The following is a 72,089-nucleotide window of genomic DNA, read 5'->3' as shown; positions in this document are numbered from 1 at the left end:
GAGATTAAAAAAAGAGACAGATAGCAATGACAACAGTACAGCAGTAGCACTTTGAAAGAAGTATTCATAAGGCTACATGATAACTGACATAATCCAACATATATAAAAATGTCCTGTAAGTAGCTGGTATTTTATAAACAGCTTATATCAATGCTAATATTGTCAAGTGACAAAACATGTTAATTTGGAGCTGTATTAAAATTACAAATTCATTTGTCATATCTTAACAGCTTAACAAATGTAACTTAAACGTAATATAATGAATTATAAACGGAAACTGCTAATGCCTACCAGACATAAATCTTTAAATGATGGTGAGTTTGTATTTTAATTGTTATGAATGCCTTATTTTATGTACAGTTGTGCTCAAAATTATTCATTCTCTTGGTGTTTTTTATAGTATTTTTGAGCTGTCTTCTGTGATGAATGAGTTTTATAATACTTTCATATATATTCATATTTAATGTGACAAACAACTGAGAAAATAACAATGTAATATTTCAAAAATGTGACATTTCATGGGTTGTTATTGACAAATCTAAAAAAAAAATCACCATGTTCAAAATTATTCATACTCTTTATATTACAATGTTTTAATAATCAATAGAAATTTCTATTGATGTTCTTAATGACGGCCTGCATACGCTTTTAGTGGGTCTCCACAAGATTTTGATAGGTTTGCTGCGGAATGTTTTCCAGACTCTTACTTTGCAAAAGCCACCAGTTGTTGGAGATTGAAAGGGTTCCTAGCATTGACAAGGATCTTCAACTCTCTCCACAAATTCTCAATTGGGTTCAGGTCAGGGCAGAGGAGGGATGACCAGAAGTTCAGATCTCTATCTAGATGACCCCTTCACAAAGGCCATGCACGCATCCTGGTGTCTCTGGGTAAGGAGTGGTGTCTTTCTGGGTCTATGTCCACTGAGATCACCTCGATACAGAATTCATTGAATGGTGGATCTTGGTACCATCGGTTTGGTTGAGGGTGTCTATTAGACCTTTGGTGGTGATACAAGGGTTGTTGTTTGCATCGTGGCAGTTCTTTCTAGTGACTCTAGAGGATACTTTGCTCTCCCTGCCATGCCAATCCAGGTTTTTACAGCGTTGAACATTTTGAACTTCTTGATGATACTCTGTACGGTTGATACAGGGTCATCCAGTTCTTTCGAAATGCCTTTGTAGCCTTTGACTCCACAATGGGCATTGACAACACACATACAAAGATCATGACTGAGTTCTTTCTTCGTGCCCATGGTGACAGTGACTGAAAATAATGAAAGCTTTGCCCCTTAATTATACTTTACAGAGCAGTGTTACTATTTAACATAATTAGACCAACATCGATTACATTTATTATAATCGCTGAAACCATGTGCAATTTCACAAAATAAGGATTTTTTTTCTGAGATTGGGAATGGAGTATGATAAATTTTGAACAGGCTCAACTGAGAATCTCTGGCTATCTCTATTTGTATACAAATGAAGTTTAGCTAACACATATGTGGGTTTGTGCATAGAAACTGATGTATTTTAAATACAATGGAAACTTCACCAAAGTAGTTTTTATAAATGAAAAAAGATTTAAAATTATTGATTTGTCCAAGGGGTTATGAATAATTTTGAGCACAACTGTATATGTATAAATATGACTCCGATAGCCTACAAATTCGACTAGCCTAAAAGCCTAAAGCTTCACTGGTGAAGATTAAGTAGTGAAGATTAAAATATGACCAAAATTAAAAGGTCTGGTGGATCATAATTATTAAAACATCTTTCAAAGATGAGGTTGGGCAATTTTAGACAAGGAATGAATAAAAAGAAAAATGAAATAAGAAGATGAGAGTTCGGGTTAGTTCTGTGTAGCAGCCTTTGCTCCCTCTAAGGCTAGCTAGTTTCCTCTAAAAAGCCAGGAGGATTTATTGTTGTGTCGTGCTTTGCATTCTGTGCTGGTACATTCTGTTATGTGGGAGTGGAGCTCTCATTGCAAAAGCAATTAAAACCACCTACCAATCCTTTTACAAAAAAATACATAAATAAATGGAATACAAGCTGCAATTTCTCTGAGTTGCTCTTTCCTGCCTCTTACTGACATCAATCATTTACTCTGAATGTAGCAATAATGCAGCAAATTGTTTTGGTAACCACAATCAAACAGGAGACCCCAGGTCATGGCTCTTTCAGCTCATAAACTCCCACTGTCTTCCACCTGGGCTAGATTATTAGCTGCTCCGTAAACACTTGTTTATCTACTGCACTATTCCAACTGTAATTGGAAAAAAAAAAAATCAGACTTTTAAAAAGACTTTTCTAACAAATAAGGCACTCTGTCTTGTGTGTGATAAAGGCATGACAGTCTTGTGATACTGTTTTTAACAAGCAAACAGTAAATCATAATTATCCAGGGAAGAACATAACAATGCTTTTTTTTCCCCAGTTTCATCTTAATACAAAAAAAAATTATAAAAAGCCATTTGCTAATGAAGTCTTTACAACCGATGAAATGACGATAATAAAAGCGCCTCAATGCAAGTTATAAATGAAGGTGCAGAGTGCAGCTGGAGAGCTCATTATAATGAACAAAGTGTTAAAAAAAAATAAGGCACTACTTCCCATCAAGAGCATTTAATCAAACCTGGTGACTTAGTGTGCGTATGTCTGTACTGCAAAGGAAATTCAATGAAAAAGAAACAGCGGTGAATTGTCAGAACAGCTTGTATTTCCATGATTTGGGTTTACTGCAGTTTGACAGATTAAGTGCCTGTAAAAGGCCTATTGATGATCTGGCAATGGCTGAAGGCTTTGAAGTGATCTATCAGCTGATTTTCAGATCACTATGGGCCCACTGGAGACAGACCTTCACCAATTTTCCCCAAGTAATGTATTTTAGCCACTAGGACAAACATATCCAAGCTGTACAGCGCCAAAGATTTTGACAGCAGCATTATTCTTCAATGCTGTAAGTAGTAATAAGCAAGTGTATTGACTTTATTCCAAATGTCAAAGAATACTATAGGGCATTTCAGACATCATTAAAGTAATTTTGTAAATAATAAAATTATATTTTATTCTTCAAATCATTCATCCTCAATTATAACTTTAACCTGGAGTGCAAAAGCAAAGGCAATAAATAAAATTCATAATCAGTATCAAGAGGATAGTCACATGAATGTTTAAAAACATGGCATTCTTAAATACAATTCAATATAAAATAGGGAATGTTATTAACTTGAATAAGGTTAATTCTATGGTTTTATTTGAAAATTAAGTAGAATTTATCTGATTTTGCGACAGTGATTACGAGGATGATGATGAAGATTTTTAATTAATATTATTATTAACACAGATAGCTACAGCACTAAGGTCACTGTACAGTAGATTAAAATCCTTCACAATTCTTGATTTTTATTATTATTTTTTTTTAATGCTTAAAATTGAGACCACTTAATTAATGAGCCACATACAGTCATTAGCTATCTAAAATAAAAGATTGTTGCTAGAACTTTGTAGTTCAATCATTTTTAAGTAAAGTGTAAATAAACAAAAATAATACTTAAGTAAAGAAACAAGGTACAGGAACAAAGTACAAGGTACTATCAAATATTCCACATCTGGCAGCCAAGGTACTCACTAAGCCTAAAATATATTTTTCAGATTATTACATCAACAATTTTGAATTTTAACTAATAAGCCCTTAAATGTATTATTTGGCAAAAAAAAAAAAAAAAAAATAGATAGATAGATAGATAGATAGATAGATAGATAGATAGATAGATAGATAGATAGATAGATAGATAGATAGATAGATAGATAGATAGATAGATAGAATTCAAATAAATAATTACTCAAAATATTGACTTATTTAATGAAAGACTAAGCAGTTGCCACCCAAATGTATTTTATTGTGTAATAATTTCCCTATTATTCGTTGTAAATAAATAACTTCTACCCTCTACTGTTTATAGCTATGTTATTTATGGGACAGCTTCTTTGTTTTCGCTTTTTTGAAATGAATAAAACCAATAAGAAATACAGCTGGTTCTGCTACACAAAAACTAAAACCCTCCAATGTCTGAAAACTAACACTGAAAACTCCTTCAAAAAGAGCTAAAGAAATGTGTCCTCGCAGAAAGCTTCACCATATACACAACTACACACTCATTTTTCTTTATATTACGTTATGCTGCACACACACAATACAAGTCCCTGTGTAGGTTGTTGCTATGGAAACAATAATAGATCAGAATGAGCAGATTAATATAAACCTGGGATTTGCAATGCAGACAGAATTTCAAGTGAATACAACAGCACTTTTGTAACGATCACACATACAGGCCCAACAATAGATTAGCACATTATTATATATAAATCAGGAATTGTACATATAAATTAGGTAAACTTTACTACTATATAAGCATTTGATATGTAATGATAAAAACTGGTGCTGGTGTTTGGGCCATATCAGCAAACAACACAGCACACATTCTGCATTATTACTTTTATCTTAATCATACACTGACTGTGAACTGTGGATTATTGTGATATGAGAAGCGCTTTGCTGTTACATGTGTGTTGCAAGAGCTCCCTCTCTTGTTCTGATTGGTTAGTAATGGACACTGTTCAAATTTCAAGCTTTTAAAACATTTATAGCACTTTTGTGCAATTTTATGAACTTTAGATTTGTACAAAAAAGGAATCTACAAGACATGATTAACTAAATTACATCACAAAATACCTTAACGTGGCAGTCTACATATCAGCCGAATCATCTTGATTTTACTGACCATATTATGCAAATACTATAACTTTTTTTTTTTTTTTTTTACCAAAAAGCCTCACTGTTTATCAAGTAAAGCAAAATAACTTTAAAAAACCTTTACACAGTAGACTTTATCACTGACATTCAGAGATAAAATAGTGTGGGTAGAGTTTTGAAGATGGTAGAATACATCTCCAAACAAGAAAATGCAAAACAATGGGACGTAGGGATCACCAGAGGTCTATGAAACACAGCTATGGAGGTCTGTGATTTTTATATGTAAAGTTACAAAAGTGGAAATTACAACTCATTATCATAAAAGCTAAAAAAGTATTAAAAATTTCTTATATTGATTACTCTATCTGGTTCATTTGAAGTAGCTCAGATCAAAAATTTGGTTAATTTGACTAAAATAAGCATGGCTAAGGAACGTATTGTGTAATCTGTCAGTGCAAAGTTCGGGAATATAAAACTGTATGACTGTAATAAACAGACAAAATATTTAAAAATTTTTATTAATTTATTTTTTGACACAAAAAAAGTAGTCTCAGTGATAAACAGAGGGTAGAATCACGTTTTACTTAAAATAGCTAGCCAATCACTGCAACTGTCTTTTATTTCTACCATTCAATATGTCAGCATCAGAAAACTGAGAAAACTAACCGTATTTAAAAATCAGTCTGCATTTAACAGACACACATTTATAGACACTCAAGAAAAAATATTTTGTATAACTAATACTATTTTATTGAAATCCCACATTATCCAAGACGAATGATGCAATTTTGAATAGGTACACTATATTTTAACATTAAAAGTTCCAAAGGGTTGCAGCACACCTATAAAAAGGATGATGAGGTCATTTTACTGGGTCCTTCACAATTGCAGTCTTAGGAAATCTCAGAAAAGCAGCACAGTATAATCACTCATTAGCTTGATGTGAGTGGTGTCAGGGATACAAATAAATAGTACGTAAAATGCTGTAAAGAGTGTGAATAATTGAATGCATAAACATAATGCTTAAATATATATAGGGTTTTAGAATATAAACGTTTTATGTTTTATTAATTTGTGCAGAAGACGTAAGAAGACATTTCAATTCTAAGATCCTATATGTTTAAGCATTATGTTAATGCATTTATTCACCTACACACTTTACAGCATTTTAAAGCTTTAAAAAATCCAGGTTTTGTTTGTTTTGTGATTAGAATGTTTACCTCACTCACTCCAGATATGATTAACAATTCTCATTCAAAAACATTAACACTGCATTAAAGGATGATAATGCACTATTTCGTATGAACAGAAGAGGGCAGTATTTTTCCACAAATGATGTTATTCAGGAGCTATTTCCCTTACTGTATAGCTTGAGAGCTGCAAATCTGGGACACATTTCTTCTGGGAGTGACTTTAAAGAACAGAAAAAAATAATAATTAATAACAAAGTTATGCAAAAATCTCTCTCTTTCACCTGCTTTCTTTTTTTCCATTCATAAACGTGTTTTGCGTTATTTTCTTTGTGAGGCCTTTGTATTGAAATAATGGTTCATGTAGTTAAATAATGCTATGCCTATGCCTATATCTAATCCCAATCCAAAGGAACCATTGTGGGGACATTTGGTACCCACCAAAATATAACAACATGCTCACATGCACAGACACACACAAACACTAGCCTGTGTATCTGATATCTGTACCTGCTGAAAGGTGTGAGACTTAGTCAAAAAATGTGGCTGACTTAGTGTTGCCCCCGTCAGTGTGAATACCTACTAAGTGCGTGACAGCTAATAAGTTGTTCAGGAAAGACAAACCTCTTTTTGAAAGGCAGCTGTAGGGAGTTTTTCTTTCCTGTAGAGACAAATCAGAATTACATGAAGGAAAAGGTGTGCCAATTGGGTGTCTCCAAACTCAAGACAAGGCCGGCACGTGTCAGTCTAACCACAGCCGCTGCACCCATGTAAAACTGGGAGTGTTTCAAAATTTTAAAGGAGAACAGAGCCTCTGGCAATCAAAAATGTCCTCAGACTCTCCATTATATTTGGCATAATAATGCGAAACATTTATGATGCTTCTGGGTGGGACCGAGCATTCTGACTGATTGTCTCAAGATCTCTTTTGACATAAAAGTTCAGGCCGATGATGTCAGGAGGCTGAATAATAAGAAGAGGAGCCATGGTTTGGATGACACCCATCCTACTTGCACTTTCCCAGGATTAAGGAGACTGGATGAAGTTATGAAGAAGAAGCTGAAATGGACCGATGGGGGTTCACTTCAAGTGCTCATGCTGATGGATCCCTCAGTGCCCCGCAAAGTAAACAAAACAATCTGTGAGACATAATAGACAGCAGTTGAACGCCTGCCATGGTGCACCATAAGCTCCAGGCTGCTTTTGCTGTGGTGCGTCTAAAATTAAACCAGAGGCTGGTGTCGCCTGTGTCTGAATAGGTTTGCCACTGCAGTTCTGCTCTCTCGGCACTATAAAAGTGCAGCTTATAGAATGGCAAGAGCTTTTGAGGTTATTAAAAAAATTATAATAATAAAGTGTTATTGGCCAAAGAATCATTAGCAATAGCTAGGTATGGAAAATATCTGAAATATTGTACTTCCTTATTATACTTACGCTCATATTTCTTATTATATTTATACATATTATACTCAAATATTATTCTAAGGGTATTTCTAATTTATTTGAGTTTTATTGACATTGAAGACCTATTTATACAATGTACTATTAACAAATTTTAAAGGTCTGTTCCTCTCTCATTCAGCCAGAGATGACAATATAATTTACTTGAATTGGAGCAGTCAAACATTCAATCATTTTAGCTATCCATGTGCATCTGCATTAGGATAAGACACTAGAGTACAGTATTGAGGATAAGCGTCTTTTCCCTACCTCTGTAAAATGTTTCAATATGCTGGGAGTAAGCCGTGACTCATAAAACTTCCATTGAGTCCCTAGAAGCCATGAAATTCATCTAATCTGAAAGAATATGATGAGTTGACATCAAGAGGTAATACTGAAGTTTTTAAGTAACGACTTTTTCTGGATGTACAGTTCCACATTTTGCTTTATTGCAACAGAATACACATCTACAGTATATATAAAGGTATATATATATATATATATATATATATATATATATATATATATATATATATATATATATATATATATATATATATATATATATATAAGGTCTTTTCTCCCTGCTGCTATTAGACTTTACAACCAAAGCTGTTCCCAGTAAAACCAGTCACCAAAATACAACACTGTTATCACTTTTTAAGCTGTGCAATAACATTATCTGTGTGCAATATTACATGAATCACGTACAATATTATGTGCAATATTACCTGCAATTACGTGCAATACCACCTTGAAATATTACCTGAAATATAAATACCCCTATTTGTATTTATACATTGTACTGTGTATATACTGTTATTGTAGTATATGTATATTCTCTTTTTCATATATTTGCATTTATTGTTATTTCTTTGTTTGTTATTATTATTTGTTTTTATTTTCTGTTTTTATTTTTTTTGTATATTCTTTTTTTATATATGTGCATCTATTTTTATTTCTTTGTCTTGCTGCTGTAACATAGAAATTTTCCCACTGTGGGACGAATAAAGGTTTATCTTATCTTATCTTATCTTATCTTATCTTATCTTATCTTATCTTATCTTATCTTATCTCCACTTTCAGCATAATCAGTCTCTGTCCATTTTTTTCTCGCTATTAACAATACCTTTTATCCTAACGCCTGACCAAGTGCATTTTTTTAGAGACATGATGAAATAAGACATCTCGAATTCGTGCCATTTCATTACAGGGAGGCGTTCTTGGAGGAGTACCAACACAGACACAGGTCAGGCCTGCCGCTGCATGGCTTCGATATGAGCAGTTTTACAACGTACTCCACAGGAGAGGAATAAACATTCCTCTAAGGCACAAAATCAAGCTTGAAAAGCTTCAGCAGTTTGTTGCATAAGCGTGATACCTTTCCACGGCTGGTTGCAAATAAATTGTCGAAATCTAGTGAATGAGGTAGTACCTTTTTAACAAATACTGAACTAAATAGGCATATAGACAGTTCCAGTCACTTTAAGGACTTGATGAGAACATGTAAAGACTTGATGGGGACTATGCTGGTTCTAGGGCTAGGAGAACTGGAGCAGAGGTTGGTATCTTTACCTTGACATCATCTCAACTTATCCCTTGCATGTAGTAAATAATAATTTATAATAAGACATACAATGAGAATTTCCATATAAATGTGGTTTCATGGAAACTGTGGTGCCATTTATAAATAAAATGTTCAGTAAATAAGGATCATTCTTATTACCAGAGCAGCTCACAAAAGGAGTATACACATGGGTGGGCCCCAGTGTAAAACAACTTTTCATCAAGTAATCCTTCATTTATTTGGGCTGCAGTTTAGGCAACAGAAGGAGATCCACATCCTCTTTATCCATCTGCAGTGCCTGACATTTACCCTGGCAAATTTTTTTGGCTGCAAATGGTAATACCAGTGCCAGGCAAAGTGTAATGAGTTGCAATCAAGACTTCAAATGAAGACACAAGCCTGTGTGCGACATGGATGATTGTTTAGATACATGTTTTAGTTTCTGTCTCCTGTCATCAACACCAAATTAAACAGTGTTTTACAGGTTCAGTCCATCAGCCCATCCTGTAAAATACTGCAAGTGATGAACAGATTCCTATTGTTGTTATTCTTATACTTTAATATCAGGTTCAGTTTACAAAAGCAACTGTTCTGTTACAAAAATGTCATCATCATCATGTCAAGCTTAAAAAAATTCTGTCTAACTGCTAGCAGTCATAAAACCAACTGGAGTGTGACTGCAGAGCGTAGACATAACAGTTTGAAAGTACTAATTCACGCTTTTACGATACAATTCAAATAAAAAAAGTCGAACCCCCAATTATCTTAATTGCTAAAATGGTCTTCAACCCACTGGGTCACTGACTGGCTTCAAGTTAGTTTTACTGAGTGGTCTGTCAAACGGGTTGTCATAGAAATAACCAAATATTGTGCAATATTATGCCTTCAAGATAGTTATGTTACACGTTTGCTTTTGAATAACCAGTGATTTTCTCCTTTACAGGTGTTGACAGAAAATAAAGAAGATCGTTCATGTTTGTTTAGCATAACTAGGCATTTGTACTACAGATGCACAAAAGACGTGACAAAAGGAGTTTAAACCTCAGGTTACTGAAAAGCAATAAATCATTTGCAGGTCATGTATGTATATTTTATTTAGGTCTTCTAAGGCTCATTAAGAATCAATAACCTCATTGGCCACACTCAATCAATCCCCCAGCTCCCTTATAAGACAGTGATAAAGAGAAGGTTTGATGGTTGCAGTTAGGCTTGTGAAAACAAATCCCACTATCACAAAGAGAATAAAAAGTACAAGGGTTTCTCCAGTTTTGTCCCTCACATTATCCGTTCTCTAAATGTCTCTGTCCCTGTTTTGCGAGCCTTGGTTTTTTTTATGCTTTTCCAACATACATGTGTAAGATATTGTAAAACCCCATGACATCACCCACGAGTTCCCACATCATAGTGTGAGAGTGATTTCATATGTCACAATGGCACCAAGATGCGGTAAGTCACACAAACATGCACCAGTGCATTGCACAATGTCTGGTCCTTTCTCAGGAAATCTGCCTTTGTATTAAAATGAAATAATGAGGAAAAAGTGCCATATAAGATTCACTTTGATATTTTGTTCAATAAAGCAACAAAAACTCTTTCAGATCGTACATACAGAAAGAAGGAAAAGATGTATCTGTTGCTTTTAAATAAAACCAGTGTGTGTATGTGAGTGTGTGTGGGCAGAGGGTGGGCTGCAAACAATTTCATAACAAACCACTGTCATCTGCTGCAAATACAAGAGCTTTTCTATATTATCCCACATTGGTCTTTAAATTGTGCTTTTGAAGATTTGTTAAGGCAATACAGAGGTGCCATAAGCACTCTGCCTTAGTATTATCGAATCAAAATAAGGCACACACAAACAGCTCAATAGCCATAATCTTGTAAGGTCAGACCCAGACAGGAAAATTGCAATGTTCCTGTGCTCTGATGGATCACTTGATAAATGGCCAGTGCAGGCTGTGTCAGTAAGTGTCTGGTGCAATAGGTTTAGAGACGAGTGGTGGTTCACTATTTCACATAACTGATGATATTGAGCTTAACACTGGCAGGTTGGTGAAGACAGGGCCATTCATCACCTCTAGACATAAAACCTCTACTCTGCCACAACTACCAAGGAGGATATGAAGCCCACAGGATCATATTGATTTCAGTTACAAAAATTAATAAATTCAATAAAAGAAACCACAAATATATTAAAATTTAAACGTAAAGGTGTATGACATATTAAAAGAAAAATCCTTTGGATAACTGTTTTGGTTTGTTTCACTGTTCAATTAGGTTTATTGTAATAGTCACCATAACTGCTTTACATTTTACTAGATGTCACAGGTTATATTGTGTAACTAAGATGACCTTAGCTGTATCTAACATTAGCCATTCAGGAAACCAGTCTGGCAGCCAAGCAGAAGGAGGCCTAAAGGGTAAGACAACTGTGAAAGCAACCTTTGACCTCGGCACAGGCTGTATCGGGCAAAAAAAGATCAGATTTCAGATTCCAAGCATCAGCATGATTGTGCATCTGTCCTTCTTTCAATCTTTCACACCCTTTGTCTTAAGTAAGAAACAGATCACTCTGATACATGCTAAAGAACCCTGTGCATAAATAGTTCATACATTTGGTTGTATGTGACCCAATGCTACCTTCAGAAATATGATTCACAACTTTGCACTCTGTAGCTTACAAGAATTATAGAGTACAAAGCCTTCTGCCTAGAGGTCTAATCTTAATCAATGATGACAGTTTATTTATAGAGATCTTTCTCTTTCAGTTTCTTATTTTTGTCAGGTTGGAATCTGTTTACTTGCTAGCACTTTGTAGGACAAAGAGGCGTATTCCAAAAGCTTGTGTAACCTTCACTGCAATCTGACAAGTTAAAAGTGCTGCTCTTCAAATGTCCTGTTGCTTGATTGATGGATGTAGTGCCTTTGAGCCAAGATAGTTGAATCATCTTCAACAAGGGCAAGACTTAAAGGGGGATGAGAGGTCAGAGATCATGCTGTTTCCCCTGCACTGTCACACTTCAGCAATGTTCTTCAGAGGCCCTGTATTGTTTGAAAGACCTCACGTCACCTTCTTGGTCACAGTCCGACTAGTGGCAAAATACAGGAATTTTACTGATATGAGCTTTTCCTTTCTAAATGCAAGATTGTGACCAGGCAGTACACACTGATAAGAAAGCATCATGGCTATAAGGTCTATGACAAACCTGCTGTAACTTTTATACTGTAGATTACCATGTGGAGGGCAGATGTGACAGGATTATGTAAATTGCATTTACATAAACTAAAAAAAGAACTTTGTATTAATTTTCACATAAAATGTTGTTATGATCATATTTCACAGCCTTTTTTAATTAAAATATTAACTAGCCCCCTTTAGTTAATACAAGAGGCCAGACATGCGCCACCCCTTCAGTCTACCACAGACCTGATGAGGCCTGTCTGTATAGGAAAGCCGGAGCTGAACAAAAAGAAAGCCTTTTGTTTCACCGGTGACTGGATGGCAAAAGACCTGGACAGCAGAAAGCTACTGTGTAAATACCATAAGCCAACAGGAAATCAAGACCAGGAATGAGATCAACAATCACAACACGATGCGCCGAGCCAGCAGGGAAAACTGCACTGACACAAATCCTACCAACAATGTGCTCACTCACAGACATACTGCACCAAGACATGAATCCATCTGCCAACAAATGATGCAGACAAAAACAGAAGTGAGTCATTATTTGATTACGTAATACTGATTCGAAAATTTATTTGTCTATACATATAATAATATAAAAAAATACTAATGTTGCAATCTATAAAAAAGTCCAACCCCAAATTTCACAGCAATCACATTTACATTCAATAATTGCTTGATCCAGGTCAGGGCCATTGGAAATCCTGAGACAATCCTAGTAACACTAGTACCATGATGATCACATTTTCCTTACCACAATTTTATCATTGTGGTAAAATTATAAAGGAAAGGTAAATACTGGAACTAATGCAGTGGAATGATGATATCCATCTGAATGTAAAAATGTGAATACAATTACCGTTTGGTATTTAATTGAATTGTTTATTTAGAAATGAGGTCATATAGCGTGTCATTCCTGTCAAATTTTAAACAAGTCTAAGAAGATCTGGAAGACAAAAGACCTCCATATAAAACTATAGCTACAGTGTAAACCTAAAGAAGCAACTGCTGGTGATAGACATGCCTTGGGGAACACAACTGGGTTTCCTCTATGATGAACTTTTAGAGTAAAGATTTATATCATTTTGGAAAGCATCTGAATTAGGTGAGCATGTCAGTCAGCAGTTAGCACTGATAGACTGACAAGTCAAAATTCAATGCACATTATATGGAAAATTATCCATGCTTTAACTGCCCAACCCCCAGTTCTTCTCAAGTGATTTAATAGGTAGCTCAAGCTGCTCTGGGAATAGCAGAGAGGACAATGCGGATCTGAGGCTGATAATGATGGGATGAAAGAAGAGTGGCAGATGAATGTCAGGTATTGTAGGAGCCGATAAAGGGAAGGGCCTTGGACCGTGAGTAAAAGGTCAGTCATTAGCCATGTGGAACCTTGATCTATAGAGCAGGCTGCAGGGGTTGGGAGGGGACATTATGCACAGGTCAGTACTTCCCCTTCCCCACTCCAAAATCAGTCCTACACTCATACAAGAACCCAAAGAAAAAGACAAACAATGCTAGTGGAGATACTTTTATTGTGAAGGAAAGGAGATGGGGTCAGGGAAATAGATGTTTCGAAGATGTAGAGAGATGAGAATCCATGGATAGGAGCAGAGATAAAGTGAATGTTCAAGAAGGTCAGAGGTCAGACAGTGAGCGAGAAGACAGAGTGAGTGGAGAAAGAGAGATGGTGGGAGGAAAGAAGAATGAGAGAGAGAGAGAGAGAGAGAGAGAGAGAGAGAGAGAGAGAGAGAGAGAGAGAGAGAGAGGAGTGAGAGAAAGAGAAAGAGAAAGAAAGTGAGAGAAAGAGGATGTTGTCATTTTCATTGGTCCATTTTATAGGTTTGCATATCAATGAATACCTGCAAAATAAAATCTGCAATTGGTATGATATTGCCACCTTAAAGTAACACAGATGGCATGGGCCTGGTATTGGTAAATCTAGTGTCTTTCAGAAGTTCCTGATGGAAATTATGCATATCCATCACTTTTTTTATTCAGTAGAAAAACTAAAAACGTTTAAGCTTTTACAATAATCTGAATATAGATGAGATAGCTTTAAAAAAATGGATTCAAGTGCTAGACATTGAAACACGCTCATTTTAGAAATCACACACATTAATGTTGCATTTGAAAATTGAAGTACTACTGTATTGAATAATGATATTGTTTCATAGCAAAAACCTAGCAAGATAAAAGCCTCTTAAGTCTTGATTAAATGCAGCCTGCCTAGATAAATGCATAAATCTCAATTTGAATTGCAAATTACAACTACTATGTAGCATATGGCATATATTCTACCTAATGTATGGTGTGGTTTGGTTTGACCTATAGCACGTCTGCAGGATATTGCATTTTTATTGCTAATGTGTAAACTTACTCTATATCATGTCCTATATGAATAATATTTTTATACGATATAGCTGTGCTGGAATGCTGTTATTTAATTAAATTATAGTTTTTTCATTGTCATTCATTTTCATTAATGTTTCATTATAAGGAAAGATCTGTAAAAAAGTGGACATATCCTACTTTGTGAAATTTGTCTTGTAGCCTCTTTTATACATATTGAAAAGATAAGTCAATTTATTCTCTATCACACACGAACACATGACCCTGCCAAATTTACTGCCACCATTTAGCTTCCTAAATCCACCACTCAGGCAACTGAGGTCATTTAATGATAAGAAACTACTTTAAAAAAGTGTGTCCATGCTCATAAGGGTGTGCACTTTTATACTGAGTGAGCTCAGATCCAGTAGGTAAGTACTGCCTAAAGATTTCCAAGCTTCCTGAATCATGTCCTAACGAGTCTTTGATACTGGAGCTTTTGAAGTGGATAAGCATATCATTAAGCATACCATAGTTCAAAATGTCCTGTTTGAACCTGTGCATTGAGTACAAACTGTATAAGGATAATTTTTGAGTACCCAGGTTTCGATTTCATTTCCACTATAATCCTAACTGTTGTTAAGAGATACTGTTACCCTTTATAGTATGCCTATCACTACAGATTAACATACAGACTTATCAGCAAAGAAGTGTATAGCTCAAACCAAGCATAGACTGGAAAATGTGAGCAACCAACTACAGCTACCATCATCTCTGAGAGCTGTGCTGAATCAGCTCATAAGGCTTGACTGTTGGCAAACCACAGCATCCAATATAAGCCCCTACCCTGGTGCCAGCACCACAGGGTGCGAGGGGCTTTTGACCCTCCCTCCCCCTTCTGTGATCTACAAGCTGAGCATCACACTGCCACATTGTCCAGCAGTGTCAGTAGATGACAACACAGGCTGATTTATAACACAAACCAATAAATGAATTCTTTGTGTGTACACAAAAGGCTGTAAATGTTTGACCCCAAATTAATTGGTTTGTTCACTGTCTCTGGCAAAGAGGCACTGATAATGATTAAACAACATGTCCTACTTTGGATAAACTTAGGACCGGGTTTCTGCTTGGATGCAAAAATCTGGTCCTTGTGTTCCTTGGAAAATGAGCATCATTCCATTCTAACCTCAGTTCATCACAAAGTGCTTAGTTCTCTTAACAATCTGACTGTGCATGTATATACATTTCTCCTGTTGGCAACTTTACAGGTATATTTTGGCTAACCTTTCTGGTAAGCCTTGAGCAATGCATGTCCAAACACTCATTAAGCAATTCTTTACTCCAATCTCTTTAAGAACTTTACCCATATTTCATGAAACGTTCAGATTTGATTGCCACACTGAATCATCTTGCCACATAAGGCAATGTTTGTGGTAATTCTTCTTTTTATTACTCAACTGATGAAGTCTTTGTTGTACTAGATGCTTGAGCTGATGAATTGCAGGCCCACTGGGAAACAGCAGGCGGCACTGTATGTGTGTTGAGCCTGACAGCCAGTAGCACACATCTGCCACTCATGCAGAAACCCAATACTAGACACTTACACACACAGTAAGCGGTTTCCTCAGATGGGACACTCAGTGAAGAAATTAAAAATATATTCCTTTTAATGAGTTTAAAAAAAACATTGCTATTGTGCAAAGCTGATCTGTGAGATTCAATGGTATACAGCATCAGTTATCTTTGTATTAGAATTCTTGACACTATGTTGATGAAAGTCATTTCCGGCTGATGAGATTTTACTCACCATTTAATAATAAATAGGAACAAAATCCCACACCACCCCCAAAGCTACTGTCTGTACTCCAAACTCAACCATGGTTCAACAATAAAGTTCAATGTTGATCATAATCATTCTTTTTTGGATCTAGCTAGTTCCTTCTTGGTACTTGGCTGGTACCTTGAGGGAGGTTCATATCCTATTCTTATCTTTTCAGAAATACCTGTCACACCCATTACCCAATTGCATACTTTTGGCAACCCACCAACCACCAAACCCAGACCCCTGGCCACCTCCCATCTTCCAGACAAACTCTACAACCAAAGTCCAGATCTTTCTCAGCACAAGACATTTGCAGGACATTTGATACAAGGACTGTCACCCTGAACATGAACCTTCTCCTCCCTTTATGGGAACCTTGCTTTATTTACTCTGTTATTTATTTATCAATGGTTCCGGCCTTTTTTTGGCTGCAATGCTATGCAATGAAAGTGGGTACATAATATTCCTCTTTTTAATCAGGCCAAGATCCTACCAGCACACAATTAGACATGTCTTGATCCCGAAGCTTTTTAATGCTGGAAAAAAGCCTATGTTCTTTAAGACGAAAGAACACAAACTGCTTTCTTTCACTTTAATTTATAGAGCCATTTTGTCCAGATGAAACATTTTGGCCTTAGTCCTGAGATTAATCTTACTAGTGTTTCACGTTGAAAGGATGTGAAAAGAATAGCCATGCTAAAAATATGTTATCAATCAGTATATTGATTTTTTTTTCAGTCAGACTGGAATAGGATTTCAGTTTAAACTTTACAAAAATCTCCCTACAACGGAATGGTATCTCCTTAGTAATAATATGTAACATCACACACTCTCTGTGGAGATCATGATGTCCTTTACCCTTATTTATCTGTAAGAAACCTAGAACAAACCGAACAGGCCTCTAGTTTCTGATACCTGAGCCTTCAGGCAGTAACTAAGAGGTATAATTAAGTTGTATAACCTTAACAATGATGCATAATTAAGGCAGTGCTCAATCAAGCACCGCACAGCCTCTAAGGGTTAATCAAGGTTTGTAACACCAAGTTACAAACAGCTGTGACACATACTGTTTACAATGAAAAGAATTATTAGGAATTACACAATCCTATTGACTAATGCATTAGCAAAAGTGAGAATTCTTGAACAGAAGTTTCTTCTGGGGTCGTTTACAAGGTGAACCCAATAATACTTACCATTTAATATACAGAAAACAGAATTAACGCTCTTCTTTTCTTTAGTTCGTCATGACTTATTTCTTACCACGGTTATCTGTCAGGTTGGTGAGAGAAGGATGTGCACCAGAGTGAGAGTCTTTGGCACCTCAGCTCTTAATGCTGGCATGCCTGTCACAGTTCTGTGTGAAGGTGGCAGTCTCAAGGGTCCACTATGTCAAATGGGTGAGAGGAGAACTCTGTCAAGAGAATCAGACTTTAGAAGATCAAGAAAGGTGCCTGGTCACACATCACATCCCAAAATGTCTGCTGCATGAGAGGTCAAAATTAGCATCAGAAGGTGTGAGATAGGAGCTGCACTCTGATGGTGTAGTAAAGGTCTGCTTGAGTGTGTTGTTTAAACATTTCTTTGTGACCATGCTATGCATATACCTGCCTTAAATGTAATATGAGTGTTTAGATCAGTAACCGCAAATAAATAGACAAAGGTACATGGGTAAAGCAATAATTCTATAATAACTTAGTTCCAAAAGATTATATCAAATCTGTCAATCAATTCCCCTACTATAAAAGTGCCACTGTCAAGTGGCCCAGGCTACAAGCATAGCAACAACACACCAACATACACCTTTTTATCAAGTGTCAGCTGAAGAGCTGGCGTCTGTCTCCCATGGACAATCGTCCATTCTTTCCATACAGGCCGTGTTTCACTGCTTGGTGACTTGGTGTGTCTGAAAACACACACTGTCTGCAACATCTGAATGCTCATTCCCAAATCTGGTCTCAGACCGTCTCCTACCACCTCAGACGAGTTGCAATGTAGTAAAGTGACGAGAGCAGCTGTGATACAGATTTGGGGGGTGGACAGGGGGGCTTCAGTAAGACAGCTGTAGTAACAGGACAGACAGAGGACATTAACTGGCCCTAACAGACAACAACCGGTCAGCACCAGGAACACAGTACATTCTGACAACTGGTACTGCCATGACAAAGCCATGTTGATCTAAAAAGCAATAAGAATACAAACCTTTTAGGCTACAATTTCAAAATGATAGATATTGATTTCAGTACATTAGGAAGAAAAAAGGTATCTTCACTGTAAGAGAATATTAATTCATTCATCTTCAGAAACCACGTTATCCTGGCCTATCCTGACGACACTGGGTGCAAGCTAGGAAAATTCACACCAAAGTGGATGCCAGGCCATCACAAAGCACCATGCACACACGGAATCATTCAAACCAAGGGTCAATGTAGTCAATCTGACCTATCTGCATATTCTTGGACACTGGAAGTAAAAGCAGAAAATCCAAAGAAAACTCACACTGTAGACACTGTACAGACAGTAACCCAAGCTTAGGATGAAACAACAGGTTCTTTTGAATAACCTATGATATTTTAATTCTCAAAATGAGAAAGAAACCTTAACAACCCACACGGCCCTCGAGGAACCATTTTCTGTGAGAGAGTATTTCATATGGTTTACAACCTTAAGGTTTTAAGACAAGTAGGACAAGGTGAAAAGTATCATAATTTGCACTTCCTCTAGGATCCATTGAATAAATAAAAGCAAAAAAGGAGGGGGACTTGGGGACTTCCCTGACAACCAGCCTAATATCACCTTATCCATAGGGAGATAACCTTAATGGCCTAATTTCCTGTAATTCATGTCAGCCGGAGGGGGAGACCATGCAACCACCTAATCCTGCATCGTCTTTCATGTTTCAGACACCAATTACTAGCACTGATTTGAAGCCACACATGCTCACAGAGTCACACACTGTAATGCTGATGGGTGAGGCTTTGGACAAGCGTGGGAAAGCGTACTTGAAAGGCAATGTTGAGTAGGTCATGATTATGGCCTTGGACACAGTATAAGTGAATCAGGGGGTAAGGGGAGAGGGAAAGGGGATGAGAGAAAGAGAAACAGAGACACCAACTTCTTACAGAGATCTTGTTCACTGCTTAGACGGGATGTTTCTTGGACTGAGCTGCTGACCATTACTGGCAATTAGCTACTGATAACAAGCCAGGAAGGCCACCAGACTGTGAAGCAGGCCACTATGAAGAGCAGATAATAGTTGTTGTGAGAAGATCGTACTAAAGGTACATTCCTATTATGAAGAGCATTAGTAAAAAGCAAACGTAAATAAATACATATAAAACAGTAGCTGAACTGTTTTATGCACATTCAGGGTTTATGCTCGTAAGTTCTGTGCTCCTATATGGTGAGTGAATATGCTAAATCTGTATGCTTGACTTCAAAAATCCTTATTTAATTGTGTGTTTGGTGCAACACGTTATTTGCCTAAATGTATTATTGGGACACACAGAGTAATATTTAAGTGCTGAAGCCGGTACACACCCACTGTAATGTTGTGTTACTGTGAGCGATCATTACATCCCCCACCTGTGCCACTACCTCATGCTAATAGCAACCCTCGGTAGGGGCTTGTCAACAATCGACCAAGCTGACAATAACGCAGCCATTGTCAGTTTAGAGCCATAATGGTGAGGCGAGGTGAGCAAAGCATCCAGAATATTGCCCTAATTATCTCATAACCTCTACTGTGGTAATGATCTGATTATCAGCAGTATGTCAGCTTACCAGAAATCACCAGTGGCATACTAATATCAAATCTAGCAAAGTGCCAGTTAAGCAACCTCAAACAACACTTTAGCATTGTGTAGGCTTTACACTAAAACGTGTGAAATTGTTGATTAAAAAAACATTTTAGCAGAGTTTTTGACCAAGTAAACATTTTAGGCTCATATCTCATTACTGAAATATTAGTATTAACAGAAAGTTATTTTCTCTGTTATGAAAAGAGAAGGGGCAGATAAATAAAGAAGGCAGATAAATAAAAACAATAAACTATGTAAAATATAAAAATATATAAAGATAAAGATATATATAGGAAAAATAGGAAAAATTGTATATACAGGGTAAACACAAATTTGTACACTTTTTCTGAAAGATATTGCTTTAATAAGATTCACAGCTATATATTTCATTCATCCAAATTGTAGATGCTACTTAACTGTAGGACAGCATATCTAGAATTTATCAGATAAAATTGCACAGCCAGATGTTTTCTCTAATCTTTTTTCAAAGATTGTCGCTTTTGAGACCGTTGCATTTTTGCGGTATGTCATCACACATTTTAAATGTTATTAAAATGTTATTTAAAACTAATATCACCATGGGAACTCTGGTAAAAGCACATCACTGTATGATCAGATTTTGGGTAAAAAATACTACAGTATTCCTACTAAAAGTACATTTCAAAAATTACAGATGCATTTGATTAATTATTAGTAAGAATTAATGTTAATTATTAAGAAAGATAATGAAGCATGTTTGAAGCATGTTAACAAAAATAAATGCATATAGTGGAGAAATAAACAATCTAAATCACTGCATAGAGTCACAAGAAGCCTTCTCATCATTTAATCATTGTGACACATGCAAACCTGTATGCAGTATGCACTCATCAAATAGAATTAATCATGCTTATGGTTGAGACAGCAGACATTTATTCTGGCTGCTTGTGCCCTCTTACTACATACCCGTTTGGCGATGTGTGTGTGTGCGGTGGGTGGGGGTGTGTTTGTGTAAGCCAACAGCTAAGTCCCAGAGAGTACTCCTGTTGTCGTGGAAATGACGAGTGACGCTGACGGGCGGTTTCAGCGTTGCGTGAAGGGATCAGACAGCTGCCCTGGGAGCCACTCTCTCACACAGCTACTCTGTCACTGGGGTTTCACTCCAATCAGGCTCACTAATGCTTGGCTGCTGGATACAACCAGGCATAGATTTGTAATATTTTCAATTTTCAGGGTGGGGCATTGATCTAAGTTCAGTGGTTACATTTCAAGATTTAGTACTGCCCTACGCAGCATGGAAACTTAAGCTTAATGACTAGATGATTATTCAATTTCTGGATTTCATCCAAAGTTATAAACTGGTCATAATTTGAATGTTGTCCAAAGAATGCAGAAATCATGTACGCAGTTTAGTGTGCACCGTCTAAAGTCCTGCTTGATTCCTGGCTACTATATTATACAGTGGCCAATCCGCCACCCTTCTAGACTCCTCTGCTCTCACTCTCCCCCCTTCAGTCATATGATCAAGTGTTGAGGGGGTGCTGTAAACATCCAGTCGGGAACTGTGGCTATATTTAGAGTGTCAACATGGAACACATTCAAGAACATACTCCAAAGAGATGACTGGCCTTTATAGTTCCAAATAAGTCATTCAGTTGGAGACGTAAAAATTTCTTGTTGTGATCTTCAAAGGTAAAAGAAAACAAATAAGATCCAAAGAAAGTCCCAGGCCAGATAGAGGGAGATATTTAGAGCATTAGACTAGTATCTACAGTACATCCTTTATGCATGGTCACTCAGCAAACACATGAAGTTATATGGCTATCAAACTACTGTCAGTATTCATCTGTATTATCTGTGTGTTAAGCAAAGGAACCCGTTTGTAACAGAGCCAGGAACTGCTGCCATGGACAAAATGACCAGAGTGGCTTTCTAGGCGCCATTCAGCCGTCCATCACAGCATGAAGCATCATTATGTAGCCTGTAGATACAGACAAACTACATGGCTTCTCTATGATTTGCTGCAACATGTCTGCTGTGAAATAGTACTGGAGAGAGTTGTGGGGTGACCAGGCCAGGAAGGACTCCCATTTCTTTTTGCATCATTAGATTTTGAGGACTGTTTAGGGAGTAAGTTGAGCAAGTTGTGACTTCAGGTTTGTGCTTGCAGTTACTGTACACGAATGCCACATCATGATCTAATTTCTGAATTTCCTGGTATTTGTGAAGTACAGATGCCGTATCTAGAGCAAATTACAGTTATTTCATTTATACTGAGCAGTTGAGGGCCGTGCTAAAGGGCCAGCAGTGGCAGTTTGGTGGTAGTAAGATTTGAAATTAGGACCTTCCAATCAAAAATCCAACATCTTTACACTGAGCTACCTCAACCACAAATTATTCACCTTAATCTGATGAAAAGTATACACAATATATTTTTAAACTGAACAATGTTGAGAGTGGGGTTGTAATGTTTTCTGTTTTTCTCTCTTATACTATTGAAATACCTCACTAGGATTATTGTAACTATCCAAAGTAACTATCCAACCTATACAAATTTGGAAAACTTTCCAAAGAACCTATAAGAAAACTTTTTTTCCCCCTAGAGCACAGAATGCAGCATGATGAGTCTTGAATCCATCAATCTCAGACCATGGTTTAAAATCCTTTTTGTTTCAAGGAATTTTTAGTCCTTTGATGTTTATCCACACTTGGCTATTTATACACCAACACTGCTGTCCCGTTCGACTGAAAGATTGTTTTTACCCAATGTCTAAATGCACATAAACACCACTTGGCTACGAACAGCCAACAGCTTATCAACAGGAACCCAGAGTTCCTACAATGGAAATGACATTGTTCCCTTGCTACAATACACATTATAGAACTTTCTGTAATCAGTTATGAGAACTTACAGGCTGGGAGAAAAATTTCTCCATTTAGACAGGAGGTTGTTTTACAATCATAAACTTAGAGAGTACTTTAACTAAACCAAACAAAGAAAAAATGAACAATGGCTCATATGTGGAAAGAAAATAAAGGGGGAAAACCCTACATTATAAAATCCTAAATAAATACTCAAACTAAGCTTTTAATCCAGCATTTTCTTCTGTGTAATGTTGTGCCATGATTATTAATTAATCTTGTTCTTTTTGCTGCCTGAATAAAGTTGACACTATTGTTTTAACAGCTATTATAGATACTACTACAGTGAATAATAATATTCTTGATAAGATAAATATGAAACGCACTTACGCAAGCACACACACACACACACACACACACACACACACACAAGTTAAACAAAATTAGAAGCATCTGTAAGTCCAGATTTTATGGATAAGTGAAATAATTGCTGTAAAAATCCTGATTCACACTAAATAAAAATCTATTACTAGAATGATCTCTAGTACCTTTGAAATGTGAGTTTGGAAGTTTTTCAATAACAGGCTGTAATAAAAGTTATATTAGGCTGCATGAAGGCTCATAATGTCCATTCTCAATTATTTAGCTTATAGAAACAATCCAAAAGGCTTCTTATAATCATAATAATAGTTATGAAGGCCTTTTATTATTAACCCCATTACATCTCAACATACTTATAATCCCATTTCCAGAACAAGGAAAGACTGCAGTAAAGATGAACATGTTCCCTTAATTTTATTTCCTTATTCCCTACACTATCCATATCAAGTTTGTGAAATCAGGCAAATACCAAATGTACACACAGGTCAGATGGTTCGATGTAGAACTTAAGGAAAGTGTAGTGGTTTTTTAGACAGAACAGTGTGACTCTAATTTAGAAGATTAGCAGTTAAAAACAGGAAACCAGCAGTGGGCTTTTATGCAGTAAAAAGACAAACTGAAGTGTGTATTATTTAAAACTAGGAAAGATCAAGTAGCCATAAAGATATCTACTATTGAGACTGAAATATCATCATATACATCTATCATATAACAATGTGAATCAGTTTAGGAGCCATTCCTGGATTGTGAAACTTAGTGAAAGTGATTTGTGGGGGTAATACAGAGAAAATATTTGGTTTTGCAAAGGGAAAGGGAGTTTCAAATTATCTTTGAAAAATTAGGACTCTAAGGATTTGTATTTAAACAACAGAGAAAATTTTGTCACATGATTGTTAACATGTAATGAACAAGTAGGTTGTTATTCTATATTCTCTCTTAAACACAACAATAATAAATAAGATTTCAGGAAGGTACAAGCTGAGGTATTGGAGGGTGTGAAAAAATGTTTATTTACCATGTCTGGAATGACACTATTGTTATTTATGTCTTTATAGGGTTCTGACACAGGAAATTATTCAGAATGGTGGTTTGCTTTGTGATTGTTGTTGTATCTGCAACATGACAGGCTGAAAACTTGTTTTGCAGATCTTACACAACATGATTATATGTATTATATTTTTTTAAAAACGTATTTATATATTTGTATTAATTATTCACATATTCACTGGGACCCAACGCAGTGAGTGAGTAAGTGGGTCTGTTTATGAATTAAAATATAAATAGATAAATAATATTAAAAGAAAAAAGGTTTTGTCATAAGAATTGCTGTAGTAAAAATAATCATTTAATTTTAGGAGCTGTACTTTGAAAATAATAAACAAGTTGTTTATTACTGTTGACATTTAAAAAATTTTTACAGATTTTTAAATGCTTTGCTTGAACATTATGACCAAAAATCTACCATGTGGTATAATATAGTAGATATAAACAAAAGCATTCCTCACAGAAATGTTAGGAAAGAATGACCTAACAATTTGACTATTTGAGATATGTGGGTGAAAGGGTTTGGGTGTGTGATTTGTGTCATTTAAACAATTGAAGATGCAAATCTATGTCCTTCTTCATGTGTTATTCACAGAACAAATCACCCTGCAGAGGGGCTGCAGACTGGCCATTCCCACATTTTGCTAAGCTCCTCCTTCAACTCTGCAGGCAAACTGAAGATCCAAAAAAGCTTGACACACATCCCTGCCCTCGTTACTTGATACTGAAAATCTTTGGACATCATTGAGGAGACATTTTAGTGCTTTGAAAATATATTAAAGAATTGCATCAGTTCCCTGCTTTGTGATGGTACATTCAGTGAGCACAGTGTGATCATACTCCTGGGTGTAGAAGGCAGGGCAGCAGTGCAGCTGGAGAAGCAGAGAGAGAAGGTGAAAGAGATACAGGAGAATCAGTAAAATAAGTAGAGAGAAATAAACTACATTAGAGGACAGCCAAGCCATTGCCCCTGCAGGAGGTTTATCTTTAGCAATAATCAATGGTACAGGTCTCCTGATGTGCTGTGAATCTTTTGACCAGCCGATTGTTCAGTGTGACATGGTTACAAATCTGTTTCCCATCATTTTGCCATTATTTCAAGGACTCCATTAAGTGGTAAAAGAGGGATTAACAAAGTTTATAAATTAAACAAAAAAAAAAAATGTTAACCATATATTATACTTTATGATATGATATTATAATACAATTATACAATAATGACAAAATGTAATGCAAAACTTTTATGCATAATGTTATACCCCAAATTCAAAAAATATTGGGAAACTGTGTAAAAAGTAAAATTAAACAGAATGCAATGATTTGCAAATCTTAGAAACTCATACAGTATATTCGCAACAGTACAAAGGCTTTAAATTTGATAGCAACAGCATATTTTCAAAAAGTTGTGACAGGGCCATGTAGCAGTCTGTATATGGCTGAGAAATGAGGTGACCAGTTGCTGGAGTTTTGGGAGCAGTGGTCCTGGATTTTAGGTGCTTAACACTCCTAGGTCTTCTTTATCATATTTTTGTTTTCACGATGTTGCAAATGTTTTTAATTGGTGACAGGTCTGGACTGCGGACAGACAGGCAGGCAGACTCTGTCCAACTATTGAAATAGATGCCGTATTCCATTAAGCCTGGTTTAGCTGAAATTTAAGTTCTAAAACAGACATTATCTGGATGAAAGCAAATGTTGCTTTACAACCTGTATATACCTGTCATTATTGACAGTGCCTTTCCAGATGAACGAGCTGTCCTAATGAGTCACTAATGCACTCCCATACCATCAGAGAAGCGTTTTAACCTAAATTTGTAGGTGACACAGCAAACCGTGTTTAATGAAAACTATTTCTGGAAGCTGTTCCTGAGCTCATGCAGGGATTTCCATTACAGAATCTTTCCTGTTTTTAAATGCAGTGCCACCTGAATATCATGGGCATCCAATATGAATTTTTGCCCTTGTCCCATCAGATTCTCTTAATCTTTGGTGATAATATGTACTGTAGATGATGATATGTTGAAAGACTTAGCAATTTTATGTTGAGGAACATTGTTTTTTTAATTGTTCCACATTTTGTAGTGCATTTCTTTTTTTTTTTTTTTGCAGATTGGTGAACCTCTGTCCATCTTTACTTCTGAGAGACTCTGCCTCTCTAAAATACTTCTTTTTTATTCCCAATCATATTACTGATTTTTTCCAATGAATCCAATTAGTTGCAAAATGTTCCTCCAGCTGTTTTTTTTTTTTAGTTTTACTTTTCTGGCCTAGTGTTGCCCCCTATCCCAACTGTTTTGGGATGTGTTGCAGACATCAAATTCAAAATTTAATTATATACTTAAAATTGTACATTTCCCTAGAATAACATTTTGATCTGTCCTCTATGTTCTATTATGAGTCAAATATGGTTTTATAATAGTTGCAAATAATTGCATTCTGTTTTTATTTTCATTTAAAAAATATTCCTTTTTATGAAAATGGGATTGTACACATTGCCCCCCCCCCCCCCCACACACACACACACACCCTTGGGTCACCAACATTAGCTCATTGAATGTGGGCCTATTGCTTTTAATTGCCAAGTTACCTACATAGTAACTTTGGGCATTTTTACACTTTGCTCGAATAATAAAATCTGACCTGAAACAATTTTGGGCTTGTTTCGAGGGGCTCATAATCACAGGTTTGCTTTTACATCTAATTATGTCTCGAAATGTGATTTATACATCCTCTTATATTTGTCACTTCTCTGCATGCAGGTTTGCAAAGGTTCAAAGTTCATCAATTTAGTGGGTATTTTGCAGTGGTGCTTCATTTTTCTGCATCATTAGGTTAGTTTTTAGAGTTTATCATATTCAGATGAGTTTTTCCATTGTATAATGAATGTGACCAGAGGGTAGATTCCAGTGCCATCAGTAGCCTAACCAAATGAGACCATTAGCAGTCATCTTAGGGCGTTAATTTACCACTATCCACAGCAACCTCACAGCAGATAAAAGGCTAATTTAGGCTAGAAACTTTAAAGAGAGAGAGGGAGGGAGGGAGAAAATAGGTCTAGGTATGCTTTTATCCTGTAGTGGTTTGAGTGGATGTACATTGTGCTTAGTGTGCATGCAGGGATTCCAAGGACTAGCTATGTAAGCATGATTAAAAGGTTTAGCTAAAGGTAATGCAAGGATAAAGGTACCCTGGGACATAAAATGGTCACACTCTACTATCAACAAACCCCAGTGAATCTGGTGACAGCATACAAATACACAGAGGCAAAACATTATAATATTATGACATTATGACATTATAACATTATGTTTATGAACAGTGAAGTGAATAACACTGATTATCTCTTCATCATTGCACCTGTTAGTGGGTGGGCTATATTAGGTTGCAAGTAAACATTTTGTCCTCCAAGTTAATTTGTTAGAAGCAGGAAAAATGGGCAAACGTAAGAATTTTTGACAAGGGCCAAATTGTGGTGTCTAGACGACTGGGTCAGAGCATCTCCAAAACTGCAGTTCTTGTGGGCTGTTCCCGGGCTACAGTGGTCACTATCTATCAAAGGTGGTCCACGGAAGGAACAGTGGTAAACTGGCGACAGGGTCATGGGCAGCCGAGGCACATTGATGCACATAGGGAGTGAAGGCTGGTCTGTGTAGTTGGTCAAACAGACGAGCTTCTGTAGCTCAGATTGCTGAAGAATTTAATGCTGTTAATGCTCGATGGGTCAGAACTGTTTTAACAGCAAAACCGGGACCAACACAATAATAGGCGGTCATAATCTTATGCCTTAACAGTGTACAATTGCTATAGTCTTTATTATTCTATGTACAATTGTTTAATTATAGTAAAAAAGTATTATTAAAGTGAAGCATGTCATGCGGTATTGAGAATACACATCGTACACTACTCCCCTAGAGTTTGCAAACTATTGGCTTCCAGGAATCTCATCAGGTACCATGTGATGTACAATAAACAAATATATAATGTATCATCCCATACCACACTTTCCTGAGGGAACGCACTAACAAATTGCCTTTTTCTAATTATGGCGTTGAGTCTCAGGGAAAGGAATAATGAAACTCATAGTGATGCAGACATTTCCTTGACCGTCTTGTCAGCCAAAGTGCTTGTGGATTTAATGTTATTATTTACCAGTCAGCCTACTCCACATATCCCTGATTAATGTAGTGCTACACTACCAAACTTTATGTAATAAGTAGTGTAACGTGCCTTGGCAGTCTGCCATCTCACTTTTTTGTCTCCCTCACCTTTCTCATTGTCACTTTCTATCTATTTAACTTGAAGGGTTTTCATGTTGTTGCTATGATGTATGATGTATGATGTGCTGAACAAAGTGTCTCTCTGGCTCAGACACTATTAGGCAGGGATTGTAAGTCTTACAGATATTCTTTACAGTGAATATAAGCACACTTTACATTGACAGGAACAGGAATAAAAAGGTGTCTTTTGTGGTCAATACTGTACATTCTCTAGCAGCTTCAGTGAATTGTCTCTAAGATGAAAAGACCATTTCTTATAACATGGTATGGGGCAAAACTAGTGGCATTTTATGGAGATGACATAAAAGAGTGTTTTAACAGTTCTCATTTCCCCACTACCTATTTTGCATAATCATTGCCAACACATGGTTCTGGTTTAAAACTGCTATCTTGCTGTGGTCTCTCTAAAAATTTAACACTCACCCTTGGCCTATGTAGTCATGCACGGTTTACTGGCCCAGCTGGACAGTGTTTCTGAAAGTAAGATGATGACACTTCCTCAGTTGGAATTAATAACTGGAAAGCCTACCAGTTTTCAAATCGGGTAAAGTACTAAAAGATGTTTCAGATGTGAGAGAAATCTAAAGCATGTGAGACAGCTGAAGTGATGCCGATTCAGGGAGTTGATCTTGTGCCAGGAAGGAAAGCACACCTTCAGTTTAACCAAAGATAGCATTTAGACAGCAGCAACCGCCACATCTGGAGGCAAATCCTCCAGATCAAAGTGCTGCACCTCTGGCAGCAAGTCAGGGGACCAGCCAACATTTACACAAGAACCTGCCAACCCCAGCTGTTTGTGCCACCATGATATCTTTTGAGAGCAAGACTAACCAGGCTGCCAAAACCCAGTTGCATTAGAACTTCCTCAGGTCCCATCTGGACATCGATTAGAAAAGCCATTAGCTCATCACAGTCAGCACTAGAGTAGCATGTAACCTTTGGCAGATTAAGGTTACTTCTACAAAATCGTCTTCCCTTAGAGAGAGAGACACCACTCCTCAACCTTCTGTAGAAATAAGTCTGTGAAAATGAAACATCTGTTGGACTCAGCTCAGAAGTCCAGAGATACTGAAGCCCAACCTTACTTTGGCATGCAAACAACTCCTTCATCTTAATTCAACTCAAACTGATAAAGTTCCCTGTGAAGTTTTTTCACTCTCTCAACAGAAAAAAAGGGTGTAAGAGGAATGAAAAATAGACTTATGACCAGAACTGCAGATTGATAGACAGTACATTCTCAGAAAAAATTGATTCTTTAAGCGTTATTTGGATAGCTGAAGATCATTTAAGATGTGACAGATCTGTATTATGTACAATTCTGTATTATTAGCAAACTAGTTACTTGCATTTTGAAATGCATAATGGGATCCATCATGGCTCACAGAGGACTAATAAAAAAAACCCCATTAATAATAGAAGATTACTTGGATCGCAAAATATCATATTATCAAAGAATGTAATTTATCACACCCAATTTTTTTATACTCTGCTTTTTGGAAGATTTAGTTTACAAGAGCAGAGTATGACTGAAAAACATGTCTAAACTGATACAGGAATGTGTTGTTACCAAGTCATTTGTTTTAAGCCCTATTTAGATTCCTGAATAATGAAAAAACCAAGAAGGAAATAGAGATGTCAAATGTAGGCAGGATTTTAGTCGCTAATTTCATTTGTAGCTTTATACATTTGCTAGAAAATGAGCTTGCTTCTACTTGAAATGTATTATTATTCCACAGAATTCACTTTTAAAAGAAAATATACATGACTCAGTCTGCATTATGCAATAGCTTTATGAATATTGCATTTGTGCTTGAGATGCATTCTGATATCAGATATTATTGTACCAGCACAGGTATTTATATAGATATTTATTGTTCCAACACATTTTCCTCATACCTCAGAAACAGGTATGGGCATTGCTGCACTGGCTGACAAAACCATTAGGTCTATTCAAAGCAAATATGCTGTATTTGACCTAAAATGTCTTGTGCAACAAACCTTGTACAAAGAATCTACTGATGTAGAATGACATCAATTGTCTAAGCTGTCAGTATGACCTTGCCAAGCTCGGATTAAAAAAATCAGACAAGAGCAACAGAACAAGGCTCACACATGGTTGTTAAAATGCATTGAATTATTTAAAAAAAGGAAAAAAACTGGAATGGTTACTGAATAAGTTACATCAGGATCGCCAAATCTCTTTCAAGTTCTTTTTGATGTCCAGGGGAAAAGAGAACCTGTGGATATTTGAGAGCTGAATCTGACACACACTGTATATTTTGGAAACTCCTCTCTTTGATGTCTGTTGGACTATTTCCATATACCAAGACAGTGGTCCCCAATCGTTCCATTTGGATTTTGAGAAAAGCATGAGATCTGAATTTCAGCTGGTCATAAAATAGATAGATCTGGCCTGATGAGGAGGAAGCAAAGCAGACCAAAGACAACAGCTCAGTATGGTGGGCGAGTGGACAAGGGCTTTTACACTGGCCTGTCTGTTCTTTATTCTTTTTTTTTGTTTATCTCTTCATCTGGAACAATAACATCTCTGCAGGTTCTTGGAACTGTTGGCTACAGATTGTAAATTCTTCAAACCAACATTCTGCTTCTAATCAAACTGACCACACAATTGGCTTTTTTTCATGTTGGGGGTTTCAGTAAAGAAATCCTTAATCTATGGGTGTGTTTTCTTTTTCTTTCTTTTAGAAAAAAGGGGATTATATACAGTGTAAAAACATCACTTACTGAACTTTTATTTGGAGGTGACAATCATATGGGGCTCGTGACCTTTATTAGGCTGCCAAAAACCTGAACCCATGAGGCTCAGCTGCATAATCCATGCCTAATCTCTGGAGCAGAGGCCCCTAGGTGGAGTTCATCTGCTATTCATCTGGCTCATATTATAGTGAAGATACTATAATAGCTAGGTAATAACTATAGAAACACTAATTACATTTTTTTTTTTAATTGCTTTCAGATGAGATGAAAAAAACCTTTTTCTAGTCAGGAGACAAATTTTAATGATCTTATTTTTTGGTATCATATTACAATATTTGTTATACAATTTCACATCAAGATATAATGATGCAAACATTTGGAAATGAAACTGTGAATTTTTCAAACTCTGTGTCTATGCTACACGGCATCAAGCTTGATGTTACTGCAGCCAGCACAGCAGTTGGTTTACGTAGACAAACATCCAATACTATGATGGATCGTAATACATGGGGAGAGGTTAAAAGCCAAAAGGGGTATCTAAACACATTGTCAGTGACCACCCTTGTGGGCAATCACCCCAGCAGATGTTTGCCAGTTTGTTAAGTCCTGACAGTCCCAGCTCAGAGCAGACTTTTTAGAGCAACTTATGAGTAAACATTTTTTGACTCGAAGGATGTTTTAACAATTTATGCCCAAATTGTATGCTGTCTGTGTGAGTTTTCTTTAATAGTGCAACTGAATAATTTATTAATGCAGCATGGGCAAACTGTATTATATGGACTGTATTGCCTTTCAGACGTTAATACCATTATACATGTGGGGTATACAGCGTTATAAATCACACAAGATTATGCAGCTTCTGTTAACGTAAACATCTCCCACATAATTGGTTGACATATGAGTAACTGGTTCACCAATGTAATATATTGTGTTTGTGTAATATGAAGCCTGGCAGCTGAGTGACCAGCAGTGTCATTTTACTCTCCTTCGGTTTGTCATATGCAGAAGCATTCCGCAAAAGTAGAACAATAGTGAAACAAAACAAAATTATTTCCCAAATAAAATCATCATTTAAAAAAAAAAAAAATCATTTAAAGTTTAATTAGTCCCTGGTGTTTTTTTTAATGACATAATCATCAGCATTTTTTCCCTTTTTTTTGTTTTTACAAGTACATTTTCAAGAAAACCATGGAAACACTTTTTAAGATAAAGCCACCAAAAAGAGTTGAATTTATATTAGTCTTGTATTCTGAATGCTCCTCCATTCATCAAACTGTCTGATTTAGCAGTGCAATAAAATTAATTAAACCTTATGAATTCCATAATTGATCTTTATTTCAATTTCATCTTTTCTCTTCAAACACCTATAGCCTAACTAGTATCCTCTGTGAGTTTAGGGAAGCCCATATATCTGTCAGTTTGAGCATTCTGCTCTCTAACCCTTTGGGCTATCTATTCTCCAGTGCCAGCCCTGTTCATTCCACAGGCTACACACATTTTTAGTCAGGCAGTTTTTATAATAACTGCCCTTACAGGTCACAGATCACACCACAAGTTACATAATCATTGCAGCGTTAATGTGGATGTAACACGAGTCCAAAAACACCGGTTCAAATATCTCTGCATGAATTTTGAACCGTAATGTCTAGAACTACAGCTCATTGAAAGAGCAATCTATTAGCTTGCACACAAATAATAAGAGTGTGTGATGTGATTTTACAAATCCATGATAAAGTGGGGAGGCAGGAATTTGGGTGGGGTGGGCTTGTTTAACAGATCCTACAGGTTTACACAGATGCAGCTATAAATGTATGCAGTTAATATAAGCATTTATGTACTGGAACAAATCTTGCAATGCAATATGATGAGCTGGGAGCTATACATTTTTAAAAATACATTTTGATGTCTAAAATATTCAGCGTTACTCAAGAGACCAATGTTCAGACAAACCACATACTATGTTTTTTTCTCTGAACTCTTTTTATTTCTCTCCAATCTTGTAAATTGCACTGTTCCTTTTTAACAAAATGTACGTCAAGCTATTATTTTGCTTAAGATATTCTTAAACATGCTCGGGTGAAAGTATTTACTTGAATTTAATGATATGCCTAATCTGTTTTAACCATGAAATAATGTCTGAAATTAAACAATGTTGGCTGGTGACTAATGATATCAACAGTTTGCTTTCCTGCTCATGAGCTAGTCATGCTTATTGTACGACTAATTCTACATAGTTTCTCATGACTCAGTAGTCAGTGAAATATCTAAAGGAAACCAAATATGCTAAAGGAATCTTACCTGGCATTAGCAATGTAAATGGCCATCTTAAGCAAGGACAGCAATTTAATTAGCAAAACTAACCTCACATGATTTTATAGATCGAATGGAGTTCATGCCTCTTAGGAAAACAAAGGAGATGGCTTATTTAATAAGTCATTACTTTCTCCATGAACTTGAAAGACTTTATTGATGAAGGGCCAGGGGCAGTCATCCTCAAGGTCAACAGTGAGCTATTGTGGTTTATGCATATTCAGACCCACAGACAGCTATAGCCCTAACTCCATTTTGCAGCACAAGGTCACAGCAAACATACTGGCACAATTCTTGATAAGAAAAAGAAATTCCACACTGATGAACATTGGATGGTTTTAAACTGGAATGTAAGAACTAAATGTGCCTAGGCCATTTATTTCGATGTTAGCATACAGGCAATGGCTGGATGAGAATAAAAAAAGTCTATTCTAAAAGAATATTTGCAAAAAGTCTGAATAAAATACTTTTTTTTTGCTTGTCAATGTAACTAAAAGTACTACAAATTCAATTCAAATTTCAAACAAAATAAATTCTAATAAAAAGAAACAAATTTGTGAGTTAATATTTATAAATACACAAATGACTAACCAACAGATGAAATGTATAAAGTGACACAATTTTCGAATTTGCATCTGACAGAAATGTTTATTTAGGTAAAAAAAAATGCAGTCTGTGTTAAGAAGCTGAAGGTGAACCAAGACAAGTTTCAAGGGACTCACCTATGTTCATGTTATGTTCTAGCTGTTAGAGAAGCAGAAATGTGTTGTAGAGTCAGATTTTTATATAGCAGATAATAAATGTGAGAAGTGTGGCTGTTTGATCAGCCGTCAGGTTTAGTATCTGTGTTGCATCAAAGCTTTACCAAAGCCTGAGTCAACCTAAATGGATTTGACTCTCCAGCAAACTCTCATCCCTGTACTTCTGACAGCCTCTTTCTTGCACCAACTTGCCAGTGTGCTTGGAACCTTGAAGGCATAACGGACTATAATCAGTGAAATAACCAATTTTGGGCCTTTGAAACAGAAAATAAAGGAAGAGGGAGCTTGCGAAGGAGGAGTGGCCGTAGCATCTGAAGGCTCTGACAGCAGACGGGCGGCTGTTTGAGATGGGCGTACCTGGCATTTCAGGTCATCATAGACACACACTGTGTTTATAAATGTGTGAGGGTCAGACGTCCTTGACTGCCGAGAGACGCTCCAGGAATCCGGTGTCAGCTTTCAACCACATGCTGCAGTCTCACACAGGGAGATATGGAGCAGCTTTATGCCTCTCACCACATGTGATAGTGGGCAAAAATCAGAACCGAGTAAATGAGTCGTTTTGATTAGAGGCAGAGCGGAAAACCTTGACTTCTGTGTGGCATTTCCCAGATGATGTGTCATGTCTGTGATGAGTAGTGCCGAGGTGAACAATGGTGATGATGTCAGTTTCAACCGAACCCCGCAGAATTATTGGCACCCTTCAGGACAACTAACAGAAACTTATACTGTATATTAAAAGTATATACTATATATATATATATATATATATATATATATATATATATATATATATATATATATATATATATATATAAATGCCATAACAATGGAAAAAAAAAAGGTTTGTTTAAGGTTTTTTTTTTCTAAGAACAGTCTGTACTGGTAATACCCAACAGAGAAATGCACTACATTTGCGACTTGCAGACTTTCAAGAGGGATCAAATCCAGAGACAATAGTAAGCTAAGATTTTGTGATTTTAAAGTATGTTCTGATTTTATTGAAACTGGCGAGCCAGGATTTAGGCTGAAATATCCAAGGCTGAAGTACTAAGCTGTTCCCTGAACCACCAGCCACAATATAGTCCAAAAAGTATAGATAATCCATCCCCAAATTGTACATTGGGTGTTTTAGGGCCTTGTTCGTTGGTATGATTTTGGTCTTATCTGACCACAGGACACAACCAATTGCAGCTCTATATTTATATTTATGGCATTTGGCAAATCCAGAGCAATTTACATTTATCTCATTCATACAACTCAGCAGCTATGGGGCTAAGGATCTTTCTCGGGAGCCCAGGAGTGGCAGCTGGGTGTGGGTGGGACTTTATCTCTGAAGGTCATTAGTTCAAGTCCATCCACTTAGCTACCACCTCCCAGTTCTAATTTAGTTCTAATGATGCTTGCTGGGTTTCTGTTGCATTTTATAGAAGATGCTTCTCTCATTGCTATTACAGTAAAACAACCACAGCAATCAATTCATCTTTAATCTCTCATTTTAATTGTGTGCTCAGAAAGGTTCATTGCAGATTTCCAACCACTTTAGACATGTTTTTGTCACCAATAAATGCTGTAATATTTTGAACTGCTAATTCGTTAAATAAAAAAAACAAAAAACATTACCTTCAATTAGCAACAACCAATCAATCGCTGATGTGCTGAAAGTTCTTTGTTGTTTTCCCCCAGTAATTGATGAGTGGGATTTTCCAAATGTGTGCAACCTTATATTAATACCCCAGGGAAACAGGACATGGTATAAATGAGTTCCTGAGGATGAGCAAATAATAAAAAGCTTTCAAAAATATTATTTTGCATTAAACAGTTCATTAATGTGTTTGTACATATATTTTTTTTGCAAGAGAGCTTGTCTTACTAATTAAAAATGTTTTTAAACATTTAAGAATGGTGCTGATCATTTTAAGGGCATTTAAATGAAAAAAGGTCTGTCTAATATATGTGAAGCACAAGCCCAATATACTCCTAACTGTGCCAAAACATAGTCAGGTCTTTAATGCAGTTATTAAGCGTGCTGTATTTTAATTCCCCCAGCTTTTTTTCCCCTGACGCACTACCATAAATGAAGCAAATTACAGTATTAGAAACACCTACACAACCTGAACCCTCCCTGCAGAGATGCGAAACCGGACACCATTATTCCACCAGTGAAAGCATCCCATTAGTAGCAGATCATGAGACAAAACCATAACAAACTCTCAGCATCATCATACAGTTTCTCATGAAACATTTAGAATGGATGAAGCCACAAGAAACCAGAAGATCCCATTGGCCTGCATGCAGTCAGCCGAGAACAGGAGAGCCGATGCTATTGGTTGTTTCCTCCCAGGGCCGTCCTGACTGGAAGAAGACAGTTCCGGTATTGATTGTCTTGCTCCTCACCTCTGGCTCCATCAAGGGCAAGGAGGGTTATTTATAAAGGTTGATTTGATATAAAACTCAACCGAGAGTTTCATTATTTTGTCCCAATACTATAATCTTAGCAATGGTAAATGATTTGAGGAGAAGAGCTATGAAAAAGAAAACTGCTAAAAGGATTTCTTTTCCCTTCTTATTCCACATAAGAAATTTGGAATAAAACTATAATAAATGCTAATTTCACACTAAATACCAAAACTCTGTTTTTCTTGAGCATATTGATATAAAATGCTTTAATAAATAGTATGATTTATTTCTAAGAACAAACATAAATCTGACTAAATAAACCAAACATTTGCAAAGCAATTCTTCTGTACAAAAAAAAGAGAAAGATTTTTTTTTGTTCTTTTGGTTTTTCAAATCATATTTAGACCCTGACCGATTCCGTCCCATAATGCACATTCAGCTTTTTATTCTAGTATTTTACCAGTTGTTCAGATTAATTCAGGATAACATTTCAATTCTTTTATTTTGAATCCTCTTATATGTGGCAGTGAGAAGCCACTGACAAGAGTAATATTCAACATGAAACTGTAAGGGAAAAAAAAAAAAAAATAATTCAGCCACTTCTGAGGTAATCCATTTTTTGGGGGGGATTTGGTACCTCAAACACAAACTGCTTTACAACAAAATTTGTTCCCTTCATGAAAAAAAAAAAAAAAAGAAGGAGCAACCAGATTGAGCAAAACAAGAGTTTCACATCATAGAAGAGACCAGCAGCACCATAAAACAAAGGTGCATTTGGCCCCATAGGCCTCGACACATATCAGTAATTTCTGCAGGTTTCCAGAATTCTATGACGGCAAGGAAGGGAAGATGCTGAAAGGGGCACAGAGGATTACTATTAATTATTATTATTTTTTTTTAAACAAAAGCAAAAACACACGCCACAATATAACCACCTAAATTTAAAGAATTACTTGCGTCAAGGTGAAAATCATTCAACATAAAAAAAAAAAAGATGAACTTTGATTACATTACTGTTTTGACTGTGGGATGCTGTATACTTGTATAAAACCTGCCTATGTCAACTGGCATAAATAAAAGGAATGGCATTGTAAAAAAACAAAAAAAATTAATTCAAAACAAAACAAATATAAACCCAAGTAATAATAACAATAATAATAATAATAATAACAATAATAATAATAATAATAATTTCAATCATAATTATAATAGTAATAAAAAAAGTGTGACTTGTCTTAATTTACTAAATTCAAATATACACAGCGACTCCTTTACTATGTACAAATATTTACAGATTTCTTTCTTTCTTTGATCAAATACCTCGGTGGTACAAAACGGGAGACAAGCTCCCTTTGTGATCTACTGGGGTTGACCTCGGCAGCGAGAGACGCAACGGGCTTGTCAGAAGGCACTTGCTACCAACTCAAAATACTGCAATCCTTTATCGCTTAAGGAGTGTTCAGCCAAGACAACAGACACAAGAGAAAAACAAGGCCACTTCGCAGGCACCGACCTGCGAGCTGAGTAAGGCAAGCATGGAGCGAAGAGAGGTGGCGAGATGAACGAGGGAGGGGGAAAAAAAAAAAAATCCAGAGAAGTTCTCACTTCTGTCTATAGGGCCAAAGCACTTCAGTGGCACGCCCAATCCAAAATACAGGCCACTCACAACAGAACGAAACCAGAATCATCTGTAAACAGCAACGAAAACGTCTTTACACAGTTGAGTTTTTCCTCAATTTCCTGCTCAATTTTTTTCAGCAGTACATAAAAAAAAAAAAAAAAAAAAAAATCTCTTCCCCTTTTCTTTTAAAGAAAAACAAATTCACTTCAACTGTACAGAAATAAAAAATATATCAAGGGGAAAATCTCAGACTCAAAATATCTCCACTTAAATAAAAAGAAGGTGAAAAAGTGGGAAAAAAAAGTTCTCCATCTCTTTATTTCTCTCTCTCTCTCTCTCTCTTTTAAACCCAACAGTCTGTTGTATTCTTTGTCAGAAAAAGAGCCTCTCTCTGTGTCCGGGTCTGTGCAATAGCATCTATACATTCAGGTCTTTGGGGTCTTGGTCAGTGGTGCTGTTTTTGTTTTTCCAGAGGTTGCCTTTGAGGCTGCAGGCAGTCCGGTGGGGGGCTTTGAGGGGCGCATTGCTGCTGTGTGTGGTGCAGATCAGCTCGCTGTTTAGTTGCACTGTTGCTTTTGAGTAATTCTGGATAGGCCTCTTGCCGCCTTCTGTCCCACACCACTCCTCGCACAATTCTAATTCCTCTTCTTCGCCATCCTCTTCCTCCAGCTGATCTTCATCACTGCTTTTGCACACCCGCTCGGCGTTGCCCATCAGCTTGGTGCGCTCGTATTCAGCATCCCGGTTGTCCTTGTGCTGCTGCCGCGTCACCGGCCGCAGTGGCTCCCACTGGTTGTTGACGCTTTCCTCCACAGGTGCACGCCTCTCACGCTCTTTTCGGCGCTTACGTGTCCACCACACGCACACGATCACACAGAACACCCAGAGCGCACAGAAGACCACGCACAGCACGGGCACCAGGTAATCTGCGTACAAAGAAAGCAGCATTTTTCTTTATGATTATTTATAAAAAAAATACTGTAATGTAAAGACGACACTATTTTGCTAAACTTTTGCAGACACTTGGTCATAATTACAGTATGTGCTTTTTGAGCATCACATTCCACATTTAGTCCCATATTTGCTCTTATAAATCCCTCCACTATTCTGAGAAAATTTGTGAGCGATTGAGAGATTTGTGCTCATTCAGACACAAGCGTGTTCATCAAGTACGGCATATTTGCACAGGGGCATTGCCATGCTGGAGAAGTTTTGGGTCTCCTAGTTTAAGTGAAGAGAACATTTTATTCTACTGCATCCAAAGACATCGTATGTAACTTTCTTTCGGCTTCTCCCATTAGGGGTCACCACAGCGGATCCTCCGCATGTTTGAACGCTGGATGCCCTTCCTAATGCAACCCTCCCTATTTATCCGGGCTTGGGAGTACTGAGAGTGGCTGGGGTTGATTCCCTGACCGGGGATCGAACCCGGGCCGCAGCCGTGAGAGCGCCGCATCCTAACCACTAGACCACCAGGGACCCAAAGACATCCGATGTAGTTTTGGGAAATAACCAAATATGGCTGGGAAAGTCAGGAGTCCAAATACTTGTACTTATTTGAAGTAAACATATAAACAAATAATAATAATAATAAATAATATTAAAAACTAATTACTAAAACATCTGAAAATCACTAATGTATCAGTAATTATTTAATAATGTCAAACTAATTCATTCTTTGATGATCTCAAGAACAAAGAACAAAAAATTATCTTAAGAGGAACGAGACTCAGAAGCAAATCCACCCTTTTTCTACTTCAAAGCTTCTCAAGATTTGAGGCAACTTTTAACCTTTTGGCTCGTAAAAATTACTGAACTTCCATTAGAGAAAGCCTTGTCATTTAGGACTCTTTAGGAGTCTTTACTGCCTGAAAGCACGCAGACAGTGACTTCAGCTTAGTCATGCTAGTCCCATGCAGTGTCGACTACAGTGAGAGAAAAGAGGATGAATCACACTGGCTTTATGGGCTCTGCTCTCCAGACGCCCCCCCGTCATAACCGTTTAATCTGTGTGAATTGGTGGACACTCACCCACAGACTGAGGCACGACCTGAGTCTCCACTTTGACCTCGATGACAGCCAGCATGATGGTGCTGTTGTGGCGCTTGGACAGCGTGCTGACGATGGTGCTGGCCGCCTCCTGGATCCGACTGTGGTCAGGCTGCTCATCCTGCTGGAAGGACTGAACAGAGCCAACACTGGAAATGTTAGAAAAGTGTGTGTGTGTGTGTGTGTGTGTGTGTGTGTGCAGAGACAGGCTGACAGCAAGACAGGAGGAAGTAGCAAAAGACGCACCCTGCAGGAGATCCTAATAGAGAGTAAGAGAACGTGTATTGGCCATCTAAATACACTGTACAGAAAAGTGAGTTTTGTTAAAAAAGTGAAATGGAGACACATTGGACAGCGAATGTGTAAGCATGTGAGTTCAAATGAGAAGAAGGAGGAAGCCAGTATTTGCAGTGATTACAATCATTTCATGCCTCAGTCCTATTGATTTTTATTCAATCTCCAACATGCAAAGACCTGCAGCTCAGCATACCTCAGCAGTTCAATGAAGCTGTGAGTCAGCTTGTTCTAATGTGTGTATTGCACATAAATCCATATCAGAGCAAAGGCACTTAGCAATCCACATAAGCCACAATGACTCATAAAAAGACGCTGAGATGCAAAGCTTTCAGATGCATTACATGTATGAAAATGAGCTTATGAACACGATTATCCAAACAGTTACGCATCTCAAAACTCATAATGGAGCCGGTCAGATAAATCGCTGGAAAACTAAATAAACAAACTGAGCTACTGACACTGCATGCCCCATTCATAGGGGAAAGACAGATTTACAAAGACGGAACCTGTGGTTTTTACTTCCGTTTCCTCTTCAAAGTCAAATTACAGGCTTTGTGTATTGCAGGAAAATGCAGACTGAAGTAAAAGGGATACTGGACATGGCGTCTGTGGGAAATGCTCAATATAAATCATTTCAACATAAAGACCCAATTTGCAGAGGCAATACACACTATACTGCATGTGGACACATGATCATAATGCTCATAACTGGGTTTTCCAAAAACCTCTGGAAACAGTTTGTTTAGAACTGATTGAGAACTGAATCGAGAACTACCAAATATGTTCCAGTCAGACAATGACCCTGACCTAGTAAAAATCTTTCTGAAAAAGACAAGGAAGTCAAAGCAGCAAAGGGGGAACAACTCAATATGAATGCCAATAGATTTGGATATATAGTGTGCGCTTTTAAAAGTAACTCGGTGGACTCAAGTGTATGTTGTAACCAGGGATCTTCACAGTCGACACACATACACACACACACACCCTGTAAGACAAAAATTAATAAATGACTTACCATGGCTACTTCTACTGCATCTTGGTTAGAGTAGGAGAGTTCACAAAGAATCAACAGAGCATCGTCTTTGGCAAGGTTCCGTGTAGCAGCCAGGTACCTCAGCTCCGAGCATACATTCTCCACTGTCGTACCCTAAGTGAGGCATCAGTAGTTACTATCCGAGCATACTATTTGCCCATCCGCTATTAAATTAATGTTAATAAATTCCATACTCACTGTAGGTAGCTTGTCTCGATTGAAGATGAGTGTAATTCGTGCACAGCTGTTGCCCAGGTAGCCTGTATTGGGTTCACACTTGGTGTGAAAAGTTGGCTGGATGTCAGGACTTGAGCAGAAGCCCCAGTGGTGGCACGGGGGAGAGAGGCAGGTGAGGAAGTCATGCTCTATGCACTCGCGACCCGCTGGACACATGTGATGTTCCCTCCCGGGGGCTCCTGGGAGTAGGCAGGGCCGTCTGCCACACACCACCTTACAAACGGTTACACAAATTCGAGGTCAATCCCACAATTAAGTGAAAATATCTATTTCTATTATTATAAAATAATTACACATTCAAGGCCATTCTTACACTAAAACCAACACTTCGCATCCCAAACAATGAATTGCCATTTGTTTGCACAATAAAATGATGACATAGCAAGTCTAGCGCTGTTCCGTGCAAAATACTAATTAATTTGTCAAAGTAGTCAGAGAAAAAGGTCACTTTTACCTTTGTACACTCTACTTTGCCATTAATACACTGGCAGGTGTTGCAGTCTTCCTCCCAGCGGCTGCCATGAGGAAACTGCAGGCCAGTATAATGACACGTCTTCCCAATGCCTATGACTGGATCACACAAAAGAGAATCTCGAAATCAATTTATACTGAAATATAAGACAATCAGTATTAGACAATACTCATAGCTCATCTCAATATAGAACAGGGATTTGGTTTATACTTGGAAGGCAGCGCAGAAAAGTAACTTACACTCTTGGCATCGAGGTCCAGAGCGGCCGAGTGGACATATGCAACGGAAGCCGTTGATCTCGTCCACACACGTAGATCCGTATGCGCAGGGAGACGACTGGCATTCGTCAATGTCTGAGAAAACATTTGTCTGTATATTAAAGTATATGAACTGTAAGTATATATAAAATATATTTGACTTCTATGGAACGCGCAATTCAAACGTCTGATAATGTACGAATACACAGTGAGTCATATATACAGCTCCCTGGGATGGCTTTCCAGACATTAAGTCAGGAAAATAAATGGAATCTTAGGAGACCACTTTCTGTCAGAGGCATCAACGGTCGGATGAGACAAAGAGACAGCTCCTGGACAGCGGCGAGGAATTTCTTCCAGCCCTTAAATAATTCATCTCTTCTGTCTACGTGTAAGCAAGGGTTAACCTTTGCTCCACAAAGAGGTCAAAGTACACAGGATGCTCTGTAATTTGGCATTCATCGTTCCCACTTTTCCTCTTCGCGGATACTCACTGATGCGGCAGTCAGGCCCGGCGAATCCTGGGGCGCACTTGCATCGGAACCAGTTCACGCCGTCCACGCAGATTCCTCCATTATAGCTGCAGAAAGAGTAGATGCAGAATTGTCAAAGGAATTTATTAAGACAGCACTGATTGGACATAATTTATGCGCTTTATGGCAGAAATGAAGCAACATAAAAGAAAGCAAAGAGAAACAGAGAAAGAGAGAGAACTAAAGATACAGAGCAAGATAGGAAAGGTTACAAAAGGCCTCATCCCATTCATCAATACTGCACTTTTCAGATGCTAATCCCTGCTGGCCTCATGCTGGGCTACCCTCCCTGTCCCCTCCTCCCTTTTCCCGTCCCTATCTACAATCCCTTGCTTGCGGGTCAGTGGGATAGAATGGCAGGAGGGCAACGAGGGCTACGGGAGAAAGAGTCATCCCGCCTCCTCCTCCCAAATCCCTCAAGCCCTCACCGCTGGGGGCACCCTTTTAGGGCCATCGGTTCTATTGTGTGCTCCATTAAAACCATCCTGCGCTCTCCCATGTGTTGGCTTAAGGGAGATCTTCCCTTGGCTTTACAACACCCCTTCCCATCCTTCAGCCTGTCCAGCCTCCTCCTCCTCCATATCCGTTCACAGAGAATGGAAGGCAAGAACGGGGGGTAAAACTGGGCAGAAAGCCATGCAAGAGGGGTTATTCACAGCTGGTGGTGTTGTACAGGGAAGGGGAGGGTCACCCCAGACAGCAGGGACAACAGAACCACCAACAGCCCTGATTAGAACAGAGTAAATATGGTGGAGGCGGGGATGCTGCTCACTTACCAAGGGTGAGGGTTGCAGTCATTGGTATCTGTTAAGGACAGAGAAAAAAACAGAAAAAAGAAAAGGTCAGTCAGGTAAAATCTTGTATTAATTTAATATATTATTTTAAAACAACATAAATTATAAAATTTTTAAGTATGGGAAGTGGAAATAGAACAAAAAAGAAAAAGAAATTAGGTACTGACTCTGTGAACAGGTAGGTCCCTCCCATCCATCCTTGCAGATGCAGGTATACGTGTCGCCTCCTCCCACACAAGTTCCTCCGTTGACACACGGACTTGATGCACACGTGCTGTTCTTTGCTGAAGCACATAAAGAATAGGATCAGATTAGTATTTTCAATTCAGCTTAATCCACATAATACTTCACTCCAATGTTTAAACATCAGAGGGTCAGAAAGCTTACCTGTGTTGCAGGTGCGACCACCCCAGCCTGGCAGACAAGCGCAGCGGAAGGTGTCTCCATGGTCATAGCAGGTGCCCCCGTTAGCACAAGTACTAGAGTCGCACTGGCTTTCACGTGAGTGGCATGTCTTTCCCTTCCAGTCGTCAGCACACTCACAGTAGAAGTCGTTGATCAGGTCTTGACAGTGGCCACCGTTCTTGCATGGGTTCCTGCTACACTCGTTCACATCTAAAAGATAGGAGAGCAATGTGAGACCGAACCAAGAGGGGACAGTTGAGAAGGGAGGTGATGGTGATGATAACGCCGGTTGAACTCACTGAGGTCGCAGAGTTTGCCCTCCCAGCCATCAGGACAAAAGCACTGGAAAGAGTTGACACCGTCTATGCAGGTTCCGCCATTCTGGCATGGGCTACTCACACAGTCATTGACGTCTGAAAGAGAAAATGAGGGATTGCTGGGGTAAGAAAACATGTCAAGTACAACAAAGCGAATTATAGAAGAGACAAGATGGTAGAAAGACTCACTTTCATGGCAATAAGTGCCAGTAAAGCCAGGATCACAAGTACAGGTGAAGTTGCCGCCGGGCTGACTGACACAGTGGCCATGAGACCCACATACATTGGATGAGATACGCCTCACTCCAGCTGTGGTGTTGCTGGCCACAGTGATTGTGCAGCTGTCAATTACTGTGAGCCAGAGAGAACTGTGATCAGAGTTTTTTCTATGTACTGTAGAGCATAAATCAGGATATATATATATATATCAATTACCTTGGCAGGGGGCAGTCCTGCAGTGGTCCTTGCGATCTGCACAGGTCTTCCCCTCGTAATCTTCAGTGCATGCACAATAAAAATCTCCCAGCATACTATGGCAGGTTGCGTCATTCTTACACGGATTGTGCTCACAAAGATTTGTGTTCCGGCTTTGCACCTACACACACAGGCAAAACAAAAGGCAAAAGAATAAGCAAAATGGAGAATGAATGAACAAACAGCGCAGCGGACCAGATAAGGTGAGCAAGGCCTTATTTAGGGTCTTTGCTCCTAAAGCCTCAAATCCTCTTAAATGATAGTGATAAACAGAGCGGCGTAAACTGTGGAAGCCTGCCAGCATCTTACAGATGAGGATGAATGTGATGTCACCTTCACACCTGAGACTGAGCAAAACAAACTATAAAGCTGTACTTATTTATCCTTCTTTACTCATTAGCTTTGACCTCTAGGCCACATAAATAACATAAGACAGAGTGGGGCTAGGGTTAGGTCCCAACATTTGCACGATATTTCAGAATTCAGGGCAGGGAATACTTTGGACAAAAATCTGCTCTTCTTGTGCAAGCCACTAGCTCCACACTTTGTCAGGACTATATTTCCAGTTTCCATTATAGACAAAACATCTTCAAGAGGGATGAACTTGGAGTAAATTCAAACAAGACACTTAGTGGGACCGATCCTGCCAGTTGCCATGTAAGGCGTTTTGTTGGGCTGCGGCCTGGTCATTCTTCCCCTGCTGCGTGTCTGAATTGGGCTGTCTGTGGCCACCCCTCTGCTCCGTCGAATTTATTTATTTTATTAGGGATGTTCAGTTTATACAGTGGGAGGCTAAAGCCTGTTAACAGCACTTATCCATGCAAAAGCTGATGACAGAAATGCAGACGGCTTCAAAAAAAAAAAAAAAAAAAGTCCATACAAAGCTGCTCCAGTACATGGAATTTGGCATCTATTTTAGCTGGATCTTCAGTCACCCAACACTCAATATTAAATGTAGAATGTTAGCTGGCAGTTATTCCACAGGGTATCGCTTTAGGGCGTGGCTGTTGCACGCCACTGGCTCAAGCTCTAAAAACAGGCTTGAGTGCAGATGTTCATGTAAATGGGCATCACAGATCAAACATTTGACCTGTTCATCCCACATGCCATCTATGAACGAGGAGCCCGTCGCAGGCGAACAGGAGCGTAAAGGAACGCCGAGCACGAATTGAACGTGTAAAAAAATAAATAAAATCAAGGCCTTCTCATTCCTGGGCTGTGCGTGGGCAGCCAGCCAGTCAGCCCCAAAAAAAGAGTTGCCTCATTCACTACGTTCTTTATTTTTAGCCTGTACAGTAAGCCAAGACTGGCTCCGGACCAGCTTCTAGCACCTCCACAGAGATCCACTTCAAACTCTCCGCTGGGTGGCAACAGGCCCCAGACTGGGCCATCATTAACAAGACAGATGGCAGGAATATCCCACTTTCACCTTTGCTCGAATAGCACCGCTGATCAAACCTCCATTAAGGCTTTGAACAAATACATGCTAATGTGAAGCCACCCAGTTTGTTTTGCTAGGAGTGTCCACTTTCAATTCAGTTTAATAACAATTGACCACCGGGTAACAGTCTCTGATCATAACATGGTCAAATCTGGCTTGCTGTGCTGTAGCAAAAGCTCAACTTCAGCTAAAAATCCGTGTAAAACATTTCTCTTATGTTATATTAGACAATCAGACAGGTTGCATCCAATTCTCAATTCAAACACCCACTCATGACAGTCACCTCGCACAGCATCCCAGCGTAGTCAGGCATGCATTCGCATACGAAGCTGTCCAACACCACGTGACAGCGTCCACCATTCTGACAGGGGTTGCTGTCACATTTGTTCCTTTGGATCTCACAGTGGGTGCCTGTAAAGCCTGGAGGACACTGACAGTGGTATCCACCCAGTGCCCCTTCCTTTAAAAAAAAAAATACAAATACAATAAATAATAATTATCGTTCATTGCAAATAATGAGATGGAAATGAAATATCAGCAAACGACATTGTTTTATTTAATTAAAAAATAATGGCAAGTGAGAAAGTTCTACCTTGCAGGTCGCACCGTTCTGGCATTGTCCATGGCAGCCATTTACATCTATGTGGAAAAGAGCAAACCAAACAGTAAACAAAGTGAAAACAAACCAGGGTCCGGGTGGTTAATATTTAACAGCATGCAGTTAAGATGACGAAAAGTTTGGATTAGTAGGCCAAACGCTAGTTGAATCAGCACAAGTTAACAGACCACTAAGCAGAACGCAAGGACCCAGCATGCAACAGGAGTTGAAGCCTATGACACCATATGTGGTGTATATATCTCTCCAGAGTATCGAGTGCCTAGAGAGGAAACCCTGGCTGCAGAACGGGTCACCCGTGTGTGTGAATGCGTGCTCGGATATCAGAGATAGAGAGAAGAAGAAGAAGAAGAAGAAGAAGAACGGTCTCAACGCTAAAGAGTGTGGAAAGAGAGCTGTGGCACAGGGAGCAGAGGAGAACATGAGAAGATACTGACTGATGTCACAGTTCTGTCCAGCCCATCCTTGAAAGCAGTCACAGTGATATCCACCAATCAAATTTTTGCAAGAGTAAGCATTTTTGCAAGGCTTCCCCATACACTCATTCACGTCTGTGGATTAAGGAGAGAAAAAAGGAAGAATGAAGAAAAAAAATTATTGAAAAAAAAAAAAAAAAAAAGTCCAGGAAAGTGAGAGGAAAAACCCACAAGATCTCTTGCTTATAGCCACCACCATCAAGCACAAATGTGTTGCAGCCTGTAACAATTAGCAAAACAATGCCTATTGTACTTTGTATCAGGGTTTACCTTTTACTCAATAACAAGACAATCAATTTCCACACAAAAGATTCATTAAATTTCACCAGAGAAATAAAAATGGATCGTGACCCTCTCAGACCCTTCTGTAAAAGAGCCCAAGCATATTAGGTTGATTAAATATTGAGCAGGGGCCCCTGGCGAGGCACCTGTTTTTTGGGAAACCTGACTCTGAGCTTCAGCGGGGCCACGAAACGCGAGCCAAGGCTATGGTTTGACCAGTAAGCTGAGCTCTCAGGCTCCGGTTCCCTTTTCCGCACTTGTTTACAGGTCATCCTCTGCTTCCTCTTTTGCATCCTACACTTCCTATGATGAGAGCATGAGGGGTACAAAAGCAGCACATGTAGGAAAGGATGACAAACTGTTCTCGCTACGTCTGTCCTGTGTGCACTGTACACGCTCCTATCCTTTCTCCACTCGCTGGCATCGAGTTACGTTCCGTTTCTCATAAAGCCGCAGCGATTACTCTCCTGTAGCAGATATTGCTAGTCATCCACAGTGCATGCAGCTGCAGTGCTCGAACACAATTACATTTACCAAGTCAGTCCACATCACTCACACATGCATCATCAGCCATGTTTGCCAACACAAGATAGTAGGATGTAGCATGGAAAACTACAATTGGGTACTCTATTGTATTAATTATAAATGTTTAAATTTTTCTGAACGGTCTAAAAATGACTAATCCTTTAATCCCCTCAAAGTTCTTTATCGTTAGAATAATTATCATTATAATAATTACCCAAAATCATTGTTTTCTACAGCATTACTGTCTCACATCTTTACATAAAAGGATATTTACTCCATTTTATTGCAATCAGAAAGCTTGATCGTTTACTGTTTAACCTTTTTACATGCATAAAGTAAAAAATACATGCAGACATGCACCTCAATGTCCTGGACTATGCAAGTGAGATGCTCAATATGGCATTTGATCTGCCCCCTCTTTTAACAACATGGAGTAAACTACTTGCTGAAAGACAATGGAATGACCTCTTTCTCTTTCTATTGTATTGTATTTATGAGGAGCATCTTATACTGAATTAGTCATTAGTTTGAGACCTAATATGTAGCACAACCACAAACAGTCGCACCCTGACAAAATAAAACACTTAGTTCACTAATTCATTCCAATGGAATGCAGTAATCATGCATCATTCTTACCAATCTTGCAGGTCTTCCCAGTCCACTGTGGAGGACAGAGACACTCGAAGCCGTTATCCAGGTCGATACAAGTCCCCCCCTGAGCACAGGGACTAGAGGCACACTCGTCCATGTCTGCAAACCAAAACAAAAGTTCTTTTCACAACCATGAGCGAGATTGCCTACTGGAAGTTCGCAGCTGACTGAGCTCAACTCTTAGTTCTCTCAAAGCAAGGTTCATCATTAAACCATTTATGAGCTTGATGCACCAAGTGGATTCGCATGAACAGGATTTTACTGCACAGTAAATGAGCAGAAGCTTTCCATATAAAACATTAAAACTCCGATTATGTGGTGGGTGGCGGTCAGCAAAATCAGTGTTAACACAGACGTGGACACACCAAGAAACAGAGACACAAACAACACAGAAAACCCTAAAGTGCGTCAATGAGAGTAAGAGCGCGCTGCTGACTTCACACTGTAGAACCATTAATCAAAATCTGAGCTGATTAGTTAGTGAGAGGATAAGATGCCCAATCCTCAAACTTCTGATGCTGGTAAAATAAGGGATTGCAGGACGTTAATGAGCCAAATGTAACAATGAAAGGAAAGCAGTTAACAACCGTTTTTTCCCCCTTATGTTCCTCCCTATGTTTTCATTATGGATCTATGGGATTGTTAAGACAAATAAAAGCACCAGAGCCAAATAGGTGCATCTGCATTGCTGCAAAAAGTTAGTAAAGGCTAAACAGATCTGCATGGGAGATCTACATGAAGGTGGAACATGCAAAAGAGGAACAAAAATAAAACGGAAATTATTCAAAAGAGAACAAGAATCAAGATAAAGGGGGACGTCGCATGAGCAAGATGTTACTTTCCTACTTTTTTTTTAAATCAGATTACGCAAATCTAGCCTCTGTCAATTATCGGGATTACATCGCTGTAATCCAGGTCCATACAAGTCCTCAACAAGATCTCATTGAGCAACCCAACATGTGACAACTCAAACCCGACTTACATATGCACAAGTATAATGACCTACAAAAACTCACCTTTAGCACAGGTGGGACCGTCCCACCCTGGAGGACACTGACACTTAAAGCCAGATGAAACCTCATGGCAGGTGCCACCATTGGCACATGGGTTGGACACGCATGCATGCTCAGCTGCAAAAACAGTTCCATAATAAACAGCGTTAACTCATTCTGGCCTGTATTATTCTTCTGTCCAGTTGCAGCATCTGATACATGTTATACAATGGAGCATAGTTTTACTTACCAATCTCGCAGTTCTTGCCTGAGTATCCCTCAGGACAGGCACAGTTGTACTCGTTCGGCTCCGAATTTATACACGTGCCTCCGTTCACGCAGGGATGATGCGTCCCGCAGTAGTTCAAATCTACACAAGGAATTAAAACACAACACAAGTTACACTTTCGGCCATAAATTTAAACTGTAGTAACTGAATCAAGCCGAGCTCAAACAGCTTCACCGGTTTAAATAAATAAATAAATAAATAAATTCCTGATCTTTTGACATTGTCTGCCAATTGCGAGGACATCTTTTTCTGGGAAAGGCAGCTGCATAACCATTGGCATGGGGTCTGCACGCTCCCAGCGTACCTTATACGGTGAGGCCTAGCACATAAAGCCTGGTAAATAAATAAAGAGAGGGCCACTGGGAGCAGGGACTGACGACCTCAGGGCCGCCTCACATTCCTAATCGCCTTCCAGGACTCACGCTGGCCATGGGATCAGATGACCGAGCGCCACTCCAATCACGACATCAATATCAGGCACGTCGGCGGGTGCGCAGTCACATGACCATGATCTAGGCTGATACCGCAGCCAACCAATTGGCTAAGTGTCTGGAATGCCATTTGGTGTGTACCTGAAGCCTTGAAAATGTGACTTGACTCCTGTTGATTTCTGTTTAATTGATTTTAAATGGTTTTCTCGTAATTGACTAACTTTTAATCTCGCACTTAATCACTTAAGGGCTATTGTGACATTCTGCTGTACACAGTAGGTTTTCACTTTATTGTATTATCCTTACCTTTGTCACACAGTAGTCCACCCCAGTTCTTCTCACAGTTACAATGCCATGGGATATCACAAGTCCCATGCATGCAGCCTGGGTAGCGCAGACACTCGTCACAGAACTGACCCTGCCAGCCATAGTTACACCTAAAAAACAAAAGAGCAGCTCTATGATAGTTGACAAAACGAGCCTGCAGTTTCTTGCCAACGCTTTACAGTAAAGTGGTCTCTCCAGACACCCAATCCGAGCTGAGTGGCAAAGGTTACGAACACTTCGAAGCTTATAAACACATGCTTGGTGTCTTGGTCAGAGCCAGAGTGGGGATGTGAAGGAGCAATGGTGAGGAGTTAGCTAATCACTGGTTTACAGCAGCACTGCTATTCCAAGGCCAGTGGTTTTCTATCCTTCTCGTTCTGCCTCAGCTGTCTTGTCATTTCTGGGGAGGGCTATTTTAAGACGCTGGTCCTATAGGACAAACACGGCCAAACACTGGTTGCTGCCTGTAGAAACATGGCTCCTGTAGTGGCACCTCAGTGCCCAGCAGCCACAGAGACAGTTTGCATGTGACTCAGGCAGCCTCATGCAATATCAAAATACACATCATTAAAATATTAAATTCGTTTTTTTTCCGTTTGAAAACATACCACTGCAGGGGGAAAAAAAACTAAGTTTCTAGTTTAAAACAGGAATCCAGCAAGTGAATCAGTGAGAGAACGTTAATCCTATTTTGAAGAGTATGCATAAAGCCTGCTATTTAATTATCCTTCTTCCAGTTATTTGTATTTGTTTTACGCTTAAACATCAGTCTCCTTTTAGTCCACCCAGAAGCAAAAAACGAGCCTACGAGCATTTTTACCACAAATGTGTTGTAGCTCATTGAAAAGTTTCAACCAAACCATTTATGTCAACATACCTAAGCCAGCATCTTGACAGTCTGCCCATCATGCTTGGGAAGTCATTAAAACATTGACACATCAAAGGGTAAAAAGGTTCTTTGTATGAGACATTTTTGCCCCAGGGTCAAGCAAAAAAAAAAAAAAAAAAAAAAAAAACACAAAAATGCAACAAAACAACAGTTTTTTCTTTAGATCTTTCTGTCTTTGGGGTAGATTTGCAAACCCATTCTTATCCATTGGTGCGTCATTATTGTTCCATTTGATTTTAATTGGTATAATTGGTAGACATTCAAGAAGCTGTGTTGGGTGTATCAACACAAATTGGGTCCCAACTTGAATAATTGATATGCAACACTTATGCAGGGAGAAGAAGGAGAAGGAAAGGAAAAAAAAAAAAAAAAAAAAAAACTTGGCCTATATTCTGCCCTACAATACATTTGTTCCAGAAACGACTTTACTACCAGAACATTAAAGACTATATAGGCTGTCCAGCACACATATTGAGTGAAACTAAAACCCGTGTCAGCTTTGAGGCATTCAGTGTGTTGCCAAGCACTGGCAAACGTAAGCTTGTTCACTCTAAAGAGAAACGACTTGGCAAATAACGTATAATGTGCTAAGACAAGTCTACAATCGTTAGGAACAAGCCTTTAAAACCCATACGTTGATACTTGCAGCCTTATGTGTTGCAGCCGGAAGGCCTACGAATTCCTCTGTCATTTTTTGACTTTATTCCATGGTGGGGTGGGAACAAAAACAAAACCCAGCTTCTGTCTTTAGATAACATCGTTTCTATTTAATTTCAAAAGATTAAATGTCGACTGCAACATCAAAATGGGCCACTCCCTCCACTCCTTCCTTCTCTGACAAACTGGACTGGTGACAGCAAGGAAACAAATCACTGCATCCTGCAGGGTGTGGGGGCTCCACCATCCTCCCAACATCCTCCTTGCGGTTGGTAGCGAACACGGTCAATAAACCTGCCTCCTAGTCGATAAACTAAGTCAACTGAGATGACACATAACAATCTCTTGAGGATGTTCAGTGCTCAAGGCACTCTGTTCTCCTGATCTACACACCAGTCAGGGGGAACCTAGGGGCATGGGGTCACCCCAAATATGGCACTGCAGCAATAGCTTCCCAATGGATAAGGCCTTGGTGTTAAATGTCAAAAAATATTTAACACCCAGCCATTCCTTACATTCCCATGACACTGTGACAGGTCCACCCGTGCATGTACAAGCCTCCACACTCAGCAGCGGGCAGCAGAAAATCACACAGATGAGCTGTGCATGGCAGCCTGTTTCTGGGAGACTGAATAGGGTTTGAAGGAGGTTTCAGGCTCGTCCTGTGATTTCAGGAAGCATGGCTAGCCAAACGAAAGACAGGAAGACACAGTGGGGATGGTGACGTCAGAGGATTCCACAGCAAGATCCAGCAGAGGAAGCATCACTCATTTCTCTGTTCCAAGCACAGACTACCAACTAATTTCATTATTTACAAACTACTTTAAGAGACGATCAGGTTTAAATTTAAAATGGACAGAACAGGGAAATAAAAATACATACATCCACACACATGCTTGGATATCACACTTGAATTTTTAAACTATTTTAATAATGAAAGATAAAAATGACCCAATGTATTTAGTGTGAACTGACAAGTATTTGAAAAATGTAGGCATGCTTGTCAAACAAATTAGACATTGCATATAAATAAAGATCACATTGATAAATTCAAATACTAAATCCTCAAATCCCACAAATCAAGTGGTTCCCAAACATCTAGCAGCCAAATCTATTATATAAACATAATCCATTTATTTAAATATTAGGATTTTGCCATACAATTCTAACTATCGCACATTTTTCTTTCAAACCATGCAATTAAGTTAACTTCTAGGAATATACAATCCTGCACCAAATCAGTTTGGTCTATATCAGGGGTGCAAACACTTTTTCCAGCATGCGCGCTACAATATACCTACTATAAAAATGCATTAATAAATATTAATATTTTTAATGTCATGCGATCTACCCACACTACCCTTATTAACGATTGACGTATTGGGCACCCCTGGTCTATATATTAATTAATACAGAATCCTATAATGTTTACAGTGAAGGTTTAAAAAAATTAAAAATTAAAATTCACATTCTCCCCAAAGAATCTCCTCCAATTACCGATATCTTATTCAGTGTGCTCTACTTTAGAGAGTGGCACAAACAAACATGGAAAAAAACAGCTTGCACAAATACTGGCTCCGGTGCACTGATTAATTAATGGTAAAGTAAACAGGTCAAAAGCCCTTATCAGCATGCACGCATATGGCCTGCTGAACTTAAGCAGCCAGATCAGCTGGGCTAAGCGAGCATGAAACCACACTCTGCCACTTACGTGCATTCCCCAGGCACTGAGCAGCCTCCGTGAATCAGATTACAGCCCTGCTTACAGATCGCTGCAGAGAAATAAAGGCACAGAAAGAGAGAGCGTTAAAGAGACCATGAGAGAGAAATAGTTGGGGGGGAAGAGGGGAAAAGAAGAAAAAAAAAAAAGACACAAAAAAAGATAATTGTCAGCCTTGTTTGTTTACATTGACCCATTACTGACATGAAAAGATGTGAGAATTCATGGTGTTCCCTTAACTTGAGCACATGACATTTATGGCCCTGCATAAAAAAATAAAGCCCAAAACACCCCACAACCCTGCCTACCTCCTCATACCCTTGTTGCTTAAGACAGCATTGTGATTTAGTTTTTAACAGCCTCCTTTACCACCCCATTCACAGTCCCAAAGAACAACAGCCATCCTGCTCTATGATTGTTTATAGGACGAGGTGTAAATGACACCACTTCCTGCAAGAACTGAGCTAATGCGGCTAATGGAAAGTGTGACTCCAGGTCTGTGCAGGTGTCATTTACAGAACATCTCACATCAGGCTGAGGAGTAAAGATTACTGGGCTGTGAAACCACAAAGAGTGGCAGGCTTCTTTACATGGTGCTAAAGGTCAAAGTTTAACAGGTTTCCTGGGTTCAAACATTTATGTCCTAATCAACTAAAGCCAGTTATATCCGATTTGGAACGTTATATCGGAGGCATTTTTGTGTCTAGGTTTCTCATCGAATAAGCAAGCTGACCAGTCTTACCAGTTCGACAGTCATGTCCCATCCATCCTTCCAGACAGACGATGTTTCCGGAAGGATCGCACCGGTAATGCCCAAAGTAGTCATCGCGAGGCCGGCACTGCTTGTTACATTTAATGCCGTAGTAGTTCTCGTCGCACCGGACGCGCACGCGGTACTCCAGGCGAGCTGTAGCACCAGGATAGACAATGACCTGCCATGGGTCCCCAGGGTTTGCCATACCTGTATGAGCATGTTGCTCAATCAGCAGCTCTTCACCTGAAGACAACAAACAACATTACTCAAAATATCACTTGATGAAATGAAATGCTTCTTGGTCCAGTGTATCCGCCCCCACAACAGTCAAGCACAAACGGCTCTAAAGACACCACACACACAATCTACTTACAGCAACAAGGTAACAAAAGGGAGTTCACCATGTCAGACAAGTGCAGGGAGCAGACCCCCCAAACTTAAAGCCATAAATCTCAAACCTGCTTCATTGACTAAGTCTTTCTTGCCCCCGTCAAATCCTTGCATGCCTACTTGCCTTATATGACCTCATAACGTCATCAAATAAATTCCCTGCTCAAGCAGAACTGGGTTTTTCTGGACTACACGGATTGTAAGCAAATGTGTGACATCCTGCATTTCTACATGGCCTGGTGAAAAGACAGTGCTGAGAGAGTGGTATAACCAAGTGCTGTTACTAGGGAGAAGTGGGCAGACAAAAACAGGAGGGGATACACACACACACACACACACACACACACACACACACACACACACACACACACACACACACACACACACACACACACACACACACACACACACACACACACACACACACACACACACACACACACACACACACACACACACACACACACACACAAATTGCCTGACTTTCACATTGCAGCTTTTAGTCCTTGAAGGATTTGTACATTCCACCACACCTTCCCTTTAAAAAATTCAGCCTCGTCCTCTGGTTGCATGATGGCACAAGCCTCAGCAAGATTTTCACCACTACCCGTGGGCACTAGCATTAACTTTTTTTTTTTTTTTTTTTTTTTGCCAAGCTGCCAGATCCAACAAAGAAAACAATCTTTATCATGGTGGGATCGGAGGCAACAAACAATCACAGTGGAAGTGGGGGGCCTGCGATTTCCTGTGTCCTGATGCTTTGACTGTAAGCCCACCCTCCCCCCTGCATTTATCTATTCAGTCACTCAGTCACTCAGTCACTCAGTCACACACACACACACAAAAACAGACTTACTTTCCTATCCATTCACTGACAATGTCAGACGAATTAAGCAACCAAAACAGAAATAGCCCTGGCGCTTCCAGATAAAGAACAATGGAGTGAGCTTTTTTGCTGCGCTGCTCTGCCCAATGTCTAAACACTACCCTGTCCAGAGTCCTTCCTGCCGTGCAAACACAATACGATGGGACCTTTCCTGAGGCCTGCGAGGCCCCACAGCACTTACATACTGTACGCACCAAAAGATTTAAATATTACGCCACTCTTAAAAGGACACTCATTTTCCTATACGTTTGGCTCATTCTCTACACAATAATGGGCAGTATCAGGGTCGGGAAAATTCTTTTAGCCATAAAAAGCTTTTACTTCAGCTGTACTGGTTTCCATTCCTAGGAAAACAGGATACCAAAAAAAAAAAAAAGACAAATCTGAGAGGACAAATTTTACCATTTACTCTCTGACACGTAGATGAATGTTCTGGAACGTGTCCAGTTTGATTAAAGCAGAACACCACACAATGTGCAGGAAACTCGTCCCCTTCACACTGCATACTAAACACGCACTATCAATCAGCATTACGAAACTCGTTACAATGCCGCGTCTGGAGACGCCAGTCGAGGACGATTTTCTAAGCTGGACAGTAATGGCAGAGTGTGAGTGAGGACACGCTGCAGCACTGAACTCCCACTACGACACGATTGTTACTCCGCTCTAGCCGGCTTCTCATACAAGTGACAAACATGACAGGCTCTGAAATCCGAGCATAGCGAGGGCTAGTTTGGATAGTGGACAACAATTTACAGCAGCATCCAGCTCTTTAATATTAGCATGCTCCCATAAATGTTCCCGAAGAAACAGGTTTCGCAAATTTTCAGCATATTTCTGGCAAGTCAGCAAATGTGTTTCTATAAACTGCTATTAGGCAAAATGATCTAAGACGTGCATGGAAACAATTTGAATATGCAAACAAAAGAGCACCAGCCAAATAAAGTCATGGAGAGGCAGGAAGACCTACTTTTTGACTTTTAAAACAAATCAGTTTCCGCCATCTTTTACTTTGTTATTATTACTTCATGTATACATTATGTCTATTAGTGAGTATTGGATGCGGAAAATAAAGTATGCGGGGATGTGTTTCTGTGCCGCTTTTCTTAACAATTAAAGTAGAGAGGAAAATAATATAGAGTGAGAAAATAAAAATTTATTGGGCAAATATTACCGCAAAACTGATGAGAGTTGGATGGCATCCTTAAAAAAAAAAAAAAAAGCCCACAATGAAATATTTATGATGTAATTAATAGGCATGAGTGATACACTAAAGCATGATACAAGGCACCCCAATAATGGCTATTGTGTATTTCCCCATTGTGTATTTCCTCATTGAAAGCATATCGTACAACATGCTTCTGAATTGGTTTCAGACAGGAGTGTGACTTACATCAAGTGTAGCTGACAGGCGTTGATTAGGGCCCTGGGGGTGTGTGAGATCCAACCATCCAACCATCCAACATCACTGCCTGTCCTCACTAATGCTCTCGTGTGTGAATGGGCATAATCATAGCACCATAGCCACGTTTTAAAATGTATTTATAAAAAATTTAAAAAAAGGTTGGTTTTAACAGCAAACAGGGGACATAATCAGGGATGTTCATATACCGCAGTTTAGATTCAAAGGGTAGAATGCAATGTAGCTTAATGATGCAGTTTCTACAGAGATTCAGATCGTCTAGTTACCGAGCTAAACAATGACACTGATGCTGATCAAGAGTGAAGGTATTAGACTGATGAAGCCGTGAGTGTGCAGAACAGTAGGGGAGTGGGGGAGATCGCTGGACAGACTTGAACTTGGGCATAAAACATATTTTGCACAAGCAAAAGTCATAATTCTAAATAGTTATGTGCAAGTCATTAAGGCTGAAATGGTCCTTCGAAGCTACCTAATTTGCCTTATCTTTAGTGTTGTCAAAGATACATTCTAGACAGCTGCAAGACTGAGATGACAGTGTGGTGAGAAATATTGAGATGTAACCTCTGGTCCCTCCAAGTCCTCACCCTTGTCAGGGAGCCACTCAACTGCTCAGCAGCTGCTAGAAAACAAATAGGTCCGTAACTTCATTTGGGAGCACCTGCTCGGCAGTCATCTTCAGCCTACATTCTAACACGACTCGCTCCATGCTAAAATAAAAATGTCCTCCAGAATGAAGGTCTAAAATGCCACAGTGTGGACTCTCAGCACCCACAGGGGACAGGATTGAAGGCCCAGGATGAGTGTGAACTCCCTCTCTCGCTCTCTCCCCCTCCCTCTCCCTAGTCTTTTCCATTGTCTTAGACTTCTGCCTGGGAAGAAGCTGGAGAGAAAAACAGGACATAATGACTTCACACTGCAGGAGAGGCGAGTGTTTGCATTTTCCAGAGGCCGGGATGTACAGTCATCCTACCGATCGCATCCGCACTTCAAAGGCCGCCCCCCTCTGCCAATACATTTCTTGCCAGCCAGCGTCCACCTTCTCTCACATAAGTTAAATTCTTTCGTTCGACCCCCTTCCTCCTGACAAGTCCTCAAGCGAGACAAAGGCGGTGGAATCAGCAGCCGGAGGGACAAAGGAAAACAGGATACAGCTGCGGCCTGATGGCGCCCAGGTCCACTCCAGAGTCTCCATATGCTGGAACCCAGAAGGGAGGCCCTCAGGCTAACCTATACAATAAAACCGATTAGCCAGCCTTGAGCACTACAGTAAAACTGGGAGTACTACAACCGACTATATATTGCAGCGTGCCAACAGTCTCCGTTTGTTTGACTGATTGGAATCTGTTGATTCCAAACCCACTGCCAATGGCCTTTGACTAATCATTTACCTATACAGCTCAATAGCTTTATTGTAGAATTTAATCTGGATACATTTTAACAAGCTTTAATTATTGTGTATACTATGCCAAATTTCATTCAGGCTAGTAAACGATCAGGAACAGTTTGGAAACCCTTGAAAAATAAATCATAACGTATAGTCCAGCTACAAGCAACACATTCTAATAATGACATGCTACAATAATAAAACAACTGGCAAAGATTTCAGGACACTGAAAAAGGTCCACAAAGCTGAAGAATAAGAGGCCAAAACCTGTTTCAATGTGACCATGATCCTGTACACAAATCAAGCGCTATGAAGACAAGTTTGGCAAAGTAGAAGTGGAAGAACTCAAGAGTTCTGCACACAGCTCAAACTTCAAACATCTTAAGGAAGAACAGGAGTCCTGGCTACATCCCAGTTGTCCTCATCAAACACCAATGGACAAATTTTCTCCAGAATTCTCGCACAGGCTAAAAGATTTAGTGGAAAGCCTTCCCATAAGAGTGTAGTTTAAAACAGCAAACAAGAAATTAATCTGAACAGGGGTGTTAAACAACACATGGGAAGGATGAACAGGTGTGTACTTTTTTTTTATATATATATCTTTTGGCTGAATTGTATTTTTCTGTACACGGGTCCATGTTTCATATTTTGATTTTATCCAAGCAAGTCATTAAAAGCGAATTCTTGATTACTACACTGGCCTGGCACAAACAAAGTGAAACACTGTTAACAACCGTTTAAGTTTACAGGCATCTTCATTACACAGTCATGGGACTTTACATTTAGCGCTGTCAAAATTGTAACTCAAACAGCGAAAATTTATAAAAAAAAGAAAAAAAGGGGGGCATTATATTGATCAGAAATTGTCAAAAACAAATACAATACAATCTTATTCAATAAAATAAAAATAAACTCAATAAAACTTTAATAGAATGCAATTAGTTAGTTAAAGAAAACATGTGCACGCTACTGTGTTTCACACGACTGTCAGTGTTTCATGTATAACAATGAGGTGCACACACATTTCTATGGTGAGGTCACTAATCAACGCTGATAAATAATTTAAATTTACATTAGCACTATTGAATACAGTTAGGCTTCACCTTGGTTTAATCTGGTTTTGATTGTATACCGAACGAGCCATTTTCCGTTTGTTTCCGTGTCGATTTAATCACGAGGAAAGTAATTCTTTTGAAAGTGTTGATGATGTAGCACATGAATTCCTCATGGCTTGACAACCTCCTTCTTGCACTGTAATCAGAAACTGAAACAGTAATGTGATAAGACTCAGTGAGCTTCAGTGACTCTAGTAAGTGTAGGCCAATTTGAGATGAGTGCTCCTTCTGAAAAACTACTCAAACTACCAACACTATTGCTGGTCCCAATTAATTTGCTGGAGCTCGTAGTCGATGCATAATAATCAGCAGTGCGACTCATTCTCAGAAACTTTAAATATTTACAACACCTGGTGCGCACTTTGCTAATACTGATTAAATAGGAGTGCATATTTCTCACTTTCAGGTTTTATTTTTGAAAGGAAATGTAAAAATTAGCAGAAGTAACAACTATTTTTATATTTGTATAGCTTTCCTTGTCTTAAAAATGCTTCTTATAAAGAAGTTGACTGTTATACTAAAATTGTGCCATCCCACTCCCACCCACACAGCACACGCAGCTTTACTCATAGAGCCTACATTACAGCTCACAGGAAGATTACTGTTTATGAATCATCTAAAAGAGGATTTCTCACAGGTTTTTGTTCACAAAAAATTTTCCTCCCGGCAACCCTTCCTTCAGCTGTTACAAAACACAAGTCTTGAGACTTTTATTTTCCCTTTCCTTTCCTTTCTCTAAGCATGTGACAGACAGTGCCGTTTTGTGCTACGGCATAACCGACTTCCCCTCGAATACAACCTGAACACACAATAGAATTTTTTACCTTGTGTAATTCACTATTAATCAGAATCAAATGACTCAAAGAATCGTTGTTCTGTCGCTAGCCATCGAAATAGATTTTAAACATATAACGATAGATGCATCAATGGAATACTGGTGGCGAATAGGTTAATTCTGCCTCATGCATGTATGACTTTCTGCTTTGTTATGCTCAGAGTACACAATCCAGCCAAATTCCAATGCCACACAACACTTCCCATCATTAAATCATGGTTCAAAAGTGCATCATTTTAAGGAAGGAAAATGTATCACGTTGCATAGAAAGAAAAACACCACACTCACAATCCAAAAATTCTGGGTGATTATTATAAGATCATTAAGACTAGCACCAAAATATACCTGCTCAACCTCAACCACACAATCCAACTGATATAAATATATATATTAATTACACGTTACAACACATAGCAGTTCCTGCGGTATAAAAACAAGAAAGAAATTGTAACTCACTGTTTTGAGTGGTATTGTCCCAGTCCCAGGCCTCCACAATGAGAGTAAAGGATCGCTGTAGAGGAGAAAAACAAAACAAAAGAAAAGAAAAAACATATAGAGTCAGAACAAGGAAGGTATAAGAGACATTACAGAAAGGCGGGGGAGGTGTTGCAACATCAGTGATGGTGTAGGAAAAAAGGGTCAGGTCCCAAATGCATCTAATAAAAGGAGACGCATGCAGATTACATCCGCCATTCCTCCAACAAGAGGAAAATGGAATCCATAAGAAAAGGGTCAGGTTGCAGAGAAAGAGAGCGAGAACGGGAGACACGTACCAATCACTGTAACACTGTACTGAAATTCTATACTGAAGATGGCGGATTTGATATACTAAAAAAATTTACATGAATATCACTGACCTATAAATACCAAAAATAAATGTTACGCTAATGGGAACTTGAACTAAAAAAGCTCTTGGCTGATTAGCAACCGAGAAATCAAAGTATGTGCACGTATCTTAATCTATTTTTCTTCAATCCCAAATTGAACTTTAGGTACCGTTGACCATGACCATGCAAGTAAGATGATCTCTGAAGTTCTCATCGCTGCAGATAAACAGCATTCAAGAGACTTGTGCATTAATAAAAAAAAAAATTTTTAATTAAAAAAAACAAAAACAAAGTGCTAACCTCCACATAACCAAATGAGACAGTGGTGTGGGTATAGTGCACCTGTCTAAAAGGATGCCTCAAAGAGAAGCTGAATCACAAACCATGCTCTTTAAATCAAGCCACTGAGTGCCTGCACAAGCTTTGATGGCTCACCTCTACAGGACCAAATTAACTGCTTCATGACTCTTGTGGATGAATGAAAATATGTTGTTTAGACAAATAGCTTCTGAGATTTATGTCAGCAACTTTACCTGGAAAGCTGTTCTGTGGTAATGTAAAGAATCAGTAGATTTTTGGGTTGGAATTTGGAATGGAAAGAGTCTTAAGATATAAAATCAGTCAGTGTAGTGGGACATACTAGCTGAATGGGCAGGATAATGCAAGATAGGATTAACAGAATCAGCATTGGGTTGTCTAGGTCAGAAGGGCAAAGTGATGGGGGAGGGCCAGAAACACGGTCTCTACACATCTTGCTCGAGTGCATTTCGAATTATTTGCCACTGATGTAGATAAGGCCTTTCCTGCCCATCCTCAAACTCATGTAGGACCACAGTCAGTGGTATCAGGAAGGGGCTATCTTGAAAAGTGGAAAAGTCACACTGAATGAGTACGTCTGGTGCCCGAGACAGTCCTGTTCCCACACGCCACGTCTCTGATTAGCTGGATTATGTGACAACTGCCCCTAAATAAGTGGATGAGGATTAAAAAAGGATGGGGGAGGTGGCCATTAAACAAAGGCTTCTATCCAAAAAAAGGTCTTGAAACAAGTCATCAACTAGAGACTCTAGATGCCCCAGAAACATTCCTAACACACATACAAACAATCTCGAAATAGACATCCTTGCAAGGCTCTTAAGAAACACAAGCCACCTCTCTCTGAAAAATGGAGCAGTTTTTCAAAGTCTGTCCATTTCATGGCACTTCTGATTAAGGAGTTTAATAATAAGCAAATATATATATATATATTAATTCTATTATATTAGATATTATATATAGATTTTATACTATTCTATATATAGATAGAAAAAGAGATCTACATCCATTATATATATAGAATATTATAATATATTCTTATGCACGATGACCTCATCCTGCTCATATTTAATTTATATATATTTTGTCTCTGTATTCTAGTTACATGCTGAGAATACATGAAAAAACTTATTTTTTTAAACATTCATTTTGTTTTGTTTTTTTACATTCCTAGATAGTTTGTGGTTTAATAGCAGCTTGCTTATAGGATAGCGACTCTGATGGAACAATTTAAACTTCTGCTACCACTTAAGCAAACACCACCTGTACAAACTACCATATTATCCTGAAACTGTGAAGGAAACTACAGAAAAGGATAATATTGATCAGCCATGCATGGTGTATGTGGGTGTGTGTCTGTGGTGAAAGAAGCCACAGGTGCAGCTTCCCACGGTAGGGGGTTGGGCTCTGCAGAGGGTGGGATAGAAGGGTAAAGCTGAAATTAGAGGGGGCTGTAGGGAGTGAGGCTCTGGCTGACCCCTGAGACCTCTCATCAGGGATTCTCATCGGCTTCAAAAAGCCTCCCATGTTGAAGCGCTAACCTGCAGCGAACATGCGAGCACGCACGCACGCACACACGCACACGCACCGCCATTCGAAACTACAGACATTTCTTTGGAGGCTACAATGATTGAAACTGATGATTTTTTAAACTGAAATCAGGAGACATCAGGTCTAAAGTAGCATGAAGCATTTCACCAACTCCAAAGAAAGCAAAGTGCTTTCCCACTGGCCCTCCTGTCACCACCAAGTGACATCCACTTGAGCACTTCTTACCATGGTGACCATGTAAAGGTCATTCTGATCATGTTGAGCATTAGGTCACATGACTCAAGAGCTTTCCCATGGCTTATACACAGCCAACCTACAACCCAATCTCACACACCCAGAGGAGAGTGGACTGGAAAAAGTGGCATTTGAACAATCTTTAACAGGTCAGGTGGGCAAAGGAGAGAACATGTCCTAATATTTGAGTAACTCTCACCAGGAAGACAGGAAGAATGGATCATGTCTTGACTTCTATTAACAGGAAGAACTGCAAGAACAGACACACTTCCCTAGCGGACATATCAGTATCCCACTCTCCTCCCCTCACGCTCCACTTGGCTGCACCTTCCCGTGAAAGCCTCGAAAGTGGATTCACCAACCTTGCATAGGTAATTTATTTCCTATCCAATGGGAACAAGTGACTCAGGCAGAGTTTTGTTCTTTTCTCAATCTTTTTTTTTTTTGTTTTTTTTTTTTGCATCGACACCTTTTGATAGATGGCCCACTGAGCGCCAGCATGAGATGTATTCGTACTAGACCGAGTAATTCCAACATGTACTCTTTATTAATCTGAGACCTTCGTCATAGATCAAAATCTCCTCTACCCACTGAAAAAAACTGGGTGGGCCACCCTGAGCAGAGAGAGCCACTGGCCCATATACAGCAATTACAGCCAAATGTGCGACACCACTGTGCCAATTACAAGCCACTGAAAGGTTTTTTGTGTCTTGTGCCCAGAGACAGGAACATTCCCCCATCCATTAGGGTGTGAGCTTTTGTGAGATGTCCTTCGCAACTGCATTCTGGCAATGCGATGAATTTTTCTTTACTGTTTCAAAATAGTGTGGTGGACCAGAGCCAAGTGCTGGAGGCTGGTTTCTCAAGACCACAGAAGTACATTTTGGTCTTGAGGGCTAAACCCAAGCTTAACAAAGACTTTGGGTTGTATGATGTTAGGAACTGCTCAGAAACCAATCGGATCAAATGAAGTAAACTATCAGGGCAAACAAGTCCCATTCTTCCAATACCACCATGTTCAGAGGGAAACCATAACAAGGCTATTATTTGTGTACTGAGCTCAGTGTATTGCAGTTGGTTCATTTAACACATTTAGGGCAGAACGCCCATCTCCTTTGTGGAGCCGACTGCTATTCCCCTTAGTAGAAATTTATGGGGCTCGACTGGAACAGCCTACTATGACTCGAGTCTGATCTCTCTGTTCACCCATAAAGGGGGGGGGGGGGAATCTAGCCTGTATGCTAATGTGTACAATTTGTGCTCAATGCCTCCAGTGAATGACATGAAGGAGGTGGGTGATCCTCTCTATAGCACAAGGCCATGGTTGTGTCTGTGCAGTTGAGACTTCACGTCATGAAGAGTTAGGCTAAGGACGTCAGTGGAGTCGTAGGTTAGCTCGACGTCGACATTATATCTTCAGTGATGGAAAGGAAAAGAAAACGGCTTGCTGTAATCAATCATTGTGCCGAGTAAAACGTCATCTCCTCCCACATACAGACACAGAGGTCTCAAACATGCAAGGGGGCAGACAGATTGACCTGACATTCATCTTCCAGGTGCCAGAAAGAAACAGAAGGGGTTATCTTTATAATTATTTTATTTACTACTTTTACACACAAACACCAGTCCAACTTTTTTGCATTAGCAGCCCTCACTTAGTTTCCAAGAAGATTGCCTCAAACTGGAGCAGCCTAATTTATGTGTCTGCTTCACAGGGTTCCTACAGCTCAGGTAATAATAGGGCAAGAGCAAGGTAGAGGGATGGGGCCACATCAAAGTAAATGGCAGACAGAAATGGTTCATGTCAGTCCTATGGGAACCATGTGGAACGAAGGGGTCTATACATAGTTCTTGCCTTTTACTTGTGAGAAAAATCCAGTCTTCCAAGACTAATTTTTAAAAGATCATTAACTGCATAATAAAAAAAAAAAAAGAACTGCAATACATTAGTGCAGACCTAGAAATAGCCCCAGGTAAACAGTTCTGTTTTAAATCAGCACTGGATGCCAGGGCTTATTGAACTATTGGAAACCCTTGTTGCACAGACTAGCTCAGCAAAAAGCCTCTGACCCCTCAGCAAATGAGCTCATTTGCTGCGACTCTTGTTCCGACTACGACAATTTCCATTTTCCGCAAGGCTTCCAGTGCACAAAAGCAGACAATCGCTTTGTTAAGGGGCTTTGTGTGCTTGCGGGGCAGGGACACACACAGTCTGACATGTACTTTGGGCCCTGAAGCTGGTAAATGATATTCGTACATCAGAACCACCCTTCTTTCAACTTACCACTTCATTGGGCTTGAGTTCCATTGGGGAACAATACAAAAGCACAAGGCTAAAATACAACCAATCTTGATAGTCTCTCACACACACCTAAGTGTCTGTGCCTGTATATTACTAAAAACGAGAAATCGGCCCTCAGATTACGACCACAATGCTACTACCTGACAATCAACTCATGACTGTGGTTCTGACAAGTTGTTAAAACTGCTGCTTCATTTATTACCATCATTTCTGCATCTAGCCTAAAAAAAATGTCTCCCAAGGCCATGAAAAAAAATAATAATTTTTTCCCGCCACATGCCAGTCTAGCAGAAGTCTTAAAAACGAGCGGCCTAGTTACAGTTGCTTTGAGAAGCCTGGTTACAGCCACACTGACGCCAACCAAAGCGCCATTATCATCATTATCATTTCCAGCAAGTTCAGGGGTCAAGTGGGAATTAAAAAATAAATAAATAAAAAATGGCCGTGCACTAATGCACTTTAATTACAGCGGCGCACCTGCTCAGAGCTCGCATCCCCACAGGAAGAGTCACACGCAGGCAGTAGTCGTGCAAAACTCAGGCATATGCAGGCGATCTGCTTTATCGAATAAACCAAAACAGACATGGCAAAGCAAATCCAGCTTATCCGAGCATGCCAGTAAGTGGAAAATGAGGAACGGTGCCAAGTTAAAGAGAGAACACCTGAGCATGCTGCATTCCGAGCATAAGCAACATAAACTTGAGAATGTCACACCGTAGGCCTTCCTGACAACAACTAGCTCAGCATCACAGCTTCGAACAACTGTTGCACTGTGGTCAACCCAAACCTTAACATCAGTCTTACCACAAAGTAAAACAGTCACATTTCCTCACAGAATGTTCTAGAAATCTTCAGAAATCAATGGTATGCTCATTCAAAGCATTTAACGCTATATAAGCATTACTGAACAATACCAAAAAAGGGATGAGTCATAGAAAGATCTTGCCATTTGATTGTTTTTTTTTTATGGACTAGACTAAAAAGTACCTCTGTAAGTAGATCCTGATGAGTTCTCGCTTAATGCTATAAATTTAAAGTGGAATGCATTTCAATTCTTCCAACTTTCCTGGCTACTGATACACATGGCCAACAGAGGGACTGAATTCCTGCCTACCATTTCTAGGAACACCGTGACCTTGTAGGAATCTCTTCATGTTGGATTTTCCCTCCTAACGGTAATATATATTGCCGCCAAAATGAACCGAGACACTACTTAATCGATTGATTGTGCTCTGGCAAGGACTTGAAAAGCATCCTGCCAAAGACAGTCTCTAAAAGGAGTGTGTTCTTTGTTTTAAAGCGCACACCATGTAGGAGTGGTGGAGTGGGAGGTGGCTGGCCTGTAATCTTCCAAAATACTCAAACATTCTTTCTTTTGCTCTTTACTTTGCTGCATTAGGAGGGTTTTCAACTGGAGACCAGAAAACCAGACTAAAGAACTTATACTCTACATGTGCCTTCAATAGTAACAGGTAAAGATGAATACTAGAAGACAAGACATCTGAGGTAATAGAAAAAAAAAACTTGAAGGCTGCTCATTAAGTCACCCTTGGGTGCATCGCCTCCTAATTGGCCCAATCTTTCAGCTCCTAAAAATATCTCTTCCATGACTGAAGCAGTCAGGGGCAGAAAAATGCTACCAATAATTGTCCTTCTCTTCATTTTGTGTGATGACACAAAAGCACCACTGCCTCTGGTCACAAGAGAGAAAATGTTTACTGGAGGTAGTAGTACAAAACCCCATTTTGTTCAGGGCAACTGTGAGAGAGAAGGACGAGCAGGGAAAAAACTCCGTAGTTCAATTAGGAGATTCCTCCTGATCTCAGACTTCCTGTGAAAGGACGAGCAGTTAAGTTGTTTTTTTGCATCCAAACAGATACCACACAAACACTTGTTTTACGTTTGCTTGTATATTTAGGCTGTGTAAATCATCATAATTCACAAACAAGCTTTAAGCATACTATCTTTACCAAAAATGGCTATAAATAATACTCAGAAGGAGAATATGTAACTGAGGTGAACAGAAAGGCAGCCCCAGCCCAGTGAACGTTCTCCAAAACTTCCATTACGCACAACCTCTAAACAACTTCCATCAGGAGCCACCTGCTTGAAAAGGACAATTATCGCTTTTGTTGACTGAAGATGTAGCCAGCTGTGACCGGCTAATTGCACGGTCAATAGTGTAATCAGTAGTGTGGTTTAAGCCCTTCTTTCCCAGGTGAGGCCTGAACAAGTGGCTGTGCTGAATGCCCAGTACAAGGGGGAAGGGAGCACCAAGTACTGCATATAATTGTTTACTAAAGGCCCGTGTAGACGTTTCCTAGCAACCCTCCAGCAAGCTCCCAATCAGGCTGCCTTTTTAGCCCCAAATCGTGGCAGCCCAAGCGACCGTAGCTGCTATGTCCAGCCGTGAAGTTAAGTCACCGTAGACCACAACATGAGAACTCGCGCTTGCGATTCGATTCCGCAAAACACTTGTGAAAAACGGTCAGTACAAATCACCGTTTGCATCTAATTAGGTGGGCGGTGAGGATTTTAGGGTGGTAATCAGACCACACCAGGATTGCTGGAGAAGTCAGGATAAAAAAACAAAACAAAACAACAACAACAAAAATTCACACTGCTCCAAATCCATAAGGTTACATGCATCAGTTCCGGTATAGCCACCACTGGGAACACTCATCCTAGACCAATCCCAGGACAAGCAAACACAAATGAAAATAGTGAGAAATGATCTCCTCCAACAGGTGGCGGAGTCACTATACAAGCCAGAGTGAGGGGCTCCAGCTCTCTTTACAATACAGGAGGGATGCGGTTACACCGGGAACACATCACTTGCCTATCCGGATGAGGCAGCACTGTAGAATTAGGGGATGTTAGGGATCGGCCTAAACTTCTGGACCATCATAAAATGAATGTAGGAAAACATACAACCACATACAGTTACACCATTTATACCAGCGCACACACACAGGATAGAGAACAGGCTTTTTGGGACTGACCGGCGTGGGAAACTGCCTGAACAGAACACAAGTTAGGGAAGGTACACAAAGCGAGATGAATGTGATAAAATCCACGTAAAGTGGTTTGATATGTAGTTACACATTAACTTGCACATTAAGCATGAGGATGGGGGCATGTGGGGGGGTGAAACCTGCATTAGAGGCAAGATGTTTGAGAGGCTGTAAACAGGCCCTGGTTCAAGTCCGCATGGTCACAAAGAGCCGAGCGATTTCAGAAAGTCTGGGCATGTGGCCAAAATGGACAACCAATACTACACGGTGTGTGGGTTTTTTTTTTTGTTGTTGTCTTTTCAAGGTGCGACACCTCTCTCATCTGATACCTGAGACGTGCGTGAGCACCTAGTGTTTCAGATATTCACACAACACACACACAGTAATCGATCAGCATCACTGAGTGCGTGCTGAGCTGATGTGTGTGGAGGAGAGAAAAAAAAAAAAAAAAAGAGAGAGAGAGAGAAACGCTCAGGTGAGACCTACCAGGTGTGTGCTCCTGCTGCAGAGTGATGGAGCCTCAATAGGACACACGCATCACCAAAGCGCGCACACACATACACCTACAAACACACACCCTAGACGCAGTCAAACGCTTTGGAGTTGACCTACAGGATGGCATGCATTCACCTTACAGGTGATGTTTGTTGTTTTTTTGTGTGTGTGTGTGTGTGTGTGTGTGTGTGTGTGTATGCTTCTAGTCTGGTACGATCAGCGTGCCGGGTTCATTCAGCTCTCACGCGCACACGCTTTGTGCGCGTCATGGCCTCAAGAAGGGAACACACCGTCTAACCAGGGCTTCCCGAAATGACGGAAGCCTTCACCAAGCTCATCTGCATTATCATCATTTATGATTTATTTTTTATTTTTTGCTTTAAAAAAATGCGCATCCTTAGCCAGCGCGCACTTACCGGCCATGCAAATTGGAACGGGATGACGATCTTTCCGGCATCGCTGATCTTGCTGCTGCTCTTCGCCTTTTTAAAAGAGAATATATTTCCACCTAGCACGCCGGTAGATCCGCTGCCGAAGTTGCACAGGCCGGTGGTGGTCAGCTCACTCTGGTACTCCTTTAAGCACACTTTAAAGTACGTGTCGCACTCGTCGCGCGTGCACCGCTGGTCCCGCGAGTTGCGCGCGCCGTCGCAGCATTCTCCGTCCCACAGCTCCCCGTTTACATTCTCCACGCTCATCAGCTGCAGCTCGAAATAGCCCGAAGCCCAGGACACCTAAAAATAACATCAAAAAATTGCACATATTACACACAAAAAACGGCCTTCCAAAAGCAAAAAAAAAAAAAAAAAAAAGCAAGAATTTTTTTTTTCAATGTTAATACATTTTTATTTAATATTAGCCTGAAAACGGCTTGGAAATGGCTCGCGTGCGTTTCCAGCTCGTGCATTACTGCCCATCGGTGCTTTGGCAATTTTTTGGATCACTTAGCGAGCTAATTATCGCACAGAATCGATGTTAAATTGGCCCTCTTTCTCTTCCCTTCCCTTTTTTTCCTTGCAACGACGTAAAACTACGAACTGTGCTTATGATCCGCACGCCTCATTTCTAAAAGGCATGACAGCAAAACCGCGCCGGGAGTTGAAGCTGAAATTTCATCCATCTGAACCTTTTGACAATCAAAAAATGTTTTGCACGATCACATGCTCCGAGCGGAGCGACTGCGTAATTCAATCCTCGAGATCACCGCGCACCACGTTCGGCTCTTCCCCCCCCACCTCTCGTTCTGAACCAGCCTGAATTAGTAGCCCCCCGGTCTTGTCAACTTTGGTCTCAAGACCTGCGATCCGAAATCGCGTTCGAATTTGCAGGCAGCTTCTCACCTTGATCCACGTCGTGAACAGCAGGCAGCACGCTACGAAAAGCCAGTGGGTTATCCTCGCGCAATTCCACATGCCGCTGATTAATTAGGCACGAGCGCAGAGACACGAAAGATGGGCAGCGGCCGTTGACCGGCGACAGGGATCCACATCCGCTCCTGACATGCACAAAATTTCGTAAGCGTGCTGCTCAGTGCGGCGACAGTCCAGCTACAGCTCTCACACTCACACACACTCCCTCTCCCTCCGTCAGATCACTCCACGGCAAATGATTATGTTTCCCAGCTACTGCACGCCTGGGGCCGCCTCGGCTGATTGGCAGCCGGATAAACCACTCGCCAATCAGCGTGCTTACGTTTGCCAGAACGTCGCCTCTCAGCCAATCATGAAGCGAGAGGCGGGGAGAGAGAGAAAAAACAGAAACGTGCCCGTGCCACCACAGAGGTGCAACATTTCACAATTATTAGCAAATACACACATTTTATGTTAGCGGTCCGTAAAATTGGAAAAGACGATCAATATTCGGATTATTTTCTTCGTGAATTCTTTATCTTTTTTTGTTTTCTCTCCCCCCTTAGAGTACGGAAAAAAAAAGATACAAATGAACAAGAGTCCTGTAATAT

The 72,089-nt window shown here is 39.4% G+C and overlaps 1 protein-coding gene across 2 annotated transcripts; it reads right to left on the bottom strand.

The window, feature by feature from the left end:
* Positions 1 to 38,114: 38,114 nt before the first annotated feature.
* jag2b (jagged canonical Notch ligand 2b) lies at positions 38,115 to 71,764 on the bottom strand. 2 transcript variants are annotated; one of them, XM_083562055.1, is made up of 25 exons: positions 71,470 to 71,729; positions 70,546 to 70,863; positions 61,848 to 61,902; positions 55,347 to 55,601; positions 54,596 to 54,656; positions 51,318 to 51,448; positions 50,542 to 50,661; positions 50,316 to 50,429; positions 49,285 to 49,398; positions 47,803 to 47,916; positions 47,342 to 47,388; positions 47,033 to 47,209; positions 45,270 to 45,429; positions 45,024 to 45,185; positions 44,817 to 44,930; positions 44,500 to 44,727; positions 44,280 to 44,396; positions 44,095 to 44,122; positions 43,280 to 43,365; positions 42,768 to 42,881; positions 42,511 to 42,626; positions 42,018 to 42,269; positions 41,802 to 41,933; positions 40,472 to 40,622; positions 38,115 to 39,366 (listed from the first exon to the last, which is right to left on the bottom strand). In XM_083562055.1, exons 1-25 carry the CDS (start codon positions 71,539 to 71,541, stop codon positions 38,858 to 38,860), a joined length of 3,747 nt encoding a protein of 1,248 aa, XP_083418181.1. In that variant the 5' UTR covers positions 71,542 to 71,729; the 3' UTR covers positions 38,115 to 38,857. The 2 variants fall into 2 exon arrangements, with proteins under 2 accessions (XP_083418181.1, XP_083418182.1); XM_083562056.1 differs by lacking the exon at positions 47,803 to 47,916 and having other exon boundaries at positions 71,470 to 71,764.
* Positions 71,765 to 72,089: the final 325 nt, after the last annotated feature.

The sequence above is a fragment of the Silurus aristotelis genome (genome assembly GCF_946808225.1).
Source record: "Silurus aristotelis genome assembly, chromosome: 15".
Taxonomy (NCBI): Eukaryota; Metazoa; Chordata; class Actinopteri; order Siluriformes; family Siluridae; genus Silurus; species Silurus aristotelis.
Note: the sequence above shows the minus strand (reverse complement) of the source record. Positions and strands in the feature narration are given on the sequence as shown.

Bases quoted from the DNA above. Each gene is read 5' to 3' on its own strand.
- jag2b (XM_083562055.1), bottom strand. From the start codon at position 71,541: ATGTGGAATTGCGCGAGGATAACCCACTGGCTTTTCGTAGCGTGCTGC. The intron at 51,449-54,595 runs GTAAGTGGCAGA...TTTGTTTTTTAG, and splicing joins TCAGTGCCTGGGGAATGCAC to GTGTAACTATGGCTGGCAGG. The intron at 41,934-42,017 runs GTGAGTATGGAA...TGCCTCACTTAG, and splicing joins ATCGAGACAAGCTACCTACA to GGTACGACAGTGGAGAATGT.